The sequence below is a fragment of the Cetorhinus maximus genome, chromosome 32 (assembly GCF_964194155.1).
Source record: "Cetorhinus maximus chromosome 32, sCetMax3.hap1.1, whole genome shotgun sequence".
Lineage (NCBI taxonomy): Eukaryota > Metazoa > Chordata > Chondrichthyes > Lamniformes > Cetorhinidae > Cetorhinus > Cetorhinus maximus.
The window spans coordinates 15,768,445-15,832,983 of NC_135910.1; the positions used below are offsets into that span (position 1 = coordinate 15,768,445).

Genomic DNA, 64,539 nt, shown 5'->3' on the forward strand with positions numbered 1-64,539 from the left:
GTGTATTATTTTCCTTCCTGCATTGCAAGATATAACACGATCAAAAATGTTTACTTTTGGAATTAAAGGACATAGTTATCCTTTTTGCAGCCTGAAGTACTTTTTTTTTGTCATGCTTGGCTGTGATCAGGAAGTCCGATCAATATGCTTGACACAACCACTAGAACCCTGCAAACGTTTGTAATCTAGCCTACCCATATGCTGCGGTTCTGAGTAAGTTTTATCAACTGCCCACTTTGTAAACCTAGTTTGACATTGCACTGTCAACTCCTCACTGTATGATGTCACTGTCTCCAAGGGCTTCTCGTGCTTGTCTCTGGAATCACTTATGGGACCAAAAGGTGGATTTGTATTGCAACTGCTGAATTGCCGCCAAGTGGAAAATACTTCACAACAACAATGAAGTTGCAGTGCAAACGCACCCATAAAGTTCTGTTTACTGGCTCTGCAGTGAGATGGCATACACAGATGCAAAACAGAGAATGGTAAACCAACAATGAAAACACACTACAAAAACAGAATTACCTGGAAAAACTCAGCAGGTCTGGCAGCATCGGCGGAGAAGAAAAGAGTTGATGTTTCGAGTCCTCATGACCCTTCAGCAGAACTGAGTAAAGTTAGGAGAGGGGTGAAATATAAGCTGGTTTAAGGTTTGGGGAGGGTGGTTGTAGGGACAAGCAAGCAGTGATAGGAGCAGATAATCAAAAGATGTCACAGACAAATGGAACAAAGAGGTGTTAAAGGTGGTGATATTATCCAAGAAAATGTGCTAATTAAGAATGGATGGCAGGATACTCAAGGTACAGCTCTAGTGGGGTGGAGTGGAAAGACTGACAGGGCATTACAGGTATAGATTTAAAAATAATGGAAATAGGTGGGAAAAGAAAAATCTATATAAATTATTGGAAAGAACAAAAGAGAGGGGGAAGAAACGGGAAGGGGGTGGGGATGGGGGGGTGGAGTTTAAGATCTAAAGTTGTTGAACTCAATATTCAGCCCAGAAGGCTGTAAAGTGCCTAGCCGGAAGATGAGGTGCTGTTCCTCCAGTTTGCGTTGGGCTTCACTGGAACAATGCAGCAAGCCAAGGACTAAACATCAACACCATTGGGTTGGAAATGAACATACCCAATACACCACAGAACAAATTTAGTGCACATGTTTTCACTTTGACCATAGCTGATGTTTCATCTCATTGTCTGTCCGTGGGTGAATTCTTTTCTGTCATGGCCACTAGATTATATTTCGGTTTACAAGTGAAACAGTTGCTCGGAGACCTGTACAGGAGCAACGGCCCAGTATATTGTGTGGGCCAGATTTGCAGGTTATAATTGAAGCAGGACATTACTGTCCCCTTTAATGAAGATAGTAAATGTAATTTTAATGATTGACAGCGAGGCATAACTTCCACTGGCTGGTGGTTAGGCTTGTAAGATCTTGCAGGGTTGAAGTTGCTTTTTAATGTTGCTTGTGTTTTTTTGAAGACCCCTTCCAAATTCTTTTATTTTCTGGGTGTTTAAAGGAATTGTATTATGCTGCTGATCTGCATAATTGAAAAAACAATGTTTGCTTACAGAACAACTCAATTTTGTATTGGATCACAATAAAAGCGTTGTTGACTTTGCTTACATCGTGCTTTTTATTTTTAATGAACCAGTTTTGTGCACTGGTGCAATGTCTAATTGGTTTTGTATTTCCTGTAATTGTACACCAGGTTACAACTATAACAGCATCTTTCATCCAACCCTTGCAATGTAGAACACTAATCTTCTCCCTTCAATATACCCCATGTGCTGGGCACAATCCTCCCACAAGCACTCAGAATCACAATCACAGAATTTTTATGGCACAAAAGGAGGCCATTCGGTCCATCGCGTCTGCACCGGGTGTCCAAATGAGCATTATGACTTAGTGCCATTCTCCTGCCTTTTCCCCGTAACCCTGCACATTGTTTCTTTTTAAATTATTATAGAGTCATAGAGGTCTACAGCACAGAAAAAGGCCCTTTGGCCCATTGAGTCAGCACTGGTCAAACAAATGCCTAACTATTGATTGGTAAAGGGATCAACGGTTACGGGGAGAAGGCGGGAGAATGGGGTTGAGAAACTTATCAGTCATGATTGAATGGCAGAGTAGACTCGATGGGCTGAATGGCCTAATTTCAGCTCCTACATCTTATGGTCTTATTCTAATCCCATTTTCCAGCACTAGGCCCAAAGCCTTGAGGGCCATGGTATTGCAAGTGCACATCCAAATACTACTTGAATGATATGAGGGTTTCTGCCTCTACTACCCTTTTAGGCAGTGAGTTCCAGATTCCCACCACCCTCTGGGTGAAAAAATTCTTCCTCACATCCCCTCTAAACCTCCTGCCCCTTACCTTAAATCTATGCCCCCTTCTTATTGATCCCTTCACCAAGGGGAAAAGTTCCTTCTTGTCTACCCTATCTATGCCCCTCATAATTTTATTCACCTCAATCATGTCCCCCCCTCAATCTCCTATTCTCCAGGGAAAATAACCCCAGTCTATCCAATCTCTCCTCATAACTAAAACTCTCCAGCCCAGGAAACATCCTGGTAAATCTCCTCTGCACTCTCTAGTGCAATCACATCCTTCCTATAATGTGGATTGGATTCCAGAACTACACACAATACTCTAGCTGTGGCCTAACCAGTGTTTTATACAGTTCCAGCATAACCTCCCTGCTCTTAAATTCTATGCCTCGGCTAATAAAGGCAAGTATCCCATATGCCTTCTTAACCACCTTATCTACCTGTCCCGCTACCTTAAGGGACTGGTGGACATGCACACCAAGGTCCCTCTGATCCTCGGTACTTCCCAGGGTCCTACCATTTATTGTGTATTCCCGTGCCTTGTTTGTCTTGCCCAAGTGCATCACCTCAAACTTATCCGGATTAAATTCCATTTGCCTTCAGCCCATCTGACCAGCCTGTCTATATCCTATAATCTAAGGCTATTCTCCTCACTATTTACCACCCCACCAATTTAATGCCCTCTTGAATGTTTTGATTGAACCTGCCTCCAGTACACTTCCAGGTAGTGCATTCCAGACTCTACCTACTTACTGCAAATAATATATATTACAGCTTCATAAAATGTATATAACTGTGCCTTGATAAAAGAAAGAGAATTATCTAAATGTACAAAACATGTATTTAATTAATCATGTGTGAATCATAGCTATTCATACAATAGTTACAAAAAGATGATTGTCAAAAATCAGTGTTTTTAAAAAAACTCACTGAAGGATATAAAATTGTCTTCCAAACTTAGAGTATGATGGAGATCTCCAATAATCATTGTTGAGGTGATACTATAATCATAGTAATTCAACCTTTTTCTCCTTTGAACAGAATTCCTCTTCTACTTTTAAGTGTCGAAATGTTGTCGTCAATCAAAAATCAAATTAACAGAAGTGACTACTTTGTAAAGGGATCTAATTAATAAACTCCAACCATAGAAATAAAAGGAAAGCATAATAATGTTGTTGGTACCTACTATGCACTCTGGTGCCTCCCATGCCAACCTGTCACGCACTGTCTCAAATGCAATAGCAGACATTGAATGCTCCTTAATCTGGGGACACCCAGGCACAGATCTAGCTGTGGAAGAGAGGCAGGCAGTTGGAAAAAATTATCCCCCTATCCTTGGCCATACACTGCCTGGGCCTGTTAATGGCCAGCTTGGCCAGGCCAAAAGACACATCAGGAGGTCCTTTGACTTGCTCCCCTCCACGTCAGGCTTGTACTGAAGTGCATCCAAATATTTGAGGTGCAGCCCTTCCAACTGTGCTGCCTTCTTTCCTGTCCTGAAGTTAGTTACGGTATGCTGATCGGGTTAGGTGAAGGACCATGCAAGGAGTTTAGTGTGGAGCACAGACCAGTTGGGCCAAATACTTTTTTTTTTGCTGTAAATTCCACACAATGTAATTAAACAATTATATACAATGTATAATTTTTAAAAATCAGTGGCCAAGACTATTAATACAGCATGTCATCAAGGTGGAGAGAAATAAATCAGGAAGCAATAACTAGATGATACCTAGTTTAACGATTTTAAGAAAAGGAGCATTGGGGATGTAAGAAATTGTGTTTATTCTAACAATTATATCATTGTAAACAGAATGGTGTTAATTGCTGGTAGCAAGTTTCCCCGTCAGGTTATCCTGATATCAAAATGGTAAGAACCTCACACACTACTGGGGCACAAAGATACCCCATAACATGGTTGTTGACACAAACCCTGTAATGAGTCATGGGAACACTGATTCCATGATAATACCATGACAACAGCCCCATAGTTGGTGCCATAGCGATCTCAAAATAAGCTCAGGACAACAATGGTTGTATTGTTGTGGCAACAGTAACACAATTGTGGCAAAGCTGATCTCTTAATAGTGGCAATGGAAACAGTGACCTCGATGAACATATTGCCTGCCAGAATCATTTTAGCTGGTCTTTCGCTCAAATTTGTGAACAGGTGAGATTAAAAGTGTGTGAGGAACAGTTCTTTACAATTTGTAATTTTAGCAAATGCAACCAATTGCATTAGAAATTCTGATTCTGGTTTGATTTTTTAAATTCATTCTTGGGATGTGGGCGTCGCTGGCAAGGCCAACAATTTGTTGCCCATCCCTAATGGTTCTGGGACTTCTCTATGAGGAATATTAACAAAAGATCTAAGAAACAGCAATATCACAATCTACACCATAGAAACAGACCACTCAGCCAAACAGGTCTATGCCTGTGTTTATACTCTACACGAGCCTCTTCCCATCTCTTTTCTTCTACCTCATTAGCAGGAAGGCAGCTGAAGGTGTGATTTAAAATACCAATTTTGAGAAGGATTTTGCAGGTTGGAAGAATGTTCAAGAGAAGGACTGTGACAGCTGATGAGTCTGCCACTGATGGTGAAGTGGATGGAAGGACATTAGACCAATTATTGAAAATCAGACAGCATAGGCTAGAACATTCAACTGGAAGAAGGTTGCAGATGCAGTATGGGAGAGGCCATGGAAGGATTTTCAAACAATAACAAGAACTTCTTTGATTTCAAGGCATTGGAGGCTAGGGAGCCAGCAGAGATTTGCCGGAAGAGGGATGATGATAATGTAGAATTGGATGCAGGTTTCACTAGAGATAAGCACATTGTGATATATCAAAGATTTTAAAGATGGAAGCGACATTATAAGTGAGGTAGCTTTTGGAAAGAATGGTATATTTTTGCAATTGATAATGAGGGCAAGGGCTGTGAGTGTTTAGTTGGGCAGGAAAATGCAGCTAATAGATCAGAGGCACCTTTGTCAATGATGAAATCCTCAATGGTAGTAATGATGGTAAGATCAAATAATTACCAGGAGAATTGGTGTGTAGAAAACTGCACTCTCCATAGACATGTAATCTTAAGTTTATCTCCATAGACACGTAATCTTAAATATAAAGTCCAGCTCCTCACAGCATTAACAGGATCCTTTCTCCCTGCTTTGCCAAAGGGAATCCTCCAGTGTTCTTTTAAACCAAGCCCTGCTCACTCAACCCTTTGAGCATAATCAAATGGACTCCCTGTTGTAAAGTTTTGTCTGCAAATTCTGTGGTCTCTAACTTTTCACTATTCTTGTTTCCTCAAACATGGGTTGCATCCTCACCAGTTCTTCGTTTGGTGGTTAACCAAAAAGTTGTCCTTTTTTTGCTTGCATGGCAGTGTCTGTTGTGGGTTTTCTCTCCCCAACTCCTTTGGTTGGACACCGAGTCTGTAAGTCAGCAACAGTAAGGCCACCTGCCTTTTCCTTTGTGACCAGGTGTTAAAGCTTGTACCTGATTTTCAACAGGGCGTAATCTGGGCCCCTTTTCCCCAGGGCAATCCAAACAAATGGGCCTGTCACAGGGCAGAGTGCAGTACAATTTAACACCATCCCCCATTCCAGGGCATTCTGTTTTACCTTAAATTAAGAGAGTTTAAAATATAACCATCTTCTGAGGTTTAGCAGCTAACTCTGCCTTTAACCCTTCAAGATCACTGCATTATCAATGGGAAGAGAATAACCAGGGAAATAGTAGAGCCCATAAGGGACCAAGGGGGCAGTCTATGCGTGGAGCCAGAGGACATTGCTAGAGTGTTGAATGAATATTTCACATCTGTCTTCACCCAAGAGAATGAGGATGAAGTATCGAACTTGGGGAAGAGAGACCGCGAAGTTCTTAAGCAAATTGATATAGGGAGTGACAAGGTATTGGAGGTGTTGGCAGGCTTAAAAGTGGACAAATCTCCAGGTCCAGATGATTTGTGTCCCAGATTGCTGAGGGAGGCAAGGGAGGAGATCGCAGGGGCTCTGACCCAAATTTTTAATTCCTCTCTGGCCATGGGGAAGGTGCCAGAGGACTGGAGAACAGCTAATGTGGTTCCACTATTTAAGATGGGTTGTAGAGATAAGCCAGGGAACTACAGGCCAGAGAGTCTCACGTCAGTGGTAGGGAAACTATTGGAGAAAGTTCTGAAGGAGAGTATCTATCTCCACTTGGAGAGGCAAGGTTTGATCAGGGATAGTCAGCATGGCTTTGTCAGAGGGAGGTCATGCCTAACAAATTTGATTGAATTTTTTGAGGAGGTGACCAGGTGTGGAGATGAGGGTAGTGCAGTTGAGATAGTTTATATGGATTTCAGCAAAGCCTTTGACAAGGTTCCACATTGGAGACTTATAAAGAAGGCAAATGCACATGGGATACAGGATAATTTGATAAGGTGGATTCAAAATTGGCTTACTTGTAGGAGACAGAGGGATGCTTTAGTGACTGGAAGGCAGTGTCCAGTGGCGTACCACAAGGATCTGTGCTCGGTCCCCTATTATTTGTCATTTATATAAACGACATAGATGACTATGTGGGGGGTAGGATTAGTAGGTTTGCGGATGACACAAATATTGGTCGGGTGGTTAACAGTGTGGTTGAATGTCTTGGGTTACAGGAAGATATAGACGGGGTGGTCAAATGGGCAGATGGAATTTAACCTTGAAAAGTGAGGTGATACACTTTGGAAGGAGTAATTTGACAAGGAAGTTTTCAATGAACGGCATGGCACTAGGAAGTTCCGAGGAACAAAGGGATCTTGGCGTGTATGTCCATAGATCTCTGAAGGCGGAGGGGCTTGTTAGTAGGGTGGTGTAAACGGCATGTGGGACACTTGCCTTTATCAATCGAGGCATAGATTACAAAAGTAGGGAGGTCATGTTGGACTTGTATAGAACCTTGGTGAGGCCACAGCTGGAGTACTGTGTACAGTTCTGTGCACCACATTATAGGAAGGATGTGATTGCACTGGAGGGGGTGCAGAGGAGATTCACCAGGATGTTGCCTGGGATGAAACATTTAAGTTATGAAGAGAGGTTGGATAGACTTTGGTTGTTTTAATTGGAGCAGAGAAGATTGAGGGGCGACCTGATCGAGGTGTACAAGATTATGAGGGGCATGGACAGGGTGGATAGGGAGCAGCCCTTAGTTGAAGGGTCAGTCATGAGGGGACAGTTCAAGGTGAGGGGCAGGTTGTTTAGGGGGGATGTAAGGAAAAACTTTTTTACCCAGAGGGTGGTGATGGTCTGGAATGCACTGTCTGGGAGGGTGGTGGAGGCGGATTGCCTCACATCCTTTAAAAAGTACCTGGATGAGCACTTGGCACGTCATAACATTCAATGCTATGGGCCTAGTGCTGGTAAATGGGATTAGGTAGGTAGGTCAGATGTTTCTTACATGTCAGTGCAGACTTGATGGGCCGAAGGGCCTCTTCTGCACTGTGATTTCTCCTTCTGGCCTCTTGAGCAACCCTGATTTTCATTGCTCCACTACTGATAGCCTTAAGCTCTGGTCTTCCCTCCTTAAACTCCTCTTATAGCACACTTTAGGATAATCTCCTACCTTGAGGGTGCTATATAATTGTATGTTGTTGTTTTGCAATAAAACTTCCTACTTAGACAAGTGGCGTGCTGATGGAGTTCATCAGGCTATAATTGCAGTTTAGCAGCACAGCATAAGGTCAGTTGTCAGCTATTTGTTCAGCTGGTGTCACATTTCCTCTTACCAGTACTATCTTGTAGGGTTAGCTGGGGTGCAACAGGAAAAAAACCCACTGTTCTAGGTCCTATTAATAAGATTGGCTGGTTATCAATTATCAACAGGATAGCAATTACAACTTCACTATAGTAGTCCATTTGGGCTGATGTACTTTATTCTTGTATTTCTTAATTCAATACTGGGGTAGGGGTGTCACCCTTAAGAATGTGGCGCAGTTTTTGGATATAAATAATGTGCTAGGCCACTTCAGAGGGCAGTTAAGAGTAAACTACATTGGTGTGGTACTTAAGTCACATATGGGCCAGACTGGGTAAGGATGACAGGTTTCCTTCCTGAAAGAACATGAATGAATCAGTTGGGTTTTTAATGATAATCTGACAGCTTCGTGGTCACTTTTGCTGGGATCAGCTTTTTAGTTGCAGATTTCTATTAACTACCATAGTGAGGATTTGAACTCTCATTCTCTGGATTACTAGTCCAGGTCTAGAGATTGCTGGACCCTTACTCCTGCTATTTAGTCACTGGATTTCATTGCTGTTTAGCTGCAATCTCGGCATCTTCAGCAGCTTCTTTAGTCAACAGCTTAAATGGCTCAAAACAATGAAATCTTGAATTGAAGAATATCAGTTTTCCAACATCCCTTCATCTTCAAGATCTCCAATTAACAGGCCCCACTCTGATACTGCACTTAGGCTTGTAACATACTCATGTTACACATTATGGAACACTTGCTGCAGTTTGTATCTCATTATCCTTTCTTGATTTACTCAGATCATATTCTGAAGGTGAAGTGTATTTTTCATATTTTATTCCTGAAGACCAACACTGCGATAGGTGAACCAATTCCAATACTCTTGTCTCCACATCTAGCAATGAAACCAAGGATTCAAATTTAACCTTCTTTCTTCCTGAAGATTTTGATTCAGCACAGGTAGTTTCACAAATGCCAGCCACCTTCTGATATTTCAATTAGGGGCCCATTATTCACAGGTGCCATTAATGGTGAATGTGAAAATATTATTCAAATATTCAGCTGTGGTCAGTACTGCAGCTGATCATCACTGTCCTTGTTGACTACCCACTACCAGTCACAGTCAATGGACAGTGATCAGATTGCCCTTCCCTAAGTCAACATACCACCCCTACCGCCATCCCAGCTATCAGATAAGTCAACAAAGGGAACTGAACATGGAATTTATGTTCTACATGGTTCTGACGATAAACCTGATAATTTAGAAGGGCCACCACCCCCTCCCATTTAAATACAAAAATACAAGCTTATCTGACGTAATGTAGTCTTGTGCTTCTATGTGCTCATCCCTTTACTCCACAAGCCTTTTCTCATAGAACTGATGACGAGCATTCCAACAGCAGAAAAATGTTTTAATTGAAAAAAAGAATGTAATCAGAAAATGATTCGATTTGTTTTCTGAATTGTCTACTATTGCCATCTGCTGTCATGTTTCCACTTCAGCTATGACACCTCCATTATCAACATATCACTAAGATAGGTCTACCAGAAACCTCCAAGTCTGGGAGATGTAGGAAACCTGTTCAGTTATATTTATTTTTGAATTTGCTGAAGAACAAGAGTTTTCTGTGATGCTTGACCAGCAGAAATCCTCTGAAATCCTATAGCAGTGGTTCCAGAAGATTGAGGCATAATTATAGCTACTCCTCAATCCATTCATCTTACATTTGAGATCAATGTTTGAATTACAAGCACAAAAAAATCTACAGGAAATACATATAGAGGCTGGTTGAAGGACTGAACCAAGGTAGTATTGGAATGTATCATTTTGGTTGAAAGTAACATTTTCATTAGTTAAGAGAATGAAAGTTAACCTATAGGCCAAATGGTTTTGCCAGTAAATTAACATATTTATATATTAAAAACATTACACATTCTGCCACTAATCTCCATCATAAATTCCTACATCCATATTTTTTAATGGATTACACATGTAAATGCGTCACATAGAAACTAGGAGCAGGAGTAGGCCATTCGGCCCTTCGAGCCCACTCCACCATTCATTATGATCATGGCTGATCATCCAACTCAATAGCCTGCTCCTGCTTTCTCCCCATACCCTTTGATCCCTTTCATCCCAAGAGCTATATCTAACTCCTTCTTCAAAACATAATGTTTTGGTCTCAACTACTTTCTGTGCTAACGAATTCCACAGGTTCACCACTCTTTGGGTGAAGAAATTTCTCTTCATCTCAGTCCTAAATGGTCTACCCCATATCCTCAGACTATGACCCCTGGTTCTGGACTCCCCCACCATTGGGAACATCCTTCCTGCATCTACCCTGTCTAGTCCTGTTACAATTTTATAGATTTCTATGAGATCCTCCCTCATTCTTCTGAACTCCAGCGAATATAATCCTAACTGACTCAATCTCTCCTCATATGTCAGTCCCGCCATCCCAGGAATTAGTCGGGTAAACATTCGCTGCACTCCCTCTATAGCAAGTACATCCTTCCTCAGATAAGGAGACCAAAACTGCACACAATATTCCAGGTGTGGTCTCACCAAGGCCCTGTACAATTGTAGCAAGACATCCCTGTTCCTGTACTCGAATCCTCTGGCTATGAAGACCAACATACCATTTGCCTTCTTTACCGCCTGCTGCACCTGCATGCTTACCTTCAGCGACTGGTGTACAAGGACACCCAGGTCTCGTTGCACATTCCCCTCTCTCAATTTATAGTCATTCAGATAATAATCTGCCTTCCTGTTTTTGCTACCAAAATGGATAACCTAACATTTATCCACACTGCAGTGCTGGCCACAAAATCTACCTATAGCATGACAGATCTATGTAAGCGGTTTCAATTAGAAATGCAGATTATGATTTTATAATGGCAATTTAAAAAATATAGAATGCATAACTTTAAAATGGAGGCTGAATTCTATATGCAAGCCCTAGTCCAATAACCTCTTACTCTACAAACCTACTTTCACCCAAAGACTAAGTTGATTTTCAGTCCATGTATGCAACATTGCAGGAGATTAACAAAGAAATATTTTTGAAGTTATCAAATAGCCAAAAAAATTGGATTTCAGGTTCTTATGCAATTAAGATGGATTTGGAACTCAAATGATTTAAGTAACCACTATAAAATTAGATGGGGAATATATATAAACATATTGCAGATCTCGATGAAGAATCACTTTTGAAACATACAAATCCATGGTTTGTTATTAGGAGGAGCTCTTTTTACAATAGACAAGGGTTTGGTCTTCTTACTTGGAAAGAAGTGTTTCAGTTTGCAGTATTGTTAAAAGAGCAGAAAACTTTATTCAAAAATATTGGCATTCCAAATGTGAACATTATGGCCCTTCATTAGAGCTATTGGAATGCAATGGTAATTATTTATTTCAAATCCAAGTTTAATAAAAATAGATAATATAAATTATTGGAAGTTTGCAAATGTCTTCAGGGCTGGGCAAACTGTATTACATGCATAACACTTTAGCTTGCAAGAACACAGAACAAAACTGCGTCAGGGATGGATTAATCATAGAAAAAATAATACTTAGATTTCAAAAGTGTAAAAATATTACTGACATCATAATGGAGAGTCTCATTGAGGTGACTGCTTCTTGTACAGTTAATTAAACATCTAACAGAACTGCTGTAATTAATAGCTCTAAGAATACTGTTTACTTTAATCACCTCCAATACAAAATTTATCTGCAATAAACTTTTTAAATTGTCTTAGTTTTTTTTTAAACACACCTTTGGAAAAGACAGGGTTTTATGATATCGCCCCACCCTGGGCTATCATAACAATGTAGACACAATTGTTAGCTCCTTCCACGCCAAACATTGTCTATATTTCTATTACAATGTCAGTCAATGCCTTAAAATGTCATATGACAGAGCCCAACCAACACCCCACCCATCCTTAATTTTGTAGAATAAACCTCAACAGCATATAAATGAATACTGTGGTCGTAAAGGAAACTGTGTGGTAAGATTAAATGTATTTAAGGGGGGAAAAAAAGACAATACAATTTAATGGGTGGTAGCAGTAGTTAGGAAGGGGAGGGTAGTAGGGCAAATAGGTTGCTGCTGGCAGAGAATTATGACCAAAAGCTGAAACTGGTTGACTGAGCCACATATTCATGGCAACAAAATTTGGGTGGGAAAATTGAAAGAAAAACTAAAAAAACCAAAAAGTTGCCAAAGTAAAGTTAGTCAAAAGGGCAAAATTAGTTTACCTAGGAGCTGACGATTCATGCCAACAAAAACGGGAGGTGAGGTTATGTTCAAAAGGGAAAAATTGGCTGAATTATGAGTTGAAGACTCATGGCAAGGAAAATGAAGTGGGAAAAAAAATGAAGAGAACTCAAAACAAAAGATAAATTATGGTCAAAGAAGAATTGGTTGACTTGAGAAAAGGTTCATGTGGACAAAAATGGGCAGTTGGTGGGGACAGAAAGTAACAAATCCCAACGCAAAGCTGGGCAAGTATGGTCGAAACAAGCAGAAATTGGTTGGCTGTGTGGCAAGGAAAATGTTGGGGAGATGGGTGTAAAAATGAAGAAACAGCCAATGAAAAAGTTACAAAGTAAAATTATGACTAAAGAAGGAAAAATTGGTCATGAGGTGATTATTCATGGCGCAAAAATATGGGAGGTAAAATAAGAACCTCCACAGTAACCAATAAAAAGAGGGTAAAATAATGATGAGATATTTGTTAATGATTGATGGGGCAAAAAAAGGGGTAAAAATTGGAAGAACTAAAAAAAAAACCCAGCAAGTCAAATATGATCAAAAGGGAGAAATTGATGACTTAGGAGGTTAAGGTTCATAGCCAGGAAAAGAAAGTTGGAGGGGGGGTGAGAAAAAATAAATAAACCCCAAAAGAACCCAATGAAAAAGTTGGGCAAGTAAAATTATGATTAAAAAAATGTTGAACTAATGTGATGAGTAAAATAAAATGAAGACTTTACAAAAAATACCAAATGAAATATGATCAAAAAGAGAAATTGTGTTAATTCATGCCAAGGAAAACCTACGTAGGCTGAAAAAAAACGAAGAACCCATGAAAAAGTTGTGAAAGTAAATTTATGATTAAGAGAAATTGGTTGAATTTATGAGTTGATGGTTCATGGGGCATGAAATGGGGATAAAAAATGAAGTACCCCAAAATAATCCAATGAAAAGACCTGGGCAAGACAAATTATGATTTAAAAAAGGGGAAACTGGTTGGATTATGGCCCATGAGGGTAAAAACACTATGACGATCTCCACAAAAAAAATCAAACGAAATGTTGGGCAAGTGAAACGTGATCAAAAAGAGGAAAAAGTAGTTGATTTGTGAGGTGAAGATTCATGGCAAGGACAATGGCTTGGGGGGAATGTGTGTGAAGAAACCCAAAAAGTGAAATGAAAAAGTTGGACAAATAAAACTATGATAAAAAGGAGAAATTAGTTAAATTTATGTGATGGTTTCCAGCAAAAAGAAATAGCCAGGGCGGGGGCAGCGGAAAGAGATGTGAACAAATGAAGAACCTATGAAAATGTTTCACAAGTAAAATTATGAAAAAGTGAAAACTGTGAATTATGAGACAGTGGTTCATGGGTGAAAATGAAAGTAAAGATTTAAAGAACTCAAAAAAACAAGGAAAATGTTGGGCCAATGAAATATGATCACAAAGTGAAATTAGTTGAATTTATGAAGTTATAGTTCAAGGGGTAAAAAATGAAGAACCACAGAAAAATCCATCAAAGAAGTTGGGTAAATCAAATTATGATAAGAGGAGGAACTGATTGAATCATGAGGTAAAGGTGCATGAGGGAAAATATGAAGACGCCACAAAAAAACCCAGCAAAAGGTTGGGCAAGTGAAATATGATCAAAGAGGAGAAACTGGTCGATTTATGAGATGATGATTCACATCAAGGAAAATAGGGGAGGGAGAACCCACAAAAAGTTTGGCAAGTAAAATTACAATTTGAAAAAAGAAATAAGCTGGTTAAATTATGAGGCGATGATTCACGGGGCAAAAAAAAAGTGTAAATGAAGAACCCTAAAAAGATCCAATGAAAAGTTGGGCAAGTAAAAGTATAGTCAAAAGAGAAATTGGGTGAAAATAAGTCTGAATAATCCAATGAAAAAGTTGGCTAAGAGAAATATGATCAAAAGGGAGAGATTGGTTGACTTGAGATGAAGATTCATAGCAAGGAAAATATGATGGGGGGCGGGGGAAGAAAGCAAAAAAACCCCAAAACGCCCAATTAAAAACTGGGCAAGTAAAATGTGTGTTAAAAAGGAATTAGTTGAATTATGAGGCGATGAAAATAATTGAGTTAAGAAATGAAGACCTCCACAAAAAAAAATGAAGAGTTGGGCAAGTGAAATAGGATGAAAAAGAAAAGAAATTGGTTGGCTCATGAGGTGAAGATTCATGTCAAGGAAAATGGGTGGGTAAAAAAACCCATTTAAAAGTTGAGCTAGTAAAATTAAAATTAAAAATGAGAATTTAGCTGAATGAAGTAGTAAGTTGGGGGGGGGGGGGTGTAAAAAGACCTCCACAAAAAAATGAAAAGGTTGGGAGAGCGAAACATGATCAAAAAAGACAAATTGGTTGAATGACGGTTCGTGGGGGTAAAAAAATGAAGGCCCCCCCCATACAAAAAATTAAAGTTGGAGAAGTGAAATATGATCAAAAAGAGAAATTGGTTGATTATGGAGGCAAAGATTCATGGCGAGGAAAACGGAGGGGGTTAAAAAGATGGGAGAACCCATGAAGAAGTTGAGCAAGTAAAATCCGAATTGGGGTAAAGAAAACAATGAAAATTGTTGGGCAAACGAAACATGATCCAAATGAGAACTGGGTCAAATGATGGTTCATGGTGGCGGGGAGGGGGAATGAATGCCTCCACACAACAAAAAAAGACAATTAAGTAGTTGGACAAGTGAAAGATGATCCAAAAAGAAAAATTGGTTGATTTTGGTTGGAGGTGAAGGTTCATGGGGAGAAAAATTGGGGTTAAAAAAATGAGGCAAAAAAAAGAGTAAAAAAGAGAGAGATAGAGAGAGAAAGCCAAAAGGTAGGAGTAAGAGTTGGGCAAGTTGGCCAAGTTTCTTGCCCTTGTCTATTGATGCCCTGGGTGCGCGTGGTGCATTGTGGGCCTGTCGCCCCTGCGGCCGCCATTTTCTCAGTCCCACAGACCGACGGCCCTTTTGTCTGTGTCAGACCCGACTTCGCTTCTCTTTGGGCTTCTCCTTCGAGGGAAAGAAAAGGTGAGCGCTCTCTCCGCTGGCCGGCCGGCGCCGTCCTCCCCTCGGCCCGAGGGAACCCTTCCTTACCTCTCCCGCCCGACTTGCGGCGGTTTTTGTTTTGTTTTTTTTCTTAAAAACTTCCAACTTTCCGCCGGGGGAAAAAAAAAGCCGTCGAGAAGGGAGGAGAGGAGAGAGAAAAAAAAAATCGCCTCAGCCCCGAGACACAAAAAAAGGCCTTGGCGCTTCGAGAGAAAATTGTTTTGTTTTTTAAAAAAAGCCGCCGCTCTCACTTAAGGAATTAAAAAAAATCGCTCGAAATCGGCTTTCTAGATCTCTTCAGGAAGTTTAAAGACTCTGATTTTGGATTCTGAGAGGAATTGGTGGCTATTGTCGAGTTTGTGGTGTTTTTTGGTCGCTTGTTTGTTTTTCCGCTCCCGCCGCAGTCGATTCTTCCCCCTTTGCCATGGCTTCGCTTTCGCAGCGCCTTCATGTTTCTCGCGCTCGCCTGCGCAGCCGACCAACCGAACTTGGTTTTAAAAAAAACCACCAAGCCACGCCCCCTCTTCCCCTCCGGAACCCGCCCTCCGTCTGCGATTGGATAGCGCCCCTTGGCCCCGCCGCGCCCATTGGCTGGCCCCCCCTGTCTGTCATCTCGGCCGCTTGGGTTGCCCTCCCGGGCGCGCTGGCGATTGGCTGGCGGTGGCTGTCAATCATTGGTGTGGGGGGCGGGGGAGGCGACGGCTCGGGTCCACGCAGGCGCGACGGTCGCCCGCTGTTCAACTTGGGTGTTTGTAGTTCCTTCTCTCCCTGCTCTTGCAGCCATGGAGCGATAAGGGAGGTTTGCAGGAGCTCGCATGCGCTATCCTCGCAGTGCACTCTGGGCGTTGTAGTTCCCTCCCTTGCCATTGAAGTTTGGGGGCATTCCCAAGGAACTACAAATCCCAGGATCCCGTTCGCACTCTGGATCAGCTGACATTGAGCTGATGTAGCCAAGACGGGGGATTTCCCATGACTTCAGACTGCATAACAATAAGAGATTGAAGGGTTTATGCAAGTTTAATGTTAAATTACGTTGAATTAATTTAATACATGCACTAATTGCCTTCAAAGTGTATAACGCTTGGATTCATGATTTATTTTAAAACATGCATTGCAATTTGCAAAGTTAGATAAATGCAATTGCAAATTTCAATTTGCGGTTGTAAATAATTTTTTGTAGCAAAACTGCTTTGTGAGCAGAATGTAATGAATGATCTTGTAACCATAAGAGATGTAGGAATGTCAAATTTTCTTGGTGGAAAGCAGACCGACTTGTCAGTTATGGGGGGTGGATTTTTGTTTTGGTCACAGGCCCTACTGGTTTAGAAAGGGGGCAGTAGTTGGGTCATGTCACTGTCGAATTCCATTCACAAAAGTTTAGTCCGCCCCGAGTGTTTTGGGAATGAACCTTCAACCTGGTTAATTGTAGGGGACTTTTTCTTTTTCGACCCATCGAGTAGGTTTTCCAATGAATGTGCTCCGTGCAAATCTACCGAATTTCACTGGGGCGCTAGATGGAGTTTTTTTTCCCAAGCTTTGACTCAGTTTACATGAACAGTCTTAAAAAAAAATGATGCCACGTTGGTCAGTGGAATAGTTTTCCATTGAAGCAGGGAAATCGAGTTAAACTTGAGTGAAGCTTTTAAAAATATATATTTTTAACAGAGGGATTCCATACTTTGAAGAAGAAACTTTAAACGTTTGATTTGATAAAAGACAACCACCATTTTTGTGCTGAATCATCGAATGGTTACAACAGCACAGAAGGAGGCCACTCGGCCTGTCGTGTGTATGTCAGCTCTTTGCAAGAGGAACTCGGTCCCCTTCCTCCCCCTTTCCCCATAACCCAGCAAATCTTTTCTCCAGATAATTATCCAATTATCTTTTGAAAGCCATGATTGAAGCTGCCTCCACCACACTCTCAGGCAGTGCATTCCAGATCCTAATCGCTCACTGTGTAGAAAGGTTTTTCTTCATGTTGCTTTTGCCAATTGCCTTGAACCAGAGTCCTCTGGTTCTCGGCCACAGTTTCTCCCTGTCTCTTTTGTCAGATCTGTGTCATGATTCTGAACACCTCTATCAAATCTGTGTATGTGTTTGGTTGGGTGCTGCCATTGCCTGTTACAGCAGAACGCCATCTAGTCATCCACTTTCTTCCTTGTAAGACAGCTCCACGGATCCCTACAGATGCAAGAACTGCTTCCTTTTTGAAAGCCTTACAGTTCCTTATGCGGACCATTTGTTCCAAGTGTTAACCTATTTCCTTAAAGACATTTTGACTGAATTGCTCATTTGCTATACAAGATGTAGTTTACTTACAAAAAAGCTTTTTTTTGAAAAGCCTATTTTTTAATGATGAACTGTATTTTACATTGATAGAATGTTGATTTTCCTTATGTAATTGTTTGCAGAAGCTTACAGATACGATTGTTTATCAGTTTTCAGCTATTTTGCACTCCTGGGCAGCATCCTCTGTAGCTCATCCAAAAATGTGTTGACCTACATTGGCTCCTGGTTAATCCATCGATTTAAAAATTCTTATCCTTGTTTTCAAATTGCTCTATCACCCCGCTTCCTCGCTATCTCTGTAATCTCTGGCCCCACACACCACACCCCCCCCCCCCACCAGGATCTCTGCACTCCTCTAATTCTGGCCTTTGAATATCCCCAATTTTAATCACTGCACCATTGATGGTTGTGCCTTCAGTTCCCTAGACCCCAAGTTCTGGAATTCCCTCCCAATATCTCTCCATCTCTCTTGCTCACTTTCCTCAGTCAAGACACCCCTCAAAATATACTTCTTCCATCTGCCCTAATATCTCTTTATGTGTTTTGTAATGCTCTTGTGAAGTGCCTTGGAGGGTTTTATTATATTAAAGTGTTATATAAACACAAGTTGTTTGTGACTTGAAGTTTTTTGCCTGTGTGTGTTGTAGTTTATAGAATTGGGTGAATATCTTAACTTTGGCTGAACAAATTGGTCACGGAAGAGTTGCAAATGATTGCAATGAGCAAGTCCCTCCACCTTTCAGATTTGCACATGGACTTAGCAGCTGGTAGCAATGTACCTATTTTTTGTCTTATAGTCAAACTAGAATGATACTTGCCCAAGTAGCAAAGCTGAAAAGGCAGTTCCACGCTATCCCTCCCCCTGGTGAGCAGCTAATAGCACAAATCTTGAGCATTTTAACCAGTGCCAACAAGTCAAACATGAGGATTGCTTATCTCCATACAGATGTGCAGAGCTCCATCTGATGGCAATATCAAGAATTGTTAAATGTGACATGATGCAAGTTCCTGAGCACGAATCAAGCTTACTATTTTCCATTTGATTTTCCTAGTGAATTATTCATAACACTGTATCTTATATCTTGAGTTTTTAGTCTTGGGCCACTTCTGTTTTCATGTATGTTGTATTCCTACCAATTTTTCACTGACCTTGCCAGTGTTTCCCAGGGCAACCAAAGATAATGTTTGTACTATCTCGCACCTCCGTCCAGCGTTTTGAATGTCTCTCATTTGCTGACTATGTTGCATTTTCCTTCCTTTGCTTTCTTCACAGCATCTCGGTGTGAAAACTCCTTACAATGGCTCGTACAAAGCAGACCGCTCGTAAATCCACTGGAGGCAAGGCCCCACGCAAGCAGCTTGCCACCAAGGCAGCCCGCAAGAGTGCCCCTTCCACTGGTGGAGTGAAGAAACCCCATCGTTACAGGCAGGTCTCACAGTCTTTGTATCATCTAGGATCCCACTACATTCACTTTGAAAGGAGGGGTGCTGTGTGGCCTATTCCACATGTCACCACAATCATTTATTCTTATTTTTTGCTCTGTTTGGGAGACAGAAACCCTATTGTTTTAGTGGAGGACACAGAGCTAGTTTTTAAAATGTCAAGACACAGTTATATATTGACTCTCTTCAGACCTGCACCTCATTAAACAAGACGATTGGGGGAGAGGGAAGCTAGGGAGGCATAGTGCCCCGGACAATGGTCCTCCAAACTTGAGCTCCCACGTGACTCTGACTGCAAACCTCATCTGAATGGTGGTTGCAAAGTTCCTGCGTGGGATGAGCTTTGGTGGGGAAATGGGTGGGGGAGGGAACATGGGTACAGTCTTAATACAGTTCTGACATGATCTGGGTCACCGGCAGAAAACCAGCCCTAAATAACAGTAAACACTGTGAGTCTTGCTCAGAGAGCTCTCATGAACGCTGGTGTTGGGACAGCCCTACACCGAAGGTATTGGAGGCCACTCTTGAGGGAAGGTGTCAGTGCTGGGTATCTGCTCTGATGGACCCTCTTGTTTAACAGCATGGCTTTGCCAATGTTGGTGATTTCTTTCAGCTCCATGACAGGCATAGTTCACACAGGACACTTGAATCTGGTTTAAAAAAAATCTACTTTTAAGTTATCCACTCTCTTGTCGGCATTAATAAAAAAGCTTCCCGTGAATCGTCAGTGTTGGAGCATACCTGAGAGACTCTGGTCTTGCCACATACAGGTATAAATAGTTATATTCATAGTTCTAGGAGTCTGTTTAGTATTCCAGTTCTTCCCTTTCACTGAAAGCATTAGTCACCGTTCAGGTCCACCATCTACAAGGCACAAATCAGATTCTCCTGGATGAGTGCAGTTCCAACAATCTCAAGAAGCTCAACACCATCCAGGACAAAGCAGCCCGCTTGATTGGCACCCACCTTAAACATTCACTCCCTCCACCAATGACGCACAGTGGCAGCAGTGTGTGTACCATCTACAAGATGCACTGCAGCAACTCACCAAGGTTTCCTTCGACAGCACCTTCCAAATCTGCAACCTCTACCAGCTAGAAGGACAAGGGCAGCGGATGCATGGGAACACCACCACCTGCAAGTTCCCCTCCAAGTCACACACCATCCTGACTTAGAATTATATGTCCGTTCCTTCACTGTCGCTGGGTCAAAATCCTGGAACTCCTTCCCTAACAGCACTGTGGGTGTACCTACACCACATGGACTGCAGCGGTTCAAGAAGGCAGCTCACCATCACCTTCTCAAGGGCAATTAGAGATGGGCAACAAATGTTGGCCTTGCCAGAGATGCTCACACCCCATGAATGAATACTAGAAAAAGGGCGCTGGTTGCCAATTGACATCTTACCAACGTTGTTAATATTCAAGTGTGAACCTTGTCAAAGGATATTCGCAGCCTACTCACCTGTGAAGGCATCACAGCCAATCTGCACTTCCTGATATCTTGCTATCACGTTTTCCACAGTTGTCTCTGACTAGTGATTAGCATAGGGAACCCTGGCAAATCATCCTCCCCCACCCCACAGACCCAGGGATCAAAGCACAATATATTTCTGGATTGTGTGGCTGAGCTACACATGAGATAAAAGCCACTGAGCCAACAGGGGAAGCAAAGGTGAGCCTCTTTTCTGATGGATGCCCAATATGAAGAGGCATATACACCACAACCTAGCTTTCCACTTTGGTGTGAGCTCAGGACTATGTATGTCACAATGCTCCATATGTTCCTGGCTTATTAATGCCGAAATACTGTGTTTCTGCCACTAGTGGCCCACAGTGAGCTTGGTAGACTGCATTCCCCCTAGTGGCAGAGTGCAGTATTTCAATTCACTCTGCCTCACCTCCCGACCTTTAAACGTCCATCATCCCTAGGGCACAGAGGGAGCATAAGATTAACGAGGGATCCCGCTAAGGTTTTGGGCAGGGGGTGCGTAGGACAGGTGTGTGGATGAACTTTTTTGACGCAGCGAGCGGCCATAATTTGGAACTTGCTGCCCATGAGGGTGGTGGAAGCGGAGACAAACAATAATTTTCAAAGGAAATTGAAAGGGCACTTGTGGGGAATGAACTTGTAGGGCTGCGGGATAGAGCGGGGAACGGGACTGACTAGATTGCTCTACAGAGAGCTGGCATGGACCCAATGGGTCAAATGGCCTCTGCGCATGGACCCAATGGGTCAAATGGTCTCTGCCGGTGTCATTATGACTAAGAGGGAGCTGTTTGATTTTACAATCCTGTTTACACAAGCAATTCACTTGGAAGCCTCTAGCCAAGAAACCGTGGCACAAAATAGTGCAGAAATATTCTCCATCAGTACCTGTAAGGAGAAAGGTAGGTTGACATAAAGTTCTTATTCTTGCTAATCTATATTTAATTCAGAAATCTTTACCTGAATTAATTTTAAATAACAAGCACCAACTTGACTAAAAACATCTCAAAGCCAACTCAGAAATCTGGATAATGAAAATCTGGAACTCTCTCCTCACAAACTGTTGTTAAGGTTGGTGGTCAATTGAAAATTTAAACTGGTTAGATTTCAGTTCAGTAAGGGTACTAAAAGATATGATCGGCACCCCATTCACCACCTTAAACATTCACTCCTCCACCACCGACACACACTGGCTGCAGTGTGTACCATCTACAGGACGTGCTCACTGAGGCTCCTTTGACAGGACCTTCCAGACCCAAATCTCTACCACCTAGAAGGACAAGGGCAGCAGATGCACGGGAACACCATCATCTGCAAATTCCCCTTCAGGTCGAACACCATCCTGACTTGGAAATATATCGCTGTTCCTTCACTGTCGCTGGGTCAAAATCCTGGAACTCCCTCCCTAACAGCACTGTGGGAGTACCTGCACTAAATGGACTGCAGCATTTCAAGAAGGTGGCTCCCAGCATACAAGATACAGATCAGCCAGGTCTCATTGAATAAGGGGAGACTGTGGCATAGTGGCTCAGGCTAATGCTCTGGGGACATGGGTTCAACTCTCCCCATGGCAGTGATATCAGAATAAAATCTGGAATTGAAAGCTAATCTCAGTGATGGTGACCATGAAACTATCATCTATTGTTGTAAAAACCCACCTGGTTCACTGATGTCCTTTAGGGAGGGAAATCTGCCATCCTTACCTGGTTTGGCCTTCATGTGACTCCAGACCCACAGCAATGCGGTTGACTTTTTACTGTCCACTGAAATGGCCTAGCAAGCCACTTAGTTCCAGGGCAATTAGGAATGAGCAACAAATGCTGGCTTTGCCAGCGATGCCCACATTCCATGAAAGAATAAAGAATGGCAGAATAGTCTCTAGGGGCTGAATGGCCTCCTCCTGTTCCTATGGGCAGAATTTTACGGTTCTCCCAAGGGTGGGTTTGCAGGGAAGCCATAAAATTCTGTGGGTGTCCTTCCTGCTGTGGTCAGCCTGCCTTGCCCCAATTGAAGGGCCGCTTCCTGTCCAGCCACAATTTTTCCACCTGTGGGAGGAGTTCAGCCAGCCTGGGCCTCAGGCAGGAAGTGAGGGGATGGGGTACCTCCCTCATGGGCCCCTTTCTTGATTGGGGCCACTAGACAGACACCTGCCCTTCAGGTGCTCCCTCTCCTCCCCATACCCCCACTCTCCTCGCCCCCAGCCTTTGCAATCCAACTCCTGCTCCCCTCCCCATTGTGCATTCCCCTCAACTTTTTCAGCAGTGGGACAGAAAATCTCACCATCTGAAAAGTTCTACCCTCTATTTCTAAAATGGTTGAAAGACCAGGTATGCTGAAAAGATATACATTTAAAAAAATTATTTAATAACTAATATTTCTTCTTCCTCAATTAGACCTGGTACTGTGGCTTTGCGTGAAATCAGGCGATATCAGAAGTCCACAGAGTTGCTGATCAGGAAGCTGCCTTTCCAGCGTCTCGTGCGTGAGATCGCACAGGACTTCAAAACCGACCTGAGGTTCCAGAGCGCTGCTATCGGGGCTCTGCAGGTAAGCAGTCCTGGTGCAAGTCGAGTCCGAGATGCAAACTGCTTCACCACATCTTTCTCCACAGTCCCATATGATGGAAACCTGCAGGGGAGAAAATCTTCCCCTGATGGCTTCGTGGGTAAATATGGTCCCGAGTCACACACACAAGGAGTCTAAGGGTTGATGCTTGGTCTGTGTTGGCACCATTGAGTGTGGAGAGACAGCAGGGAAACAGTTAAATTCAGCACCCCTAAATTCTTAAGGGTGGAGAGAAATGATCCCAGGTTTCCTGCTCTTAATTTGCCAAGCAAAGACTCTGGAAAGTTCAAGGATGGGGATAGGCTTGGTTGTGATGCTCCTGCAGTCGAATGACCTACACAGAAGAATTTATACTTTGATGAGAGAAAGGGGGAGGTGGTTGCAAATTAGTGTGTGCTGCCTGAAGCCACAATCGTAAAATACATAGTGCTGAGACTAAGCGACATGAACAGAGGTTCATCTTTGCTGTTCCAGTAGAGACCATTTTCAGCAGATGGAAGAAATGCTGGCGTGTTCTGCTTTCTTCTCTCAAACTGTGACTTTTAAAGTTAGGAGCGTTTTAGGATTCCAGAGAGTTTTCTAAAAGTTCGTGCTGCCCATTTGCCTGGCGTACAAATAACCCCAAAAAAAACTAAACAACAGGCTCCCCACAAGTACAGTTGATGCAGGGATGATGAGTTCATTTTCCAATGAGCTAGATACACATTTGGTTAGGAATAGGATTCATGGTTTATGGGCTGAGATGCTGAAATACTCCAAGGATCTCTGATTCCTGTGCTGTTGGGTGAGGACATGTTGTTCAGAAGACAACACATGCAGGTCAAATAACAGAGATGTAAAGGTGCCTGAATAGTTTTGCTTGATTACCTGTGCGATCCAGGAGTATGCATGCAGAACTGTTTCTCCTCTAATGGGTGGGGTACAGAAGGGGTGGACTTGATGGGCCAAATAGCCTTTTTTATTTTTGCTATTGGGGCACTGACAGGGCCATATTTATTGCCCATCCCTAGTTGTCCTGGGGTGTTAAGAACCAACCACTTAGCGTCTATCTGGAGTTTCATGCAGGGTGGCAGATCCTTTGCTGAAGAGGGAAAGTGAATCAGTTGTGTTTTTACAATCCGGCAGTTTTCACAGTCGCAGATATTTTGAATCTGGTGCCAGGCCTAAAATTACCTTAATGAAATCCAATTTCTCAACTTTTTATTCACAGGGTGAGGGCGTCACTGCTAAGGCCAGCCTTTATTTCCCATTCCTAATTGCCCTTGAGAAGGTGGTGATGAGTTGCCTTCCTGAATAAAGCTGAGAGGCTTTCAAGACGATCCCCAAGGGCATTTAAGGGTCAACCACATTGCTGTGGGTCTGGAGTCACACATAGGCCAGACCAAGCAAGGACGGCAGATTTCCTACCCTAAAGGACATTAGTGAACCAGATGGGTTTTTACACAGTTTCATGGTCACCATTTACTGAGATTAGCTTTCAATTCTAGATTTTATTAATTGAATTTAAATCCTCTTGATCGCTAGTCCAGTGACATTACCGCTACACTACAGTCTTCATCACCTTGCCCCATGTAATCCTGCTCATAATGTCCTCCAGAGAGGCCTAGCATGTCTAACAGGTGGATATCCATTTACCGAATCAGACAGCAGAAGACATTCTGTGAATCAACACTGTTTTATTGTTAAATTACAGTTCAGTACAAACACCAGTTTCCACTCTTCCCTTCTGTATCCTTACCCTGTCCAGAAACAAAAACCCCCCTCTTACTGGGAAAAAACCCAGCTCTTAATTACAGGTTTCAATGAGCATCACCTGCTCTCAATTCACTCTGGAGCTAGTCCTGGTTTACTCTTAAAGGGACCTGCATTTCTAATGTTGTCAAAGCAAAGCCAACTCTGTTTGCACAGTAAGTGCAGCATTGACAAGAACATATTGGGGAAGGGAAACAGAATGAAGTGCCAATTTTAGTTAGACTGTGCCTGGAGTACTGTGAACAGTTCTGGTCTCAACATTCTCAAAAGAATATAGAGGCACTGACAAAGGTACAAAAATGATGTACTAGACTCATACCAGAACTGAGAGCTTATACCTATCAGGAAAGATTGAACAGACTGTGGCTCTTTCCTCTGGAAAAGAGAAGATTTGAGTGGTAACCTGAGACTATGAAAGGATTCAGTAGGATAGACGTAGAGAAGATGTTTCCACTTGTGGGGCGAGACCAAAACCAGGGGCCACAAATATAAGACAGTCGCTAATAAATCCAGTGGGGAATTCAGGAGAAACCTCTTTACCCAGAGAGTGGGGAGAATGTGGAACTTGCTACCACATGGAGTGGTTGAAGTGAATAGTATGGATGTATTTTAAGGGGAAAGTTAGATAAGTGTATGGAAAGAAAGAAATAGAAGATTATGCTGATGAGGAGGCTGGTGTGGAGCATAGACACCATTGTGGGCCAGTTGAGGTTAAATGGCCTGTTTCTGTGCTGCCAATTTTCTGTAATGAAACTGTGGTGGTTTTCTTTCCGACCTCAAGTGACCCAGTGACTGCTCTCCTCCGTTATTTTGCAGGAAGCCAGTGAGGCATACCTGGTTGGTCTGTTTGAAGACACCAACCTGTGTGCCATCCACGCCAAACGCGTCACCATCATGCCGAAGGACATACAATTGGCCCGCCGTATTCGAGGGGAGCGTGCTTAAACGTGGAAGAGAAAACAAAGAGAAAAATCATGTTTTACCGTGGGTCCTCTGTATTATTAGTAAAAGGCTATCATTTTTTTTTTTCTTATTCTTATTCATAGTAGGCTGCAACATTGAGCATATAATCTTGATTGTTTTGAAAAGAGGTTTTAGGTCTTCTGTATTTGTATGTCCGGGGAAAAAAAAAGGAATCTTTGTTGTGATGTTAACTAACTTTCAGTGGTGTTTTTTGTAAAATTCGTTTTTTTTCATACCAGCAAGCATTTAAAAAAAAGGGGGAGAATTTATACAATACATGGTTTTGTAACAAAACCTAATTTACAGTACAATACACTGAGCAGGAAACACTTGAACCTGCTTCTATCAGGCAATCTGTAAGATATGCATTCAGATCACAATGCATTTTATTTTTGAGTTTTTTTTTCACTTATGTTTGATAATTCTGCATTATAGGGGTAGGCATGATATGTTTTTTTTCTATTGCAATCTTAAATGTCACAAGATGTTTGATTCTGATCTTTGTAATTTCAAAATTTTCCCTTGAAAAGTAATATTAAATAGATACGAAAAAAATAAATAAAAAGTTCCGTCTTTATTGATGTGAGCTGGCTCTTGCTCATGGGATTTTGACTCAAACTATGTCTAATCTGACGTGCCCCTTTTAAGCATATTGTTCAAGCACAACTTGTGAGGAAGTGGCCTAAATAGAGACATCCGGAGATCAGCTCACCTCCTCCCAGCAACAACTTATATTTATATAGCCCCTTTAACATCATAAAATGGCCCAAGGCACTTTACAGGAGCATTATAAAACGGAGTATGACACCGAGCCACAAAAGGAAATAGTAGGTCAGATGACACAAAGCTCGGTCAAAGAGGTAGGTTTTAACGAGTGTCTTAAAGGAGGAAAGCAACGTGGAGAGGCGTGAGGAGGGAATTCCAGAACTTGGGGCAGAGGCAACTCAAGGCAACGGCCACCAATAGTGGAGCGATTATAACAGGGCATGCACAAGAGGCCAAAATTAGAGGTGTCAGAGGGTTGTGGGGCTGGAGGAGATGACAGAGATAGGGAGGGGGCAAGACCACGGAGGGATATGAAAACAAGGATGAGAATTTTAAAATCAAGACATTACTTGACTGGGAGCCAGTATAGATCAGCGAGAGCAAGGATGAAAGGGGGACGGGACCTGCTGTGAATTAAGACACGAATTTTGGGTGACCTCAACTTTAAGAAAGGTAGAATGTGGGAGACCAGCCAGGAGTGCGTTGGAATAGTCAAGTTTAGAGGTAATGAAGGGATGGTTGAAAGTCGCAGCAGCAGATGAGCCAAGACGGGCAAATCGGGTGATGTTACAGAGGCGTTAGGGGTATAAGGTCAGAACCTGAAGAGTAAAAAATACTGTGCCAATCAGATTCCATGTGACAAATAATGCACCTCCGTTTTCTATTAGTCTTTTGAGATTCCTATTATCTTAAAAGATCAGAATGATTTCACTTAAATGTGTTCATTACTAATAATCACGCAATCTGATCCTGACCTGTGCACTTGTTGACAGTGATGTGATGTTCCTGGTATAGTTCTGGCAGCTTGAGATTCTGCGGTTTGAGTTTTTTGGGGTGGGGTGGGGGGAGCTTCTAACCTGTGGAAATCTTGGCGAAATGGTGCGATTGCAGTTCGTACTGAGTCTCCCTGGTCTCCAGCCACAACGATGCCTTTTATCGTACAGTAAAGTGCCGTCCTTTGCGGCTTCCTTGTTCGTGTGAGCAATGTTCGCTTATCCGCGCTCTTCTTCTCTCTTCCTGGGGACACGGCAGCCACGACGGAGCAGAGACCGAAATGATTTCAGCTGAGGCGCGGCCCGAATGAAGGGACTAACCCGGGAATGTCAGAATTGCTGGGTCCAGAGCTACAATAAAGGCTCCGTTCATTTTTAAATCTTCACCGATCCATTGCTCAGAGGGTCCCCCATCTGTCCTATACAGGTACTGCACCACAGTTTTGCTGGAGAGTCCCAACCCTGCTCTTGCAAGGCTGGGACCCAGCTACTTGAGTCCTATTCAAAAACAAGTTGAGCATTCGTGATTTTGCCATTTGCGAGATTTCGTGGGATCATACCACCCCACCCCCCTACACCCCGCGAACGGTGGGACTTTACTCAATATCTCATGGCGCACAAATTGTAGGCTGACACTGCCAGTGCCAGTACTGAAGGAGGGCTGCACTGTCAGAGACACCCATCTTTCAGAATGAAACGTCAAGCTGAGGCCCCACCTGCCCTCTCAGGCGAACTAAAAGATCTCGTAGCCACTCTACTGAAGAAGAGCAGAGGGAGTTCTTCGTATTGCCCTGGAGCCAATATTTATCCCTCAACCAACATTACTAAAACAGCTTATCTGGCTACCATTAAGTTTGCCGGTTGTGGGGAGCTTGCTGTGTGCAAATGGGCTGCTGCGTTTCCTACATTGCGACAGTGGCTGCAAAACGACTAAAGTACATTCAAGTAGAAAACACCTTCATTGCATAATTAATCATTCAAAGTCTTGTGAACCACCTGAACAGACCTAAAGCAACCTTCAAAAGTCATTGACAAGTTTGGGTTCTCAATTAAACTGCTGACAGTCCCAGTCAATCCGTGACATCCAATCAGTTGGAAACCTGGAATCTTAACAGGAAAATGCTGCTCCCTGGTTACACAGGAATGGCGGCCAAGCCTCATGGTTGTCGGGGAGAATTAACCATCAGCAAGCTTGAAGTTGGGATTCCCTCACTGCAAAGGAACCAGAGGAAATACTGTCACATTGAGTCGCTGTGACCTGGGATGCGCTGCCTGAGAGGGCGGTGGAAGCGGATTCAACAGTAAAACTTTCAAAAGGATAAATACTTGAAGGGAAAGATTTTGCAGGTCTATGGGGGGGAAGAGAAGGGTTATGGCACTAACTGCATGGCTGTAACAAAGAGCCAGCACAGACACAATGGGCTGAATGGCCTGTGTTGTGTCATTCTATGAAGTAAGGAAATTTGAATTTATCCAGCCTGTGGCAGCAGAGGGGTCAATATCCCGAGATATGGAGGGAAGCTGGTTAACCTCAATAACACCAATTTATATCCTGTGTTTTGTTCAATGCGACCCAAGGGAGAAACTCAAGCCCTGGAGGAAAATAATCTGCCAACTTGATCCCCAGTGTCAGAGGGCTGAGGTTTTAGGAACAGCTTGGAGTTGTTTGGAGAGGCCAGTAGGTGAGGTGCAGTAAAGGAGATGTCCATCTGGGTTTGGGCTTTAAGGAGCTTCATTGGGACAGTAACAACTTGCATTTATAGAGCGCCATAGACGTACTGAATCACCCCAAGGCTCTCCAGAGGAAGAAAATTGCCAAAGGAGATGTTAGAAAAGGTGACCAAACACTTCGCTTCTGATCTGGATGTAGTTCCTAACCTGATGATGTTTGGGTGGGGATTGTAGCATTTGTCACTGTCACTGACACTGGAATTGTCACTGGCACTGGAATTGACACTGATACTGGAATTGTCACTGACACTGGAATTGACACTGGTACTGGAATTGTCACTGACACTCGAATTGACACTGGTACTGGAATTGTCACTGACACTAAAATTGACACTGGTACTGGAATTGTCACTGACACTGGAATTGACACTGGTGCTGGAATTGTCACTGACACTAAAATTGACACTGGTACTGGAATTGTCACTGACACTGGAATTGACACTGGTACTGGAATTGTCACTGACACTAAAATTGACCCTGGTACTGGAATTGTCACTTACACTGGAATTGACACTGGTACTGGAATTGTCACTGACGCTGGAATTGACACTGATACTGGAATTGTTACTGATGCTGGAATTGTCACTGACACTGGAATTGACACTGATACTGGAATTGTCACTGATGCTGGAATTGACACTGGTACTGGAATTGTCACTGACACTCGAATTGACACTGGTACTGGAATTGTCACTGACGCTAAAATTGACACTGGTACTGGAATTGTCACTGACACTGGAATTGACACTGGTACTGGAATTGTCACTGACACTGGAATTGACACTGGTTCTGGAATTGTCACTGACGCTGGAATTGACACTGGTACTGGAATTGTCACTGACGCTGGAATGGACACTGATACTGGAATTGTTACTGATGCTGGAATTGTCACTGACACTGGAATTGACACTGGTACTGGAATTGTCACTGATGCTGGAATTGACACTGGTACTGGAATTGTCACTGACATTGTAATTGACACTGGTACTGGAATTGTCACTGACACTGGTATTGGAATTGTCACTGACACTGTAATTGACACTGGTACTGGAATTGTCACTGACACTGGAATTGACACTGGTTCTGGAATTGTCACTGACGCTGGAATTGACACTGGTACTGGAATTGTCACTGACACTCGAATTGACACTGATACTGGAATTGTCGCTGACACTGGAATTGACACTGGTACTGGAATTGTCACTGACACTGTAATTGACACTGGTTCTGGAATTGTCACTGATGCTGGAATTGACACTGGTACTGGAATTGTCACTGACACTGGAATTGACACTGGTACTGGAATTGTCACTGACACTGGAATTGAAACCGGCACTAGAATTATCACTTCCATTGGAATTAACACTGATGCTGGGATTGTCGCTGACACTGGAATTGACACCAGCACTGGGAATAACGTTTTCACTGGAACTAGCACTGGCACTGGAATTGACACTTATACTGGAATTTTCAATGACGCCGGAATTGCCAGTGGCAGTGCACTGCAGCAGAATTGACGATGATACACTGGTATTGATACAAATTTCACTGCACTGGAATTGGCACTGGTTGACACTGGCATTGACGCTGACATCCACTAACTCTGTATCGGCACCAAAAAAATTGAAATGAAATAATTAATTACAATAAAGGGCAGGATGTAATACTGCCAACACTCCAGGAGAGGGCATCAAAAGCAAAGTTTCAGTTGGGTTGTACAAACTGCTGCCGATGCTGGAAATCGGAAATGAAATAACAGGAAACACTGAAAAGCACTCAGCAGATCTGTGGAGAGACAAACCGAGTTAATGTCTCAGGTCTGGGATCCTTTATTAGAAACACCATCTCTTCTGTTCTTGGTCTTCCTCTGTCACCCTCTTTCCCTGACTGAGCTGAACCTGATTAAGATTCTTTGCTCAGTAAAGCGCCTGCTATAGGCCGAGTGAATAACTGCAACAATAAAAGCTGGACAAGGCAGATCGCCACCAACATCTAGGATCTAAACTGAACCAACAGGTTTTTACTTGGCTGTCTTCAGTTTTCTCTCTTCCTTACCTGAAGGCGTTGACTCCTTCAGGACTAGTTCCAAAGCGCCAGGCAATGACAGTCTCCAACAAGAGAAATCCTAAGCATCTCCCTTTGCTGTTCAACGGCATTACCACCACTGAGTCCCCCATCATCACCATCCTGCAGGTTACCATTGGCCGGAAATTTAACTGGACCAGCCATATAAATACTGTGGCTGCAAGAGCTGGTCAGAGGCTGGGAATCCTGCGATGAGTAGCTCACCTCCTGACTCCCCAAAGCCTATCCACCATCCACAAGGCACAAGTCAGGAGTGTGATGGAATACTCCCCACTTGCCTGGATGAGTGCAGCTCCAACAACACGCGAGAAGCTTGACACCATCCAGGGCAAAGCAGCCCACTTGATTGGCACCACATCCACAAACATTCACTCCCTCCACCACAGTCACACAGTGGCAGCAGTGTGTGTACCATCTACAAGATGCACAGCAGCAACTCACCAAGGCTCCTTCGACAGGACCTTCCAAACCCATGATCACTACCAGCTAGAAGGACAAAGACACATGTGAACACCACCACCTGCAAGTTCCCCTCTAAGCCACACACCATCCTGACTTGGAAATACATCGCTGTTCCTTCACTGTCGCTGGGTCAAAATCCTGGAACTCCCTCCCTAACAGCACTGTGGGTGTACCTACACCACATGGACTGCAGCGGCTCAAGAAGGCAGCTCATCACCACCTTCTCAAGGGGCAATTGGCGACGGGTAACAAATTGTGGGCCTTACCAGCGATGCTGACTTCCTGTGAGAGAATATCAAAAAACACTTAAGGCAGGAGGATGTTCATTATTCAGGGGTCTAGACGGTGAGCGCCAGTGGACTCTTCGACTATAGGGACCATCATAATTGGCCCTCACCCTGTCCCTGTGTTTACAGGGCACCTTTAGCACCCTAGAAAGTCCTGGAGTGTTCACAGAAAAATGATGAGGAACAGAGATTAGGAGAGGAATGGAAATTAAGTGAAAGAAGTGGGTTTTTAAAGGAGGTCAGAAAATGAGAGAGACGGAGGGATTTAGAGAAGGGGCCAAGATAACTGACAATTTACAGTAGGTATCAGGAGGAGAAACCCTTGCTGACTGCTTAGCTCAAGAACACTGAGTTCAATGATAGTGTCCCTGATATCACCTTGGCTGGGGTCACCTAACTTAGTAGGGGCCTGGAACTCTCTGGTAGCGGTGATGTGTGTTAGCCGCGGCACCATCACCTCTGTTTCAGAAGATTGCCCGTTCAAGTCCCACTCCAGGACTTGAACACAAAAATTCAAGCTAACACTCCAGCTGAGGGAGTGCTGCACTGTTGGAGGTGCCGTCTTTCAGGTTAACCGCAAAACCCTCTCCAATCAAAATCACCAAAACAAATAATCTGGTCAGTGTCATGTCGCTGATTGCGGGATCTTGCTGTGCGCAGGCCGGCTGCTGCTTTTCCAGCAGCGACTACACTTCGAAAAGTACTTCATTGGGCGTAAAGTGTTTTGGGACGTTGGTGAGAAGTGTTGCAGAAATGCAAGCTCTTTCTATCTTATGACTATTGCAAAGTGCTCAATGCCAGGAAAGGAGAGGATCAGGGACATGGCCCAACTGCCTCCATTGTTTGCAGCCAGCATTCATGTAACCGGACCCCATCGTTAACCCAGCGAGTCCCGAAGAGATGTGGGGAAAAGCCACTGAGAAAACTCTAGGTGCATTTCTGGAGACTGTGTGTAAAAGTCTGCCAACACCTCAAATTGCCCAGTGTCCTTCACCGTCTATTTGCTGTGCCCTGCCTGAGGTGAGCAGAATTAGAGCAACATCATTGCTGACATCCAACTCCTGTAATCCTCCTTAAGCAGGGCTAAAAACAGGACTGCACCCTGCCAGTCCACTCTAATGTAATACCCCCCTGTCATTAATAATCTATCGACCTGCTTAATCCTCTCTCAGTGCTCCATAAAGCCTCTCTGCTCACATTGAGCACATCTCTAACCTTTACCTAAGTGTGTCCCTGCGTGTTTTAAAATAGATTGATGGAAAACTATTAAGGTTCCGCAGGATAATGGGAGCTGTTGTCACATTTTGCTGCCCTGCTCATTTTTGTGTTGCCATGACAATATGTGTCTGAATTTTCACCGCGTTGGGACATTAGTCGAGCAGAATGCCTCCTATCGTCAGCACTAAGTACCAAGGTCGAGAGCAATTAGATATAGAGGGATTAAAAGAAAGACCCACAGGGAGTGCTGCACTGTCAGAGGTGCTGTGTTTCTGATGAAGTGTTAAACTGAAGCTCTGTCTGCCATCTCAGATGGATATAAAAAAAACCCACAGCACTATTTCAGCAGCGCAACTAGGTCAAAATCCTGGTCCTCCCTAACAGCACAGTGGGTGTACCTACACCACAGGGACTGCAGCGGTTCAAGAAGGCAGCTCACCATCACCTTCTCAAGGGCAATTAGGGATGGATAATAAATGCTGGGCCCAGCCAGCGATACCCACATCCCGTTAAAGAATTTTTTTTAAATGTCAAAGAAGAGCTAGGGAGTTCTCCCCGATGTCCTGGCCAACATTCAGCCCTCAACCTATATTACTGACCACACCACTACTTGCGGGAGCTTGCTGTGTGCTAATTGGCTGCCACATTTCCCTATGTTATAACAGTGACTACACTTCAAAAAAAACACTTCATTTGTTGTAAAACACTTTGGGACGCCCTGAGGCTGTGAAAGGTGCTATATAAATGCAAATCCGGGCCTTGGTTTAATGTTTCATCCAAAGGATGGTACCTCCAACAGGACAGCGCTCCCTCGGTACTGCACTGGGGAGTGTCGGCCTGGATAATGTGCCCAAGCCTGGAGTAAAGGAGGGAAACATTGCAGATGGTTCACAGGGAGGCTGGACATCAACAAAACTGAACCTGAGGAATTAACATTGTCTAAATGAGACACTAGGGGCGGAAGAAGGCCACTCAGCCCCTTGATCTTGTTCCGTCATTCAATGAGATCATGGCTATCTGTGACCTAACTCCATGTGCCCACCTTTGTTCAATATCCCGCCAAGGGGAGGTGCTGGTGGTGGTGGTGGTGGCATAGTGGGCTAGTATTCCAGAGACCCCAAATCCCAATGGGTTCAAATCCCACCACAGCAGATGGTGACATTTGAATTCAATAAAAACCTGGAATTAAAAGCCTGATGATGACCATGAAACCATTGCCTCATTACCGTGAGGTCTGGTAAGGAAACCTGCTGGCCCACACGTGACTCCAGACCCACAACAATGTGGTTGACTCTCAAAAATGCCCCCTGAACAAGAGCAATATGGGATGGGCAATAAGTGCTGGCCTAGCCAGTGATGCACTCATCCAATGAATAAAAAAACAAGCTGAATTTGAAAATTAACCATTGATCTAGCATCAACAGCAGAAGAGAGTTCTAATTCCAAACATCGTGTCAAAGTGTTTCCTAATTTCACTGCTAAAAGGTCAGACCAGCAAGAATAGTTTCTGTCTCTTTCTCTCTCTACCCCTTAAATCCTGAAGAATTCAATCAACCTTTTAAATCCAAGGGAATACAACCTTATATTGTGTAATCTCTCCTCATATCCTGATGCCAATGAGGGAGAAAATGCAGGGCCCTCTCTGACCCTTGAGGATCGATGTGTCTGTGTAAAGTGCCGCTTTGTGAATGAATTTCTTCCCCCTGAACATCATCCGTGATTCCACATCTTCCCCATCAGAGGTAGGACTTAGCGCCATCCTACGTCAGGTAATTATTTTTTATTTGAATATTCCACTAATTACGATAACAGTTAATCAGATATTCACTTAATGTAAATCACCATGGAAATTGGCGCAATCTTTCGATTTAACTAAGCCTCTGGCTGTAAACCAAATCTGTTTATATATGAACAGGGGGAGTTCCTGTGGCAATTTTACATTGTGAATGATGGAACGACTTACGATTATATAGCGTCTCAGGACATCCTTGAACATTTTACAACCAATTCATCACTGAAGTGGTATTAACTGTTGTAATGCAGGAAAAGTGGCAGCCAATTTGCACACAGCAAGCTCCCACGAGCAGCAATGTGATCAAGACCCAGACAGTCTGTTTTTAGTGATGTTGATTGAAGGATAGATATTGGCCAGGGCACCGGGGAGAAATCTCAGTTCTTCTTTGAAAGATCTTTCAGTTCTGTCTTTTGGATGAGCGGTTAAACCAAATCCCCGTCTGCCATCCCGGGTGATCCCAAGGATCCCATGGCCGCTATTTTAAAGGAAGAGCAGGGGGAGATCTCCCCGGTGTCCCAGTTCATGCCTTGTCGGAAAGATGGTACCTCCCTCAGTACTTTTTTACTCTTTTGTGGGTTGTGAGTGTAGCTGGCGAGGCTAACTCTTTGCTTGGCCATTTCAGAGGGGCAGTTAAGAGTCAACCACATGGCTGTGGCTCCAGAGTCACATGTAGGCCAGACCAGGTAAGGAGGGCAGATTTCCTTCCCTAAAGGACATTAGTGAACCAGATGGGTTTTTACAAAAATTGTTGAGATGGTTACCATTCCTGCCTTATCATAATCTGAATTTAAATTCCATCAACTGCCAAGGTTGGAGATTTGAACCCATGTTCTCTTTACATAACCTTGGCTACTAAGAGCCCAGTGATATTATCAATGCACCACCTTCATCCCCAGCTCTAGGCTGAGATGTCACCTTAGATGTTGTCGTTTTAGTCTCTGGAGTTGGGCTTGAACACACAATCTTCTGATTCAGAGGCCAGAGTGTTACCCACTAGGCCACAGCAGGAAAGTAGCTGTAACAGCTTGTATTTGCCCATTTAGAGCAACATTGAGTTAGGAGTTAACTATCACAATTGCGCTCCCGAGCTTAGGCTGCTCATGAGCAATGCCACTGGAGATGCATTAATAACCTAAATTCTAACAGTCAATAGACCCTTTATTAAACAATTCTAAATCCTGATTAGCCCCGATTAACTCTTCATCTAAGTGGGTCATTATGTGTGTAGCTCCATCAGCCAGACACACAGTAAGATCATTGAATCACCCAACACAAAGAGAGGCCATTCAGCCCAATATGCTACTGCCAGCTCTTTGTTCGGGCTATCCCAATAAATCCCGCCAAATTCCAGCAGCACTTCTGTCAAAGTTATAAAGGGTGAAGGGGAGAGCAGAGAAACTCTCCTGAAAATGTTAGACCGAGACATTTTCGCTGCACTCCTGCAGCACTTTTCAAGGCCGCTGGACATCTCAGAGCGCATCGCAGCCAAAGAAATATTTTTGAATGCGGTCCCCATTGTAATGCAGGAAACGGGGAAGTCCATTTGTACACAGCAAGATCCCACAGACAGCAGTGTGATAACAGCCAGATAATCTGCTTTTTGTGATGTTGATTGAGGGATAAATATTGACCAGGACACCGTGGAGAACTCTCCTGATCCTCTTCACAATAGTGGTCTTTTCTCTCAAGGGGCCTCAAGGTAGTGTCTCATTCAAAAGATGGCACTTCCATACTGAACAGGAATGTAAATCGTAGCCCTAGGGTGGGACTGTGGCTCTTGTAGCCATAGTATTTAAACCGACTAGCCATATAAATACTGTAGCTACAAGAGCGGGTCAGAGGCTGGGAATTCTGCAGCGAGTAACTCACTCCCTGACTCCCCAAAGCCTGTCCACCACCTACAAGGCACAAGTCAGGAGTGTGATGGAATACTCCCCATTTGCCTGGATGAGTGCAGCTCCCACAACACTCAAGAAGCTCCACACCATCCAGGACCTGCTTGATTGGCACCCCAACCGCAAGAGAGTTGAAATGTATGAGGTTCTGAGGGGGGCTTGACAGGGTGGATGCTGAGAGGATGTTTCCCCTCGTGGGGGGGTGATCTAGAACCAGGGGGCACAGTTTTAAAATAAGGGGTCTCCTATTTAAGACGGAGATGAGGAGGAATTTCTTCCCTCAGTGGCTCGTTGATGTTTGAAACTCTCTCCTGGAGAGCAGCGGAGGGTGGGCCATTATATATTCAAGGCTGAGTTAGACAGATTTTTGATGTACAGGGAATCAAGGGTTAGGGGGGGGACAGGCAGGAAAGTGGAGTTAAGGCCACAATCAGACCTGCCATGATCTTATTGAATGGCGGAGCAGGCTCAATGGGCTGAATGGCCTCCTCCTAACCCGATTTCTCAGGCTCTTACGCATGTTAGACAGTACATAATCCCAGCACCATATAGTGTTAACTAGGCAACAAATTTCTTCTCTGAGATAGAATCGCTGGCAGGTTGTGTTAGTGCCAGATTTCACTGGTAATCAAGGGAGATTCTGTGTGGCACAGCCACTCTTATTATGTTTTTCAAATTTGGACACAAAGGGAATAAAGGGATATGGGGATGGGGGCAGGAAAGTGGCAATAAGGTGGAACATTTATCCATCATCTTATTGAATGGCGGAGCAGGCTCGAGGGGCTGAATGGCCTCCTCCAGATTCTTATCTGCTGACATTAAATAAATGGAGCTGAACGGGAAGGTGATCAAAATAGCAACAACTTTGCATTCATACGGCGCCTTCGATGTGGCAAAGCGTTCAGGAGATTATTAAGAAGAATTTGACTCTGAGCCACATAAGGAGATAATTAGGACAGGTGAAGCAAAAGCTTGGACCAAGAGGTACGTTATAAAGAACGTCTTTGCTCCTTTAGGAGAACTGGAACACAATTGCTGTTTGTCCCAGCCTTAATTCCAATTTGTGGTTGGCCCTGTTAAGGTTTATTTTCAACCCATTCTGGGTCATTTTTAATCCTCTGAGCGGTAAGCCACATCCAAAGCATTTGCAGGTGCCATATGGTGAATTCGGACATAACCTGAACCACGATGACCGTAGGCTTCTGAGTTTCAGCACCTCCATAGGCCCCTCCGCACTGCATCCCCTCCATACCAGCCAAAAATGAGAAGGAACTAAACTGCTGGAAAGCACATTTATAATTCCCAGTAAAGCAGTGAATACTCTTTAGCTCCACAAATATTGCACCAAGATTGGGAAAAATGAGGCCAACATACAAAGATGGAATTGGATTTAATAAGTGTTTTTCACAACCTCAGATATGCTTTACAGTCAATGAAGTGCTTCTGAAGTGTGGTTGCATGACCCAGACCTCCCTGTCGCTTGCCATTTCAACACCCCCACCCTGCTCTCATGCCCACATGTCCGTCCTTGGCCTGCTGCATTGTTCCAGTGAAGCTCAACGCAAACTGGAGGAACAGCACCTCATCTTCCGACTAGGCACTTTACAGCCTTCCGGACTGAATATTGAGTTTAACAACTTCAGACCGTGAACTCTCTCCTCCATTTTTTTAATCCCCTTTTTTCTACATTCATTTTTATTTTTTATCCATTTTTATTTTATTTTCATTCATTTTATGGTTTTATCCCCTTTTTTTAATCTCCTCTTCTGTCCCATTTTTAATCCTTTTTTTCCCCACCATTGCCCCCACCCCCCACCCCATTCCCGACAGGTCCATCTGTTACTTGTTCCATGTTGTTCTTTCACACAACGTTACCCTTGTTCTGCTACTATCACATTCTGCTTTCTTACCTTTATGCCACTATCAGCACCTTCTTTAGCGCTAGCCACTACCATTAACACTCCCTTTGTCCTTTAGTTCATGACATCTTTGTCAATCCCTCCTTTGTCCCCACCTATCACTGGACTTCTATCCAGCTCCACCTCCCCTTTAACAGCATAAATTTAATCACATTTCCGCTTCTCTTCAGCTCTGAAGAAGGGTCATACGGACTCGAAACGTTAACTCTGTTTCTCTCTCCACAGATGCTGCCAGACCTGCTGAGTTTTTCCAGCACTTTCTGTTTTTGTTACTTGTGAAGTGTAGTCACTGTTGTAAGGTAGGGAACAGTAGAGCCAATTTGTGCACAGCAAGCTCCCACAAACAGCAGCGTGACAACTGACCAGATTATCTGTTCCTGTGATGTTGGTCAAAGGATAAATATCGGCCGGGACACCAGGGAGAACCTCCCTGCTCTTCTTCAAACTAGTGCCATGGGATCTTTCACTTCCACTGAGAGGCCAATTGGGACCTTGGTTATAATGTCTCATCCAACTGAAGGCACCTCTGACAGAGCAGCTTCCCCTCAGTACTACTGCACTGGGAGTGCGAGCACAGAATTTTTACTCAAGATTCTGGTGCGGGCTTTGAACATAGGAACAGGAGGAGGCCATTCAGCCCCTCAAGCCTGTTCTGCCATTCAATTAAATCACGATTGATCTGCACTCCTTATATCCAACATCAGCCAATATCCCTTAATACCTTTGGATAGCAAAAATCTATCAATCTCAGGTTTAAAATTAACAGTTGATCAGGCTTCAATTGCCATTTGAGGAAGAGAGTTCCAAACTTCTCCCACCCTGTGTGTGTAGAAATGTTTCCCAATTCCCAAAAGGCCTGGCTCTAATTTTTCGACTCTGCCCCCTAGTCCCAGGCTCCCCAACCGGCGGAAATATCTTCTCTCTATCTACCCTCTCAGCTGGCTTTAATATCTCGCAAACTTGGCTCAAATTTTCCCTTAACCTTCGAAATTGCAGGGAACACAACCTGAGTTTGAAGAAAGAAATCTTGCATCCTTGGACAGCTTTTCGATGATTAAAATCATTTGGTTCATTCAATAGTTTGGTTTTATCATTCTTACTGGATACCCTGGCCCCAATAAACATCACTGGTAATGTTTAGGATAGAGTGCTTAGTAGGGTATCTGCTGAATGGGTAGCACTCTTACCTCTGACCTTAGATGGTTGTGGGTTCAAATTGCCTCCAGGGATGTGAGCCCAAAATCCAGGCTGATGCTTGCAGGGCAGTACCGAGGGCGTGCTGTCCTGTCAGAGGTGCCATCTTTCAGGTTTGATGTTAAACTGAGACTCTCAGATGGATGTAGAAAATCCCACAGCACCATGCTGAAGTAGAGCAGGGGAGTTCTCCCCGGTGTCCTGGTCAATATTTATCCCTCAACCAACATCACAAAAACAGATTATCTGGCCATTGTCCCACTGCTGTTTGTGGGAGCTTGCTGTGTGCAAATTGGCTTCTGTGTTTCCTACATTGCAACAGTGACTATGCTTTAGGTGTACCACATTGGTAGTATATCACTTTGGGACGCCTTGCGGTTGTGAAAGATGCTATATAAATGCAGGTTCGTTCATTTTCTTTCAATATATCCCGCTGCTGACATTTAGCTCTGTAATTAAGTGTTTGGGTTGTTCATGTGAAGAAGTTAAGACACATCTGTAATCTCCTCCTCTCTGGATCTTACAGAGGTGCTCAGCCTGGTAAAGATTTGTCCCTGGCTGACCGACCCTGTTCCTATGGTTTCCTGAAGCCCAATGCCATTTAAAATTTAAAATCCTAACTGCAATTTTAAAATTCTCATCCTCATTATCAAGTCCCTCCAAACCCCGACTGTAATCTCCTCCAAGATCTCTGAACTCCTCCAGGTCTGGCTCCTTGTGCATCCCCGATTGTAATCGCTCCAACATTGGCGGCTCTGCCTTCAGTTGCCTGGGCCCTAAATTCTGGGATTCCCTCCCTAAACCTCTCTGTCTCTCTTTCCTCTGTAAGATGCTCCTTAAAGCCTACCTCACCTGTCCTAATATCTCCTTGTGTGGCTCAGTGTCAAACTTTGACAGCGCTCTGTGAAGCACTTTGGGATGTTACATCATGATAAAAGGCGCTTTATAAATGAACGTTGCTCTTGCTGGCCTGGGATTAAATTCAAATCTTCACAGCTCTGGAGCAATGAGGCATCTTATTCCATCAGGCGAGCAGAATGATAGACCGGTGTGATCGCAAGAGTACGTTTACCATGGTTTTGAGTTCTTATATCCCTGGGTTCCACTGTTGTGCGAGTGGATATGGAGCAGACCCTTGCATACAAGACACTCAGGATGCTGATAGGAGTGACTAATATCCCCTTGTGTACATGGCTGGGGTCAAATGTGGCTTCATAACACTCCCGTGGTGTGCCTTAGGCAACAGTTCTCAAACTGTGGGTTGCCACCCTAACTGAAGTCACAGAAACAGCAAATGAAGTCATGAGAAATAAACTTACATTAATCTCCCGGCCCCTCCACACCTGCATCCCCCTTTGTATTGTCCCCTCAGTGAGAAGTAACCAGTCACAAGGCAAACTCTGGTATTGAGCTCTGAAGAAAGGTCACACAGACTCGAAACGTTAACTCTGTTTCTCTCTCCACAGACGCTGTCAGACCTGCTGAGTTTTTCCAGCATTTTCTGTTTTTATTTCAAATTTCCAGCACCTGCAGTATTTTGCTTTTATCCTGGTGTTGGACACTTTGATTGGCCGTGGAGGCCCTGATTGTGAACTGGATCCACACCAGTTGGTGAAGTTAAAACTAAGACACAGCAGCTTGCTTTGTTGGAGAGAGTTTATTGACATGGTCCACAGTCAACACCACTCCATCCCACCAGTGTCCCAGCAATCCCCACCCACCAGTGTCCCAGCAATCCCCATTTTTAGGTATACAAATACCCAACACCTGTTTAACAATGTAATTACCCTTAAACCTTAACAAGGCAATTAATAAGACATTGATGCTGATCAGGCGTCCATGTAACAATGCATCTGCATAAATACATCAGAGATTCCCTGGAGCGGCGGCGATGAAGGCGGGAGCAGATGTAACGACTCAACGGAACCCGGTGATAGAGGGCATGAGAATTTCGTTACAGATTTTCATATTTATATGCTGTGTTATGTGTTGATCTATAATGCACAAACTTTAATATTTATAAGCTGAGTGTTAGTATGCTCCTTTGTTGCTTTTTTTTTGGTATCTGGGGGTCACCTTAATTTTCAAGTGTTAAAATGGGGTTGTGGTGGGAAGATGGTTTGTGAGGTGCTGCTTTACTGCGTTAAGGGAGCTACATAAATGCAACTTGTTATTGGTGCCAGCCGTCGGGTTTAATGGGAAAGTCACCTTTGCACGAATGGGGCTCACTGTGAATGATGTGATGTCACCTAAAGGCCAGGGAGAACAATCCAACAGGGCAAGTGTGTTAAATGCGTTAGCTCCACTCCTGTTCGAAAATAAAATGCCCCACTCCTTTCCAAGCTTAACTGAAGCCACCCCGTCAGTTCTTAGTAAGCACTCCAACCTTGATAACAAACAGCAATGAAAGAAAACATATGCTTTGTTCTTTACCAAATCCTCTTAAGAGTCGGGACACCACGTCTGCAATATGCTGTTCCCTGCTTAGCTGTTTTGTGCTTCATTAGGCCGGCAGCTCCTAAGACCCGTGTTCAATGAACTCGTATCCTGCCCGCTCCTGGCTTTTGGGAAAAACGTAAGGGTTTAGTGTTCTGACAAAACAGCTTTAGGTCCACATGTGACCCCCTTCACTCACTCCCTCACTACCCACCCCACCTCCATGCTTAAAAAAAATAACAGAATTAAAGTTTGTTGCCTTTGAAATTCAATGGATTGTGCATTATTTTTTTATTGCTGTTGGATCCTATGGCACGAATCATGTGGTTTCGGTCAGAACTGAGAACCGCGCAGTTTTATTTTATGAATGGAGCTCAGGTATAGATTAGCCACGATCTGATTAAATGGCAGAACAGGCACGAGGGGCTGAATGGACTCCTCCTGTTCGACAGCAACAACTTTTTATTTCCGTTCACGAGATATGACTGTGGCTGGCTGGGCCAGCATTTATTGCCCATCCCCAATTGCCCCTTGAGAAGGTGGTGGTGAGCTGCCTTCTTGAACCGCTGCAGTCCCTGTGGTGTAGGTACACCCACTGTGCTGTTAGGGAGGGAGCTCCAGGATTTTGACCCAGCGACAGTGAAGGAACAATAATATAGTTCCAAGTCGGGATGGTGTGGGGCTTGGAGGGGAACTTCCAGGTGGTGGTGTTCCCATGTGTCTGCTGTCCTTGTCCTTCTAGATGGTAGTGGCTGTGGGTTTGGAAGGTGCTGTCTAAGGAGCCTCAGTGAGTTGCTGCAGTGCATCTTGTAGATGGTACATCGGTGATGGAGGGAGTGAATGTTGACGGTGGTGGATTGGGGTGCCAATCAAGCGGGCTGCTTTGTCCTGGATGGTGTCAAGCACTTGTCTAGAATATTCCACCACACTCCTGATTGTGGTTGTAGATGGTGAAAAAAATTCGGGGTGACTTTAAGGTAGTAAAACCGTCCCAAGGGGCTTCACAGGAATGAGTATCAAACAAAATTTGACACTGAGTCACTTAAAGGGCTGGTGATGAAAAGCTCGGCTAACGAGGGGGGTCTCAGAGGAGGAGAACGAGATGGACAGGCGGAGAGGTTTAAGTGGGGTGGGTGGGGAGGGGGGGGTGGGGTTAGGATTCCAGAGCCTAGGCCCTTTCACTACCTGACTGATAGGTTGTAGTGGTCCTTCCTCAGTTGGGATCAGCACAGTTCAGGCTGTTCAATAAGCCTGGTCTGTAAATGTCTCCGCCCACAGCCAGCGGGATTGAGCAGGAAGACTTTCTGAGGGTGAGATCCCGGCCAGTGCAGGACAGGCCTACATTCCGCTCTTCGCATTCCTCGCTTGTTGAAGAGCGATGTGTGGTTTTTGAAGTCGGGGGTAACTTAACCCGTAACTTAATCACATCAGGAACGGATTAGGATAAACCGGCCGCAAATCCTGACTTTCTCAAAAACAAACTGACTTTCAAGACTGTCTCCACCTTTGTCCTCCATTTTACACGTCCTGTCAGATGGGTGTTCCATTCGTATGCAAGAAGGAATCTTCCATGTGTATTGTGTTCTATTCTGGGCTCCACACTTCAGGAAGGATGGCAAGGCTTTGGGGATCGTTCGAAAGAGATTGACTGGACTGATACCGGGGATGAGGAACTTCAGTCACGAGAGGAGACTAGAGGAGCTGGAATTGTTCTCTTTAGAGCAGGGAAGGTTAACTGGAGATGACTAAAAATTACGAATGGGTTTGATAGAGGGGTAACTGCAGTGGCAAGAGGGGGTTGGTAACCAGAGGGCACAGACTTAAGTTGATTGGCAAAAGAGCCAGAGGCGACGTGAGGAGAAAGCACTGTGGGTGGCTCAGTACCACCTTCTCAAGGGCAGTTAAGGAATGGGCAATAAACACTGGTCTTGGCGACAATGGTCACACAACAAGAGTGAACGAAAAAGCAAATGTGTACAGGCCAGGGATTGAAGATGATACTGGGCTCAGTTATGATGCAATTGGTTGTTAAATGACATCCTGTCCATGCCCTGTCCAGGCACACTGCAGCAGCTAACATTTAGATGGAAAAACATCCCAAGACATTTGACAGTAGCGTTAGCAAACTGGCATTTGACATTGAGCCATGCAAGCAGATGTTAGGACAGGTGACCTAAAGCTTGGTCAAAGAAGTAGATTTTCAGGGAGCATCTTAAAGGGGGGAGAGGCAGAGAGATTTAAGGAGGGAATTCGACACAACAGAATGCAAGGCTGCTAATGGTGGAGTGATGGAAATTAGAAATGGTCAGGACACCAGAGGTTTCTTTATTCTTTCATGGGATGTGGGTATCACCGGCAAAGCCAGCATTTGTTACCCACCCTTAATTGCCCTTCAACTGAGTGGCCTGCTAGGCCGCTTTAGAGGGCCATTAAGAGTCAGTGAGATTACTGTGGTCTGGAGTCACATGTAGGCCAGACCAAATGAGGACAGTAGTGAACCAGATGGGTTTTTACAACAATTAACCACCATTACCAAGACTGGCTTTCAAATCCAGATTTTTTTTATTAGCTGAACTCCAATTCTACCAGCTGCCATGGTTGGGTTTTGACCCATGTCACCAGAGCATTAGCCTGGGCCTCAGGGTTGCTAAGCACCAGTGACATTGCCACTAGGCCACCATCACCTCTCAACTGGAAGAAGGCAGGGTTTCTCTCAGCGTTACCGGGCTTGGGGGAGGCGACAGGGATAAGAAAGATCCTTCACCAACGGTGTGGGGAGAAAGCAGGGCAGTGAGAGACTAGATTTGGATTGCTTTAGCCAAGAGCCAACAAAGGTTTGAAGGACCAAATGGGATCTTGCTGTGCTGTGTGGCCGGGACCCGCTGCGGGGGGCGGTGGGGGGCGGGGGGGGTGCCAGGCGGCGCCCCAGCCAGGAGTCCATTGACTTGCAGCAGGACAGGAAGATCCCAGCAGCTGGGGGGAGGGGGGAGGTGTGGAAAATCCCGCCCCCTATGTCTCCACAGTGCCCACAGATGGGGGAAGGGGAGACAATGAGAGCGGATAAATGTTAAACTTTCATCTTCCACACAACTGTAGGAATAATGCTACTGAATCCAGGTCATCGAAAAACACTCGCTTTAAAACCCAACTGGAGACTCAGTGTGGCGCGTGTGCCCCGTCTTAGACAGGTGTCGCTGGAAGATTAGTGATAGCCTCAGCTCATCCTCACAATTATGTCAATATTTTGTGCTTTGTTCAGCACATAAACTGACAGCTTCAGCAGCTCCTGTAACCCCTGAAGCACCCCATAGGCAACCACCCCTTTTACTCACACAGTAAGGAGACAGGGTCAGGTTTGGTCAGTTTGATGTGTGGCTCCTGCTTCAGACGGGCACTCACGTTGACAGGTACTGTCCAAAAACCACTCTACCTCCGCACTGCGATGAAACAAACTATAATGCCAGGTTTCACTAGGGAGCATTAGAGTGTACCATACGAATTAGGAGCAGGAGTAGGCCATTCAGCCCCTCAAGCCTGCCCTGCCACTTGATAAAATCATGGCTGATCTGATTGTGGCCTCAACTCCACTTTCCCGCCTACCCCCTGTACCCTTTGACTCCCTGGTCAACCAAGAATCTACCGAACTCAACCTTAAAAATATTCAATCCCCTACCTCCACTCATCTCTGGGAAAGAGAATTCCACAGACTAGAGACCCCCTGAGAGAACAAATTTCTCCTCACCTCCCTCTTAAATGGGAGACCCCTTATTTTTAAACTGTGTCCCCTGGTTCTAGTCTCTCCCATAAGAGGAAACGTCCTTTCAGTATCCACTCTGTCAAACCCCCTCAGGGTCTGATATGTTTTAATAGGCAGAATTTCACAGACCCTCCCGCCAGTGGGACTTTCTGGTCTTGCCGTAGTCAGTGGGCTTTTGAATGGCTCATCGCACTTTCCGGACCATCCCCAACATGATGGGGCCATAAAATTCTGCCCAATGAGATCAGCCCTGACATTCTTACATTCCCCTTTTGATGCTATTTTGATTACATTTGGCCTCTTGTGCTTCTATGTCAGCTGTGGCTTAGTTAGTAGCACTCTAGCTCCTAAATTAGAGGGTTATGAGCCCGTGTCCCATTCCAGGACTTGAGCATAAATATCTAGGCTGACAGTACAGTGCTGAGGGAGTGCAGCGTTGTTGGAGGCGCCATCTTTCAGATGAGGTGTTAAACCGTAGCCCCGCCTCAAGTGGACATAAAAGACCCCACGACATTATTTGGAAGATGAGCAGGGGGGAGTTCTCCCCGGTGTCCTGGCTGATATTTACCACTCGATCAACATCACAAAGGCAGGTAATCTGAGATCGTTGCTATTTGTGGGAGCTTGCTGTGCGCAAGCTGGCTGCAGCGTTTCCGACATTACAGCGGCCGCCACACGTCATTGGCTGCAAAGCTCCTTGAGAGGTTCTGAAGTTGCAAAGGGGTGCCACAGAAATGCAAACCTTTCCTTCCCGCTGGCTTGACTTCCCGGAGAATTTACGAGCCAGTCCTCAAACTGTCCCCTGCAATTGCTCTCTGCTTGACCCTCAGGTCTGTTTGTTTTCGCCACATTCTCACATGGGACACCGCCCTTGGTGTTATGAAACGGTCAGAACTGGTTTAACACAGCTCTCTCTCAGCGCCGAAACATTTTGATCGTGTTCCAGACAGATTACCACGGAGCAACTCCACGGGAGGCAGGGTAGTAATATAAAATGCATAATTAATAATGAGCGGCAGATTATTAATCAGTAAAGCTGCCATTGGCCGTGTTTCAGCCGCTGATTTATCAGTTTGGCTGCTGCTTGGTGTCACCATCTGCCATGTCGGCTAAGAAATTAACTTAAATTAATAAAATGACCTCCATCAGCTCCACTGGATCTCTATAATAAACATAATTAAATAATAATCATAATACATGCACTTGTATCATGTCACAACATTTCCCAAATTGAATTAATTTCAGAGTGCGCCGAACAACTGGGGCAGTCAATCTGTGTCAGTCATCTTTCTCGAACACCAAGAGCTGATTATTAATTTGTTTCCTCAGAGAAAAGATTTGCTAGTCAGAGAGTTCCTCCAGCTGTGAATAATTCCACCGGATGTTTAAGATCCCCCAGAACTGCCAGATGAAATCTCGGCTTCGAATGTTAGCCCAAAGGAAAGCCGGCACTATCGACAGCGCTGGGCTTCCTGGCGATCACCCTGCCTTGTCCAAATCCCTCCACGGCCTTGACCCCTCCTGCCTTATCTCTGTCATCTCTTCCAGCCCTCCAGCCCTGCGAGATCTCTGTGTTCCTCTAATTCTGGCCTCTTGTGCATCCCCCATTGGCGGCCATCTTGTCAGCTGTCTGGGCCCTAAGCCCTGGATTTCTCTCCACCTCCCTCTCCTTCTTTAAGACGGCCCTTAAAACCTACCCCTTTGACCAAGCTCTTGGTCACCTGTCTTCTTGTGAGACTTGGTTTCAGAATTTGCCTGCTAACACTCCTGGGATGTGTTGCCATGTTAATATAAAGTTTTGTTGCTGGTGTGGGACTAGAACCCAAACTTCATGAATTTGGAGATATTATTGCAACAAGCTGCTACAATTATAGACTAGTGTGCTTGTAAGAGTAGGTTTATCATAGTTTTGTTGTGAGTTCTTACATCCCTGGCTTGCACTATTGCATAGGTAACTACCAGGTGCATCCTTAAACATGAGATACGCAGGCTGCTGATGGAGCTCCATTTTACCCAGAACAATAGCTAAACATAGACCCAAACTTGCATCAGTACCCCTTAAACTGCCTTGATGATTATGGTAGGGTTGAGGGATATGGGAACAAGGTGGATGGGTGGGATGGAGGGATATAGGGAGAAGGTGGAGTTGAGGGATATGGGGAGAAGGTGGGTGGGATGGAAGGATACGGGGAGAAGGTGGGTAGGTGGAGTTGAGGTATATGGGGAGAAGGTGGGTAGGTGGAGTTGAGGGATATGGGGAGAAGGTGGGTGGAGTTGAGGGATATGGGGGAGAAGGTGGGTGGGCGGGTTGGATTGAGGGATATGAGGGGAAGGTGGGTGGGTGGGGTTGAGGGGTACGGGAAGAAGATAGGTAGTGGGGTTGAGGGATATGGGGAGGTGGGTGGACGGGGCTGAGGGATATGGGGAGAATGTGGGTGGGGTTGAGGGATATGGGGAGAAAATGGGTGGGTGGGGTTGGACAACATGGTGAGAAAGTGTCCAATCTTCACAATATTTCAAGTCACATGGGATTTAAACTTGTGTGTTGCGTGTTGCATGTTGTGTGTTGTGTTGTGTGTTGTGTGTTGCGTGTTATGTTGTGTGTTGTGTGTTGTGTTGTGTGTTGCATGTTGCGTGTTGTGTGTTGTGTGTTGCGTGTTATGTGCTGCGTGTTGCATGTTGTGTGTTGCGTGTTGTGTGTTGCGTGTTGCATGTTGTGTGTTGCGTGTTGCGTGTTGTGTGTTGCATGTTGTGTGTTGCGTGTTGTGTGTTGCGTGTTGTGTGTTGTGTGTTGCGTGTTGTGTGTTGCGTGTTGTGTGTTGCGTGTTGTGTGTACATTTGTCAATAATATGAAAGGAAAATTTCTACTTTTCAACACACCCTGATTCAGCAAATTCCTCCAGTCAGCTCCCAGAACCAGTGCCTGTTAAATGTTCCCTTTGCTTTACAGGAAAGCAGTTTAGACTCAACATGAGACAGGCAAAGTTGGAGCCAGCCTTGAATCAAGAGCTTATACCAGAGCAGTCACTACACTTCCAATGCATTTCACTGGCTGTAAAATGCTTTAGGATGTGTTGGGTGTCTTTATATCTCACAGATAGAGAGAGAGAGAGAGAGAGAGAGAGAATGGGCCTAAGAACATACAAATTAGGAGCAGGAGTAGGCCATTCGGCCCATTGAGCCAGCTCCGCCATTCACTAAGATAATGGCTGATCTGATTGTGGCCTCAACTCCACTTTCCTGCCTGTCCCCCATAACCCTGGAGTCCCTTGTCAGTCAAAAATCTGTCTAACTCAGTCTTGAATATATCCAATGACCCAGCCTCCACTGCTCCCTGTGGAAGAGAATTCCACAGATTAACGACCCTCTGAGAGGAGAAATTCCTCCTCATCTCCGTCTTAAATGGGAGATCCCTTAATCTGAAACTATACCCCTTAGTCCTAGATCTGGTCATTATTACAGTGTTGCATATGGGATCTTGCTGTGTGTAAATTGGCTGCCATGTTTCTTACAGTGACCTCATTGGCTGTAAAATGCTTTGAGATAGCCAGTGATTGTAAAAGGTGCTATATAAATGCAATTCAACCTTTCTCTTTCAACTGCGAAGCAGAGTTATACTGAAGACCAGTTGAAGGCTGAAGGTCTTCTCAGGCAAAGGGATCAAAGGGACATAATTCATTCACATTATTTAACTGAGCCAATATATTTTCCAGGATTTGGGATAGTGTATAAGATCAATCGGGCAGAAGTGGGATGACTGGCCTTTTTCTCCTTTCATACTGAAATGGAACAGGTATAACCTGACACAAGAGGGGCCTGCGTTTTATAATTAAAGCCCTTTTTATTCCTGAGTGCAAGCAGCAAGTATTAATTAGTGGTTTTATATTTCACCCTTTCGGGAGAGGAACTTTCCTTTCATTAGCCATTTGCTTGTTGTTTGACGAGGCGGGGGAGGTGGGGGGTGGGTTGGGGATGAGGTTGGGTTCGTCTGCGGGGAGGGCGGAGGTAGTGTGGGGTTTGGCGCTGTGGCTAATTGTCTGGGGCCAGAGGCTGGGATTAAGGAACTGTGGCCCCATTGAAGAAGGTTAACTTGAAAGAAGGCGGCCAGCGAGAATTTCCCCGGCTCAATCTCCCCTCCGTGCTGCACTCCCTATTGTTTGGGATAAATAGGATTTACAGATCTCGCAGGCCCCCAGTAAACAAAAGCCTGCGCATATAGCGCCGTTTCATGCTGGGGTTTGTGGCTTCAGCCTGTCCAGTCTCTAAGGGAGGGCCTTCCCCGACGGACAAACACTGCTCAGAAATAAAGAAAAATTCACAGTCAAGCCCTTTCACCTCACGGACGGAAGGAAAGGACTTGGATTTATATAGTGCCTTTCGTGGCCCAGAGCACTTTTGTAGCCAACGAAGTACTTTTTTGAACTGCTGCAACGTAAGAAACAAGGCAGCCAATTTGCGCACAGCAAGCTCCCACAAACAGCAATGAGATAATGACCAGATAATCTGCTTTTTTGTCATATTGATTGAGGGATAAATGTTGGCCAGCGCTCCGGGGTGAATTCCCCTGCTCTCCTTCAAAATAGTGGCCGGGGGATCTTTAACGCCCGCCTCGAAAGTCAGGCAGGGCCTCAGTTTGATGTCTCGTCCGGAAGCCTGATCCTTCGACAGAGCAGCACTCCTTCAGTACAGCGCTGGCGCGTCGGCCTAGGTTTTGAAGTCCCTGGAATGGGACTTGAAACCACAGCCTTCTGCCTTAGAGGCTGGAGTGCTACCTCTGAGCCTTAGCTGACGCGCAATATGTAAAGAGAAATACCGCCTAAAACGTTTGGCCTTGTCACCCGGACTGTGCCATTGGGTGTTGGTGTCACCCTGCCAACCACTGCGGGGAGGAAGTAGACTCGCCCATTTGGCCCGGGTGAAGGGGGAGGGGGTTGGTTTGGGCATGTCGGGGGGCATCCGAGCGGATTGGCGGCCGAGGTGGCCAACTCCAGACTTTGGGAGGTGGGGGGGTGCGGGTGCTGGGTCATTCTGGTCTTGTCCATGGCTGTGCATTCCTGATGGCGCTGGTAGGCTTGAGGCCTTCGCAAAGTCAGTGGGCCAGGAGTGGAGGGACGCATTTCTGGAATCTTCTGTATGTCGGGTAGAAAGAAAGACGCTTTGATTTATACAGCGCCATCGTCTCATCTCTCAGAAAAGATCTCAAACCACACATTCACTCAAGCTCCAGGTAGGGTTGCCAACTGTGATTAAATGTGTTCCTGGAGGTTTCATCGCATGACTTAGCCCCACACTCCAGTCATGAGTCGGCCAACACATTCATCCTTGTGACATACGGCCTTCCTACGCCAATTGGAAAGCAAAAAGGCTCTTTACCCAACTGGATGATACTTGACTGTCAGCCAAACAGTCTTTTTTCCCCCATTTTCAATATTTAAATATCTGGGTAAAGAGAAATCTTCAAAGAAAATGATAAAGAAAACCAATCTCTTTTAACGCCCCGATGATTTTTCTCCAGGGTTGCACACAGCAGTGTCCTGGAGATTGATCTTCAATTCCTGGAGACTCCAGGTCAGTCCTAGGGGGGCGTTGGCAACCCTAGGCCCCGTGGCTGTCGCTACACGGGCAAGTGCAAGCCGCACAGCAAGATCCCGGAAGCAGTAAGAAAGCGAATCACGCGGCTCCTCTTCTGCGAAATAGTGGCTTCCCCGCCCACCTCCGCAACCTCGAGAGGGCAGGCGGGGCCTCGGCTTAACCTCTCACCCACGAAAGATGGCACCGCCAACAGCGCAGCACCTCCCACGCCCATCCCGCGGTATTGGTGCTGGGCCCGTCAGCCTCGATCCCGTGACCTTCTGAGTCATTGGTGAGAGTGTCACACCACCTGATATCTAAATGCAGAGTTGTGTCTGTGTAGGGGAGTTGGGTCTCCTCCAGTTCACCGCAGTCCTGGCAGGACCAGGTTTGCTTAAAGGTGGAGCTTTCGTTTTCTGTAAGCCTCTTTAAAAAAGCATGAAAATTAAGTGCTTTGCGGCCCTAGGGCTTAGCGTTATGACTCGCCTACACAGTGACTTCATGATCCCTGCTCTTCCCTTGTGAGGGTTGGGCTGAAACACTTGAACTTTGCTCTCGGGCTTTTATGCTCATAAATCGCTACCATCTTTCCTGAAGATTATTTCCTCGCGAGCGCTTCCCCGTAGCTCCTATTATGACGGTAACAAAGGTCGTGCCATTGGCGCATTTCCACAGGCCACCTTGCTCCATGCCCTTGTCGTGGTCGCCCGTTGCGAAGACCCACTCCGCCCTCGGAGACTTGAGCACACAATCCAGCCGGACACCCCCCAAGCGCAGGGCTGAGGGAGTGCTGCATTGCCGGAGGTGCCATCTTGTGGGATGGGATGTTAAACTGAGGTCTCCCGTTGGCTCCCTCAGGTGGAGGTAAAGGAGCCCGCACATCCGAATGAGAAAAACCATAGATTCGCAGAATGGCTACAGCGCAGAAGGAGGCCATTCGGCCCCTTGTGCCCCGTGCTGGCCCTCTGCAAGAGCAGTTGGCCTGCTCTCGCTCTCCTGCCTTTTCCCCGTAGCCCTGCAAAGGTTTCCTTCTCAGATATTCATCCAAAAACCTGTTGAAAGCCACGATTGAACCCGTCTCCAGCACACTCTCGGGCAGAACATTCCAGATCCTATACACTCGCTGTGTAGGAAAACCTTTCCTCATGTCGCCATTGGTTCTTTTATGAATCACAGTCATTGAACAAGAGTAACTATCCACAGTGTCCCGGGGCTGATATTTAATCCCCATTCAGCATCACTGAACCGGATGATCTAGTCATCATCGCATTGCTGTTTGTGGGAGCTTGCTGTGTGCAAATTGGCTGCTGCATTTCTGATATTACAACAGTGACTGCACACTTCAGAAGCAGTTAATTACTGTAAAGTGCTTTTTGGGACACCATGAGGTGTGAAAGGCACTATCGAAATGCAGTCTTCCTTTCTTGAGGCGTGGGTATCACTGGCAAGGCCAGCATTTGTTACCCATCCTTAATTGCCCTTGAACTGAGTGTCTTGCTCAGCCATTTCAGAGGGGCAGTTAAGAGTCAACCACATTGCTGTGGGGTCTGGAGTCACATGGAGGCCAGACCGGGTAAGGACAGCAGATTTCCTTCCCTAAAGGGGCACTAGTGAACCAGATGGGTTTTTACAACAATTGATGATAGTTTCATGGTCACCATTACCGAGACTAGCTTTATAATTCCAGATTTATGAATTCAGTACAAATTCCATGCTGTCGTGGTGGGATTTGAACCCATGTCCCTCGAGCTAGCCTGATTCCTTCAGTGATATTATCACTACACCGCCATCTCCCCCCCTTTCTCTTTCACACACTATTAACGCCCGCTGTTTCCCCACACACTCATTTGTGTGCCAGTGCCTCATTTCCTCCTCGCTTTCAAAAGCCCCCTCGCCTAACAGGCTTTTACCTCCATGTTTTCTCATCCTCCCTTGGTTTCTGTTTTTGCCCCCTTGCCCCGTAAAGCAGTCTCTGGGATTGCCAACCCTCTGGGATTAACCTGGAGTCTCCAGGAATAATTAAAGATTAATTTCGCAGACACCGCCTCCAGCAAAACCCAGGAGAAACATTACAAAAAGGCACTTGGTACTTTTTGCGTTTTCTCGGGACACTTTTTTGTTTATTGTAAAAAATATGTGAGATGCGGTGGTGGGGGGGCCGGAGGGGAGAATGGCTGTTTGGCCGGAATGGGTTGGTTGGGGCTGTGAGGCCTAGATTACGAACGAGTTGGCAACACCCCCCCCCGCCCCCAGCAGCCAAAATCATGGCTCAATTCAGGAGCTCCCACGTTAAGTCGAAGGAGAAAATGATTGCGCCCCCTTCCAAATCCTTATGACTGATCTAACTCTGCTTATTCATGTATAAGTGGCAGGGGAAAGTGGGTGGGTTTGGTGTTAGGGCAGAGACGGCTATGGGCTGGAGGTAGGCCTCAAGCCTGAGAGCCCCAGGCCCGGCCTGCGCTGCCAGGCTTTAATCAGGAAGGAATGAAAGCCTCACCAAATTGCCATGTGACGTAGATCAAAAAATGTTTGCGATGCACCGCCACGGATTTCAGACGCAATTTAGCCCCTTTTAGCTGTGGGGCAAGAAAGAGCTGCTGAGAATTAAGTCAAGAAACACACACACACACACACAAAAAAAAAGAAAAGCTAACAGCATTAGCATGGCTTAGTTGGTGACAGACTCTGTTTTCTCCCCGATATAAACCGCATTATCCAGCATGTCCCTGTTGTTAGTTTTGACAGCTGCGTGGTAACTAGCCTCGGCAAATCTTTGCAGGAAACCTCAGCATCTACATTACAAATGGGCCTGGATTACAGTTTTATCCACGATTTTTAATATGATCTGGTTAAACGCTCATCAAATCTCTTTACCTCTGCACAGGCCCGGGCAGATATTAAGAAAGCCGAAAATGTGTAAAAAATAAAATAGACTTGCAGCCCATTTCGTGAGCTTTTCACTTGCATCGTCCCAAAGCGTTTCGCGGCTGGCGAGGCGCTCTCGGAGTGTGGTCGCTGCTGCAATGTAGGAAACATGGCGGTCAAGTGGCGCACAGCAAGATCCCAAAACCAGCAACGTGATAATGACCGCATGATCTGTCTTCCTTTAGTGTTGTTTGATGAAAAGCTTTTTAGTGCGCAAAACAGTGGTTGGGGATTTGGAAAGCGCTGCTGTATGGGGTGGTGGAGTAACCTCAAGAAGGGAATTGGATAAATACCTGAAGGAGAAAAGGTTGACGGAAATGAGTGGAGGAACGGGACCAGCTGGGTTGCTCTTCGAAAGGGCTGGCGCAGACTGGACAGGCCGAATGGCCTCCTTCTGCGCTGCAGCGTCCTATGATTCAATTATTCTGCGGGGAGTTGGTGGGGAAGTGGTGATGTGATGTGGTGGGGCTAGTAATCCCAGGCTAATGCTCTGGGGAGTCGTCAGTTCAAATCCTATCATCGCCGTTGGTGGAATTTGAATTCAATTAATAAAATCTGGGATATAAAGTAAGTCTCAGTGATGGTATCATGAGTGGTCATAAAAACCCATCGGGTTCACTAATGCCCCTTTAGGGAAGGAAATCTGCCGTCCTTACCCGGTCTGGCCTACATGTGATTCCAGACCCCACAGCAACGTGGTTGACTCTTAACTACCCTCTGAAATGGCTGAGCAAGACACTCAAGGACACGTAGGGATGGGCAACAAATGCTGGTCTTGCCAGCAATGCCCACATCCCATGAAAGTATATGCAGGGGGGAAGGGAAAGTGTCATTGGAAGTGGGTTTACCCAGCAGTTTAACTGAAATGGCCTAGCAAGCTACTGAGTTCTAGGGCAATTAGGGATGGGCAACAAATTGCCAGTGACGCCCACATCCCATGAAAGAATAGAGGGGAGAAAAAGACAACAGGATGTGCCCACTGAGCGATCAGGGGATTCGATGAACGGCTAAGGGTAACTCAAACAACGCCAGTGAACGGCAGCAGAGTGGGGTTTGGTCGGTGAGTGGCCTGACCGTCTTGTCTAATCGCTGCCGGGAGCAAAGCCGTAACAGTGTAATCCCACGTCGCTAGAAACAAGTCCTGTCAACACAGGATTGACATCGCGATCTGTTCATTAAGGAGGTGCCCAGAAGAGACGCACCACGTGACCTTCTCAATGGGGTTTCATAAAAAAAGGGTTGGTTCTGTGCAGATTTGGGCTGTCAGAACAAACCAAAAAACCCCAGGCCCGCAGCTTGCAGGACACCTCCCAGGAAAGCCAACAACGCAAACCTGTCGCCAAGCTCCCCTTCAGCGAATATGCAGCTAAGATACAACACGAGGGAGGAACTCGTATTTATGCTGCACTTTTCACATCCTCGGGAGGTTCCATTTCCAACAAAGCGCTTTCTCGAAGTAGGAAAATTCGGCCTCCAATTTGTGCAGAGTAAGATCCCAGCGGTGAATATAAACGACCGCCCAATCTGTTTTGTTTTAAAACATTTGTAAGCGATGTTGCTTGAGGAGTTAAGTAAGTATTGGGCCACGACACCCATCGCTGCTCTTCTTCAAAGCGCTACCCTAGGATCTTTTAGATTCACCTGAGAGAGGAGGCAAGGCCTCGGTTTAATGTCCGACCCGAAAAGACAGCGCCTCCAACAGTGCAGCCCTCCCTCGGTACTGCAGTGGGTGGGGGGAGGGGGGGCGCGGGATTTTCCACCCCCGCCCGCCGCTGGGATCTTCCGGTCCCGCCACGAGTCGACGGCTGATCCCGCCCCGCAACCCGGCCGGAAAATCCTGGCGTGGATTTTCTGCTCAAGTCGCTGGAGCGGTCGTGAAAGGCGCTATATAAATGTGAAGGCTTTCTTTCCAAATCTCAGGTGAAGGGACTATCAGGTTTGGCCCGAGATTCTTTCTGCCCAACAACTACGGGTTGCATTGATGTAGCGCTTTTAACGCAGTACAACACCTTGATACTATGTTAAAGGTGCTATATAAATGCAAGTAGCTGTTGTACGTCCCAAGGGTGCTTCACGGAAAAACTTAGCCCTGGGCCTCACGAGGATACTTTAGGGCAGGCCACCAAATCTCGGTCCCAGCGGTGGGTTTACGAGGCTGTCTTAAAGGAGGAGAGAGATTAGAGAGAGAGAAAGGTGGAGAGGTTTTTACCGGAGGGAATTCCAGAGTGTAAGGCCTTGGACAGCTGAAGGCCCAGCTGCAGTGACAGGGCTAAGGGGGTGGGTGGTTGTCGAGGGGGGCGCTGGCTGTACGGCAGCTCTGAGTTGAGTATTTTCGGGAGCGGGGCGGAAGAGAGGGATACCAACAAAGGGGGCGAAAAGTTATCGGGGGTAGGCAGGAGGTTACAATCAGATCAGCCATGATCGTATTGAATGACGGAGCAGGCTTGAGGGGCCGAGTGGCCCACTCCTGCCCCTAATTCGTATGTAAATACTACTTTACTCTGGTCCCATTATCTAATTGCAATTCAAGGCCTATAGGGATGCTAACTGAGGCAGTGTTGTCACATTACGGACGCAATGGCTTCAGTAAGAGACAAACGCTCTCCTTTTTGCTTTGATCAGTTTTGAGAGTTGTCATTCTACACACCCGGGCTGTAATTACCCAGAGAAGGCCCAATAGTTGGTAGAATCAATATAGGACTAAAATCCTTCTGCTAGGCCCTTTAGCCAAGGCCTTCAGGCCACATAGGGGCTGTGCTTTTGCTTTCAGTATCAATCAACTGCTTTTTCTCCCTTGCCCGATTTTAACATTCTTTACTCTAATCTCCATAAACATCGCAAAGTCTTTCCACCTGGAAGAAGCCCCAAACACACTTGACCTAATCCCTCGGGGGTAGGGGGGGGTCCCTGGATACCGCAGGCAGATCACGGACAACTCCCTCGCTCACGGGGCCTCTGAGTGGCTCCGCGCCCGGCTGGAGCTCCGGAAAAGTCAGTTTACTATCCAACTGGCAAAGCTAGGGGGAAAAAAAAGGGGGAGGAAAATGGGAATAAGAGGATGAAAAGATGAAGGGAAAAAGGGAGAACAGAAGAAAGCAGGAAAGAAAGTTGCATTTCTGCGGCGCCTTTAGTGATGTCAGGACATCTCAAAGCACATTTCAGCCACACTTTTGATGTGTCGTAACTGGCTCCTTTATCCCAGTGCAGCATAAAACAGAAGAATTGCTCTACAGAGAGCCGGCATGGGCTCGATGGGCCAAATGGTCTTCTGTGCTGTAATGACTTTATAAGAAATAGGGGCAGGGGTAGACCATTCGGCCCGTCAACCTGCTCTGCCATTCAGTATGATCATGACCGATCTCCTGCATCAACTCCACTTTCCCGCTCGCTCCCCAGATTCCCCGAGATTCCCCAAAACCCACCATCCACAACCCCCTGGGCTAGAAAATTCCAAAGGCTCACAACCCTTGAGTGAAGAAATTCTCCTCAGCTCAGTCCCAAATGGCCGACACCTCATCCTGAGACTGCGACTGCCTGTTCTAGGTTCAAACCCCTTCGGGAATCGTGTATGTTCCAATGAGGTTGCCTCTCATTCCGCGAAACTCCAGGGGCTGCTTTTATCCCCCCTTTTATTCTTTCATGGCATGTGGGGTGGGGCGTCGCTGGCAAGGTCAGCATTTGCTGCCCAAATCTAATTTCCCTTTGCATGGAATGGCTTGCTAGGGCAGTAAAGAGTCGGTCACGTCGCTGAGGATCTAGTTACACGTGGGCCAAATCAGGTGTGGGCAGCAGGTTTGCTGAAACCAGATGGGTTTTTTACAATCAGTGAATCGTGTTAGTATACCTCTCTTCTGCCCCCACCCTTGAAAATACTCGATTCAGAGCTTCTCTACAACAATCACTGCCATGGTCACCATTACTGAGATAAGCTTTCAATTGCAGGTTTTGATTAAATTAAGTTCAAATTCCACTAGCGGCCACAGTGGGATTTGAACCCATGTCCGCAGAACACTAGCCTGGATCTTACAGGATTATTAATCCAGTGACATTCCCACTACACCACCGTCTCCAAACAGTGACCCAATTTTCCCAGCCTCTCAACATAACCCAGGAACATAGACCCGGGAAAGCATTGGATTACACTGATACCAAGGTACAGTGTGGGAAAAGCAGGATGGCAACACACTGAAAGCTGCTCCTTGCCTCAAAACCTGTACATTATTCATTAAATTTGTAAAGGTACGATGCATAATGCTTCAAATTTGACTTTACATAAAGAGCAATAGAGTTCAGTTTCTTTCAATACAGCATGTGGCACTCAGAGTGTTCTCACCGCACTTACAATTACAGGTTATATTTACAATATTCATTTCATGTCAAACATACAGCCCAAGGGCATATAAACGGGGTTCCTGCCCCTCAGTGTATTATGGCGGGAGGGCCTTAGATATTGCACCCTTGCGGCGGCTGCCCCAAACTTTAGTGTGTCCCTCAGCACGTAGTCCTGGGCATTGGAATGTGCCAGTCTGCAACTCTCAGTCGGGGACAATTCTTTGTGCTGGAAGACCAACGAGTTTCAGGCAGACCAAAGAGCGTCTTTCACTGAGCTACAGCTGATGTTTCTCTCGGTGTGTGTCCATGGGAACAGTAGAGCACAGAGTCCTGTGTTATGGAAATGCTGCAGGTGCACCTTAGGGGAGTCAGTGGTGTAGTGGTAAAGTGACTGGGCCTGTACAGGGGCATCTATACAATCCCACCATGGGCGGCTGGTGAAATTTATAAATGAATTAATAGATCTGGAATTGAAAGCTAGGCTGGTATTTTTCAGCCCCGTTGTCCATTGGCTTTCGGTGGGACTGGATGGTCCCGGTGGTGGGCGGGGCCAGACACCCCACCCCCACCCCCCTCAATCTCAGCGATGGCGGCCATGAAACAGTCACTGGATTTCTGTAAGAACCTGTCCGGTTCACCAATGCCCCCTTTAGGGAAGGAAATCTGCCGTTCCCATGGCAACATGGTTGGCGCTGACATGGTCCACAGGCCACGCAGTTCAAAAGGAAATTGGGATGGCCAACAAATGCTGCCCTTGCCAGTGGTGCCCACATGCCAAGAAGGAAGGACAGGAAAACTGAAGCTGCCTTCCTGGTCCATTAATAATGAACAAGCAGTGCAAAATTGCATAAGCCCCAGTGAGTATAAATCAAGGGCTAATATTGTGGAAGGCCATTTAGCCCAGTTTTAGCTCCTGCATCAGGACAGACCTATCACAGCCTGTGTGGGGCAGTGTGTGTGTTATAGTTCACTCAGGGAGTCAGAGTTGCTATGGCAACATGCATGTTGTAGCCTGGAGCTATGGATAGTGATGGTAATGACTCCAACATTCTTCCCATCACACGGCTGACCAGGAATCTCTCCCACTCTTACCGCCTGCCATTGGCGTGTGTTGGAAGGATTTGCAGGTTGATACTCAACCTGTTTGGCTGCGTTATGAACTCACCGTCCTTGGCCACCAAGTCCTGGAGTGGCACTCGAACCCAGAGCTTCTGGCTCAGGGGCAGGGAGGTTACCCACAGTGGCACAAAACTTCCATCAAAGCCTGTAGCCATTCGCTAAATGATCCCAGTGGTTTGTCTCCATCACTCTACCCAGATGTCCATTCCAAATGCTGATTGCTCTTCATATGAAGACCTTCCTGACATGAGTCTTGAATTAGCCTCTTACCAATTGGTGCAATGATTTAACTTGAAGTATCCATTCTCGGTGTTGATGCCAATGCTTGACCTTTTTTTGTATTCTTTTGTAGGATACGAGAGTTGCTGGCTAGGCCAGCATTTATTGCCCAACCCTGGTTGCCCTTGAGAAGGTGGTGGTGAGCTGCCTTCTCAAACCGCTGCAGTCCGTGTGGCATAGGTACACCCACTGTGCTGTTAGGGAGGGAGTTCCAGGATTTTGACCCAGCGGCAGTGAAGGAACGGCCGATATATTTCCAAGGCATGATGGTGAGTGGCTTGGAGGGGAACTTCCCATCTATCTGCTGCCCTTTTCCTTCTGGGTGGTAGAGGTTGTGGGTTTGGAAGGTGCTGTCAAAGGAGGTTTGGTGAGCTGCTCCAGTGTATCTTGTAGACGGTACACACTGCTGCTACTGTGCGTTGGTTGTGGTGGTGGGAGTGAATATTTAACATGGAGGGTGGTGCCAACTGCCAACAAAGGGACCATTGCAAACAAGGTACCCTGAAGCATTTTATTGGATATGACAGTTTTTCCATAAGGGGAAGACTAACAATCTGATTGAAGATCTGAACTTGCCGGGCCTGAGAGGTTACTCACGGCCTTGAGTTAATCAGGGAGGTCAGCCAGTTTATGAGAGGGTATTGGGGCTTTGTCCATGAAATGGGCCAGTTCCAATTACCCCAGAACCCATTCTGCTCAGCCAGTGTTACTACTGCTCTTCCAATCTGTATTCTTTCCACACTAATTACGTAGCAGCCAAGCTGGAGAAATCCATCCCCTAACCAGAGACGTCATTAGCCTTTAAGACAAAATTCCATCAAGTCTTTACATATTGTACCAAATTACCTCAATTATACCAAAGTTACCCAGCAACAACATCAACTAACATTCATGAAGCTCCTTAAGATAGTAAACATCCCAAACGCACTTTGCAGGAGCATTATCAAACAAAATTTGACACAAGGCAAGTGACTAAAAACTCGGTCAAAGTGCTTGGTTTTACAGAGCATCTTAAAGGAGGAGAGAGAACCAGAGAGGTCTCGGAAGGGAATCTCAGGGTTTAGGGTCTTAGCAGCTGGAGGCATGGCCACCAGTAGTGGACTGATTAACGTCAGTGGTATACGCAGCAGGCCAGATGTGGAGGACCACAGAGATCTCAGAGGGTTGTACCGTGAAGTGCTCCTTATAAAGCTACATTCTGCACCCAGGCACAAAAGCAGGGCAGATTCCAGGTCTAATCCCCACTCTGTGGTGAGCTCGGCGGCGGCTTTCAGATGAACCAGAAACCGAGGCCCCGTCTGCCCTCTCAGGTGGAGAGAAAAGGCCCCATGGTCACTATTTCAAAGAACAGCAGGAAGAGTTCACACCAGTGTCCTGGGCCAATATTCATCCCTCAACCAACATCACTAAAAAAAAACATGCTTACCTAGTCGTTAGCACACTGCTGTTAGTGGGAGCTTACTGTGTGTAAATTGGTGGCCACGTTTCCTACATGACAACAGCGACTACGGGCGGGACTTTCTGGTCCTGTCCGCCGCAGGGATTGTCCAGTCAATGGAGTTTTGGCTGGTCGGCTAGGGCTGGTAGATCCCAGCCTATACTTCAAACAAGCACTTTGCCAGCTCCAGTGTGCTTTGGGACATCCCAAGATAATGAAAGGTGCGACTTAGAGAGGCCCCTATTGCCAACTTGACTCTGATGAATAAACACAACAGAGAAAAGTAGCTCAAACCTATTCTCCAGGGCTCAGTTTCACCTTATCGTCATGAACTCTGAGTGGTGGTTGAAGTTACCATATATTAGCTATGAAGAAGGTGCTCAATATCTCTCTTTGTTTTCGGTTAAGTGTCGCCTGCCAAGGTTTGACCTCAGGCAATAAAGGACGCCAGCCTTAACTCTAGGCTTTGCAGTAATTGGCTTTAGATCTAAATCTATAAGTAGGCCGGAGCAAAGGCCATTGAGGTGATGGAGTTTGGTCCCATATGGAGGAGGTTTGATCAAGGTATTCAATAATCAGGAAGAGTTTGGATGGAGTTAATGAGGAGAAACTATTTCCAGTGGCAGGAGGGTCAGTAGCCAGAGGGACACAGATTGAAGGTGATTTAAATTTAAAAAGTTTTCATGGGATGTAGGCATCGCTGGCTGGGCTAACACTTATTGCCCATCCCTAATTGCCCTTGAGAAGGTGGTGGTGAGTCACCTTCTCGAATCGTCACAGTGGCGTAGGTACACCCACGGTGCTGTTAGACAATAGGCACAAGAACTAGAGGTGACATGACGCAACATTTATTTTACTCAGCGAGTTGTTGTGACCTGGAAGGCGATGCCTGAAAGGGCGGTGGAGGCAGAACCAATAAAAGCTTTCAAAAGGGAATTGACAAAGACTTGAAGGGGAAAAAAAATACTGGGATTTGGGAGAAGAGCAGGAGGGGGGGGGGGAGTGGGATTAATTGGATAGTTCTAGCAAAGAGCCATCACAGGCCTGATGGTCCAAATGGCTCCTTTCTGCACCTTTTGATACGATGATTACCTGTAAAACCCGCCTGCCTTTCTGTTTTTCTCCTTCCTCTGTTCTTCTCTCCGCCTTCCTTCTCCCCTCTTTCTTTCCCTCTGCTCTCTCCTTCCCTCTCCCCTCTCTTTCTCTTCCCTCCCTTTGCTTCATCCCCTGCCGCCTTGGTGAAAAACCTCCTGGCAGCGTCATTTCTGAGTTTTTAATCACGATTCTCCGGTGTGCTTCCTGAAAGATTATATGTAAATGGAGCAGCTGGGCCCTGATTGGTAGTGAAAGAGAAAGAGAGAGAAAGAGAGAGAGAGAGAGAGAGAGTGCGAAGGCCTGAATTTATAATTCAACCCAGTCGGGGAGAGCGCTGAACTATCGGCAGATGTGTCATATTTTTCATCAATTATTGTATGTAAACTACGTGATTGTTTCAGTCTAAATCCCTCTGCCAAAGCGATAGGACTTCCAGTCAATGGTGGGCAGCTGATGAAAAACTGAATGCTCAGCCCCTGATGTTGATATGTGCTCCACACTAATACCACTAAATCCATATGGGTCCTCAATCACTCCCCCCCCTCCCCCACAGGCCCTCCCCCCCTCCCAGATCTAGCGCCATGTGACATCGCTCATGTGCTCCCGAACTCAGGCCCAGTTGGCACCACTGCCCCCAGCCTCTGTGAACAAAGAACAAAGGGCTTGATTCGAGAGCTGTGTTACATAAAAGAGGCCAGGGCGGCGAGGGACAGATGCCGAAGGCCCTTTCCCTTCTCTGTCTTGCTGAAGGGTTCCCTCACATGATGCTAATAACCTTCCAAAAAAAAAAGGAAATAATTGCTACTAATCTGGATGTAAGGAGGCCTGGAAATGTTAACGCTAATCCAAGGGGCCTTCTGGCCTGCATTCCTGATCCTGGAGCCCGCCGTAGTCTCACAGGCTTTGGTAAAAGTAACAAAAAGGTTTCCATTTCCATTTGATGGAAATGCCGTTTCATTCTATAACCCTCTGCCCTGGTCCCCTCCCCCAGAGGAGGCCATTCAGCCCCTCAGGCCTGCCCTGCCATCCCATGAAATCATGGCCGACCTGTGTCTTATCTCCATCCGCCCGCCTCCACTCCATATCCCTATTAGCCCCGCGGCTAGCAAAAAAAATAAACAATCAACCCCCGGTGTAAATTCAGTGTCATTGGCTGGATCTTCATTCTGGGGGAAGATGAAGTTTCTAGAGTGCTTTTCACCGCACCAGGACCTCCCAAAGCACTTTACAGCCAATGAAAGGCTGTTGGAGGTGTGGTAATGTTGTAATGAAGGGAATGCGGCAACCAATTTGTGCACAGCAAGATCCCAAATGCAGCAGTGAGCGACAAATGACTCAGGTGATCTGCCCTTTGGATGGATGTTGGTTGAGGGATAAATGTTGGCCCCGGACACCAAGGGGTGAACTCCCGGACCTTTCTCCAAAATAGGGGCCATGAGATACATCCGGCCAAGAGAGTGGGGCCGGGGGTGGGACCCGGTTTGGGGGGGGGGGGGGTCCCTCTGTTTAACATCTCATCCGAAAATCCGTACCTTCCATGGTCGACTCACGGTGGAGGGTGTTGCTTGTTGGGATCTTGCTGTGCACAAGATGGCTACTTGTC

The 64,539-nt window shown here is 45.5% G+C and overlaps 1 protein-coding gene and 1 long non-coding RNA gene across 2 annotated transcripts in view; both read left to right on the top strand.

Moving 5' to 3' along the window:
• LOC144671422 (uncharacterized) overlaps positions 1-1,303 on the top strand; it is an 11,408-nt gene extending 10,105 nt beyond the window's left edge. The window contains exon 6 of the long non-coding RNA XR_013573934.1: positions 1-1,303. This exon is cut by the window's left edge and continues 202 nt beyond it. This is a non-coding gene — a long non-coding RNA (uncharacterized LOC144671422).
• A 13,914-nt stretch (positions 1,304-15,217) lies between these two features.
• On the top strand, positions 15,218-26,446 carry h3f3c (H3 histone, family 3C). The gene is made up of 4 exons (XM_078533363.1): positions 15,218-15,342; positions 18,923-19,075; positions 22,974-23,127; positions 25,714-26,446. Exons 2-4 carry the CDS (start codon positions 18,948-18,950, stop codon positions 25,840-25,842), a joined length of 411 nt encoding a protein of 136 aa, XP_078389489.1. The 5' UTR covers positions 15,218-15,342; positions 18,923-18,947; the 3' UTR covers positions 25,843-26,446.
• The last annotated feature ends 38,093 nt before the right edge of the window (positions 26,447-64,539 follow it).

Coding starts and splice junctions, on each gene's coding strand:
- h3f3c (XM_078533363.1), top strand. CDS start 18,948: ATGGCTCGTACAAAGCAGACCGCTCGTAAATCCACTGGAGGCAAGGCC. Junction 19,076..22,973: donor AAGAAACCCCATCGTTACAG/GCAGGTCTCACA, acceptor TTCCTCAATTAG/ACCTGGTACTGTGGCTTTGC. Junction 23,128..25,713: donor CTGCTATCGGGGCTCTGCAG/GTAAGCAGTCCT, acceptor GTTATTTTGCAG/GAAGCCAGTGAGGCATACCT.